The 53,365-nt window shown below is 31.9% G+C and overlaps 3 protein-coding genes and 2 long non-coding RNA genes across 5 annotated transcripts; 4 read left to right on the top strand and 1 right to left on the bottom strand.

The window, feature by feature from the left end:
• Nucleotides 1–3,346: 3,346 nt before the first annotated feature.
• LOC128164229 (neuronal acetylcholine receptor subunit alpha-9-like) lies at nt 3,347–5,849 on the top strand. Its single transcript, XM_052827994.1, has one exon. It carries the CDS (start codon nt 3,478–3,480, stop codon nt 5,284–5,286), a length of 1,809 nt encoding a protein of 602 aa, XP_052683954.1. The 5' UTR covers nt 3,347–3,477; the 3' UTR covers nt 5,287–5,849.
• A 3,085-nt stretch (nt 5,850–8,934) lies between these two features.
• LOC128163166 (uncharacterized) lies at nt 8,935–10,224 on the top strand. Its single transcript, XM_052826698.1, has 2 exons — nt 8,935–8,947; nt 9,839–10,224. Exons 1-2 carry the CDS (start codon nt 8,935–8,937, stop codon nt 10,222–10,224), a joined length of 399 nt encoding a protein of 132 aa, XP_052682658.1.
• Nucleotides 10,225–23,472: 13,248 nt separating this feature from the next.
• LOC128164311 (uncharacterized) lies at nt 23,473–28,183 on the top strand. The gene is made up of 5 exons (XR_008240927.1): nt 23,473–23,558; nt 23,969–24,019; nt 27,140–27,188; nt 27,350–27,425; nt 27,675–28,183. It is a non-coding gene; the product is annotated as an uncharacterized LOC128164311 (long non-coding RNA).
• A 5,249-nt stretch (nt 28,184–33,432) lies between these two features.
• On the top strand, nt 33,433–40,214 carry LOC128163766 (carbohydrate sulfotransferase 1-like). The gene is made up of 5 exons (XM_052827419.1): nt 33,433–33,527; nt 34,172–34,252; nt 35,165–35,360; nt 35,597–36,388; nt 40,063–40,214. The coding sequence occupies exons 1-5, from the start codon at nt 33,452–33,454 to the stop codon at nt 40,079–40,081; spliced, it is 1,164 nt and encodes a 387-aa protein (XP_052683379.1). The 5' UTR covers nt 33,433–33,451; the 3' UTR covers nt 40,082–40,214.
• A 7,778-nt stretch (nt 40,215–47,992) lies between these two features.
• LOC128163623 (uncharacterized) lies at nt 47,993–51,038 on the bottom strand. Its single transcript, XR_008240829.1, has 3 exons — nt 50,935–51,038; nt 49,629–49,912; nt 47,993–48,910 (listed from the first exon to the last, which is right to left on the bottom strand). It is a non-coding gene; the product is annotated as an uncharacterized LOC128163623 (long non-coding RNA).
• Nucleotides 51,039–53,365: the final 2,327 nt, after the last annotated feature.

The following is a 53,365-nucleotide window of genomic DNA, read 5'->3' as shown; positions in this document are numbered from 1 at the left end:
CTCCAACTTCGCACTGATGACTTTATGAGCTTGGCTTTTAAGAGATACGATATTGAAAAAAAAATACCAATAAACATACAAATGTAAACCGACCAGTGTCAGATATTGCACGAAACAAAGTTTTTGATTCAAATTTCTTGCTAATTTTCGAATCCACAAAAAATCATTTGAAATTTTATGATCCTAATGAACGCTTAAAAAGTGAGCTTACGAACAAACTAATAAACTGAAATTTAATAGATTTTCACATTGATTCTCTTGCTGAATAAACAATTTTCTGTGTATTCGAGTACTTAAAACAATATATTTTGCTTTTTTGGTGCATGATTCATGCTGGATATGACGGATGGAACATTGTACCAAGAAAAAAAAAAAGAGATTAAAAAAAACAATCTGCAATGATCGCATTCCTTTATCACCTGTATGAAGCATAAAAAAGCGTTTTCTTGTTTATGTTTATTTTTTCTATAAACAAATTAAGGAATTGATCGTAATTAGTAAGTGAAAGTAATGAAATGTACTACGAAATGAATGAGGTCAGGTTAAATAACTAGCTTTTGTATGGGAAGCTGAGTCTGCCATCACCATGATTATTTCGTTGAGTACGTGATTTTTTTTTACTTGGCTGCTGAAGGTTTCGACTCATCAATAAGTTTAATAAGCTGGTTAGAACTGGATGAGGATCCAGTTGGGATCCTCCTATCAGTTTATAAAGAACTGTGAATTACACTCATTTTCCGTACGAAATAGAGGAAATCATACTGAGTGGATGTAAATATATCATACATGTATTTATCATGCACTATCGCAATGGGTTTAATTAAACATTTCGGATTTAGATCTACATGCATATAGAATTAATCTATTACACTGTAATAGGTCTTGAGAAAATTTTAAAAGATTTTCCCTAATTGTTTCTATGTTGAGCTTTGAAACCTTTTGGTCTTGGGGCCTTGTTTTCATTTATAATATAGATTCTTTACTTGGTATACAAGCTTCGAGATAAATATTGGCATTCCTGGTGCTGCAGTTCTGGAGCTGAGAAGAATATTTTTGAAAACACACACCATACTCTCACTGTTGCAATTATCCCCCCCCTTTTAAACAAGGGGGTTTGCCCTTTATTTAAACAATTAAGAATCTGCTTCCCATAAGATTACTTTGTACCAAGTTTAACTAAATTTGCCGCAGTTGTTCTAGAGAAGAAGTCAACAATGTAAAAAGTTTACAGACAGGCGGTCGAACTGAAGGACGGACGACGGACAACACATTATCAGAAAAGCTCGATTCTGGTGAGCTAAAATACTATTAATTACAAATAATAATAAATATCCAAAATATTTATTTTTAGTTGCAATGAACTTTAGCTTTTGCGGCAAGCGAGCTTATCATACTGACATCATTACATGTCACCACACAAAATAAAAACAAGTAACGGCAACACATGCTATGCTACAAATTTTGCTAGCATTAGATGCTCCATCTTTGTCACTTTTGTCTTGCTCCTGATATTCTAATTTTAATATAACAGATTAGAATTAACATGATAAATTCTTCGCTTAAAAGTGTTTGTCATTAAGCTGCTCTTCTGTATTGCATGTGAATAGTATGTAATACCAAAAAATTTGCTTTGTCGTTTTTAAATTAAATAAATGACCATTCTAAGTGCCAAATTGGTATGTTAATATTTTCAGACAAAAACTATGATTGCCATGCAATGAAAGCAGCGGATCTGTAACTCTTCTAGAAAAGTCCGTTTGACGAAGCATAATCTAGAGTTTACACATCACTTGCAGTTTACGGCAAACTAAATAGTGCTCATTATGAATTTATTACTCATATGTTGTACGTTGTCTTAAATGTATACATTTAGAAAAGGAGATTTTCTCATACCTTACCCCAGTTGTTTTGATTTACAATCGTAGCACTTGAAGCAAAACGACATCGATCTGTTTTGAATTCTTGTGCTAAGCAAGAGTCCCCCCCCCAAAAAAAAACACAAAAAACAAAACAAAACGACCCCCCCCCCCCCCAATTTAAACCCATCCTCTCTAAAAAAAAACAAAACAAAACAAAAAACAAAACAGACTTCACTACTCCTTTCTTTTACGTTTGGTAAATTTTTTAGGGTCACCCGAGTTATTCAGGTGACCTGTTCAATAAGTCGTTGGCCGTTATCTGGCGACACTCGTCTAGCGTCGTCCTTCATCAACTTTACATTTTTAGTTTCTTCATAATGACTACAATACCATTTATTACCATTTTCGTTTGAAGCATCACGAAAAGACGAATCTTAATTGTATCATTTATGAGTTTTTAAACCAGGGGTGGGGGGGAGGGAGGAGGGCTTATCGGAGAGGCCTTACATGTATATGAAAATAAAGGCCAATATTGTTAAAAAATCTTCTAAATGTGGGAAAAAACTAAATACATGGGAATGATGTCCATGAAATCCTCTACAACAATTGTGAAATTAAAGTCCCCTGGGTCAGGGTGTAGACCAAAGTCCATAGTGACCTCTACTTGTAAAATTAGCTTTCCATAAGTGTAGGGTTTCAAAATATAAAAGCGGGGGTAATAGAGTTGGATTGGAGATTAGACTACAAAATGAAGCTTAAAATGCAAAATAAGATTCACTGACAGCTCTATCTTTGGGCTATGGTACTTAGGTGACCACATGTGGACCTCTTATTAAAAATCGACTTACAAAAAGTCATAGAAGAATATATATATATATATATATATATATATATATATATATATATATATATATATATATATATATATATATATATATATATATATATATATATATATATATATATATATAAATTGGAATTGTATAAAAATCGGCAAAAATTGGCATTTTCATTGTTTGAAATTAATTGAAGATAACTTGAGTAAAAAGATTAAAGATGCAAAAATTGATTTGTCTGCAAATTTCTTATTGACCATTTTGTTATTGTCATTTTCCTATACATATGCCCTTACATGTACCACTGTAGCTCTGATCCATGACAGTGTGTTCTAGTCTGTGCTACATTAGTTTACTAATTATTTTTTTTTTTCAAAAGTGAGGTTTTTTTTAAAGAAAGAAAGTATTACCCTTCAAAACTGTCAGCTCGAGATTTCTTGGTACATGTACACAATACTTGCGTTATATATATTGGTATATATAATGATTCTAGACGCTATTGATAGAGCGAATAAAGACCCTATATGGTAATACATGCGTCAGGCTTTGTTTAAAGGGGTTTAAAAGCATTTTTGAAGCTAACCTTATCTTCTCGTCAGATCCTGAAAGATAAATATAACTTAATCAAAAATTCATTGTTCATATTTAAAGTGTTCACATCCAGTGTTCGTTGATCTGGAATTTTGAAACCCCGACTCAATTTAAAGCTCATACTACTATTAAAAGATTCATAGTTTTGTTGAGCTATGAATTGAACACTTCTTTATCTTGCTGAAGGAAAAATGAGGCGACTTTTCTGTATCTTTCTTTTGTGTCAGATTTTTTCACCCACGTCCGCTGCTGCTCCTGCTGATTCCCCGAGTACCAGTGGATGTAAAGGCAAATCTGACAAAAAAGATTGTAGCACGACATCTGCTCCTACAGAAATCACCACAGAGCCACAGACAACAACCCCTTTACCTACCACAGCAGCGCCTACAACCGCCGCTCCTGCAACGGCTGCTCCTACAACCGCCGCTCCTGCAACGGCTGCTCCTACAACCGCCGCTCCTGCAACGGCTGCTCCTACAACAGCTGCTCCTACAACAGCTGCTCCTATCACGACCGCTAGTATGGCAGCTACGACTGGATGTTGGCATAGTAATATAGGGCAAAGGAAGAAGTGTTATGATTTGACAAGTCCAACCACAATAACAGTGATCACCACGGAGGTGGAAACCACCACGGAGGTGGAAACCACAACGGAGGTGGAAACCACCACTGAAGCAACCACCGTGCCTACCACAACCCCTGTCCCAAAGCGTGTTTATTCGTCCGCCCCGGAGATTATATCCTTTCTAGAAACTACTTTCACCGACCCAACCTCGACGTACAATAGTTTGATTTTTCCGAGAAATAATTTCAATGAAACTATAGAAGTTGATCTCGGTTTTACTTTGATAGCAATAACTGACTTCGATGAAATTGCCGGAACGTTGGAAGTCGTTGGGATCTTGACCATTTCGTGGTATGATGAGCTTGCGGACGATGATTATGATGCAGACAAACATGGACGTTTTACAGAAACCACTATTCCAAATCAGTTTTTATGGAAACCTCCGGTCTCTTTATTTAATTCAGCATTATCCATCGTGCCCGTTGGTGACAAGTCAAATTATGTCCGACTATACAGGACCATAAAAGAGACTGATCCTTATTACGGATATGCGAGGATGGTATGGAGACCTGGTGTTGTTACGACCACGGGATGTGTGGTTGATGTAGCATATTTTCCTTTCGATAAACAGTCCTGTAATATTACTTTTACAAATTGGGGTTTTACGAAGGATGAGGTAAAGTTCAAACCGACAGCAGACGCCATTGATCTAAGAGACTTCTCACCATCAGATGAGTGGAAAATCACCAAAACGAGGCTTATTGAAGAAACACTTGACAACGGCTCGTTCGTCAAATTCGAGATTTCTTTGGAGAGGCAGCCTATGTATTATTTAATAAACTTTTTCCTACCGATTGTTATAATGGGTATTTTGAACGCGTTGGTGTTTATTTTACCTTTGGAGAGCGGGGAGAGAGTGGGGTACTCCGTGTCTTCATTCCTTACGTTCGCCGTGTATTTGACTCTAATTGCTGATGGAATGCCGCGAACATCCGAACCAATGGCCATTCTGAGTTACTACCTAGTATCCATGATCGTCATGAGTTCAGTTGCTACAATCATCACCATTTTCACCCTTCGAGTTTACCTAAAAGACGAAGACGACCCTATCCCAACACCCGTTACCCTTATCGTTGCCTGTCTTAACTGTTTGGTTTGCACTGTTGAAGATGATGATGACGACGATGAAGACGAAACGCCGTTGCTAGATTCCGATGGTTTAGAAATGGAAAACATGGGGAAAGGATCGGCGAGATTACACCAGTCTCCGATAGAAGATAACACAAGCTGGACCAGTGATGTACCCGACAATAAATACGAGGTGGACTGGAAGCTAGTGGCGAGCACTTTAGACGCCTTTTCATTCGTGGCTGTTCTTGGCGGGAGCATCGCCATAGCTGTCGTGTTTCTTATCCCTCTTGTGGCTCAAATGTAATAGGACGGATATTGATATTAGTGGCCTACAGATATGTACATTAACTCTGGGTTTGTTTCGATGCTTATTCTGGTATACTGTGGAATCATTAAATTTCGTGGAGGCAAATTTTCGAGGATGGCTTAACATCTATAGGCTCGAGGAGATGTAATTTCGTGTATTCTCTTATACCTAAAAAAGGAAATATGACTTTAAATCCCTAATTTATTAATTCGTGGATGGTAGGTACCTACAAAATCCACGATAATTGAGCCACCACGAAATCTAGATTTTCCACGACACATGCATGCACCCAGTCTTCTATAATTTGATTAATAACGACAAATAAATGTGGACTTTTTGTTACAATCTATGCTAAATCAAAATTACGTACATGTCTTGTTTGAAAAAGTAAAAAAAAATCGTGAAGCAGTAATTTCTGAATTGTTCGTGACATTGATAATTATTTTTTCAAATTAAAGTGAAATGAATTACATTCTATATATCTATTATATAAGAACAGAAATATTATGGAATTGATATTGCTTTCTCTTTACTGGTATTACAGTCCTATGCCAAAGTTCTTAATGTGTTGCGTTATTTCTATTGAAAAAAGTAAACACAATTTGATATATCAAACTATCTCAAATGTTAAATCGGAAAGTGTTTGTCGAATTAATTGTAAAGTAACTAAATTGTAAGGTGTTTTTTTTTTGGCACCCAGGAAGATATTTTAAAACTTATTTGAATATTATCACAGGATAATGCCCCCACGTGCACATTTCTGAAAATACACACCTTTTGTTAAGATTTGTATTGTTTTAAAACTATATTCTGAATCTCGACAGTCAAAATACAAAATTCTAAATATATAATATAAATTATTTCAGAATTAATTAAGGAAAGTCTGCCCCCCCCCCCCCCCAGCTCTAAGATTTAGAACCTTTAGATAATCTGTAGTTTAGAAGTTTGTATAATGATGACCAACCTAAAATGAAAATAAAAGTAGATCGTAAAATGCATCACCCAGGAACTCCTGGTTTTGAGATAATGCATGTATGTATTCAAAAATGTTTTATCAAGAATATTGGGAAACATTTCAAGATTTTTATGGCTTGATTGAAGACGTCTAAAGTACGTTTTGATTAATGATTAAACAGTTTTGGTTCAGATTTGTAATTAAAAGAGCCTTCACGAAGATTTTCAATTGCTCCATGTTAAAGGGTGATACATATGGCACGATGCGTTTAAATCGTTCGTGTCAGAAACCTAGTGTGAGATAGCAGATAAGACCAGTGTGATTGGCACGTCGTCTACGATTTTGATCATCATTTAAATTAATGACAAAACGGTCTATCTCTATATCCGAACGTGTTCATCCGTTAACTTTAGGTGTCTTTATACTGGGTCACATAGAACATGTCATGTCCACACCTCAGAATAAGAATTCAAAGAGGCTGGAAAGTCAACAAATTGACAGACAGCCAGATCCGCATTAAACTTTTAAAAATAAAATATTTAGCCATTAACTATCTTAAGTAAAGTTTTAACAAATTAATTTGACTGACCTAACGCTCATGAGTTGAATAAAAGAACAAAAAATATGGTCTAATATATCCTAGTTAGTGATGTAACCTGAAAAATTGTGTTTTGAATTAAAATTGATAAAAATTTCTTTGACCGTTGACAGCAATGTCAATATAGAGAAATGACGTATTGTTATAGCAACAAGCTTTTATAAAGTACCTACCCAATCCAAATTTTATTCAGTAAAGGAACATATTCAAATGCAAGCGAATTGATATATTTATTGGTTTTTTTTAAATGTATTTTATTGCATGATCATACACATATTGTTCGAACACAAGTTCCAACAACTTTTGAGGTTCTAACTATGTATAACAATTTACAATTGTCTGTGTATTTGTTTAGAAATCAAAGTACATAAAAGGGCATGTCATTGAAATAGATAAATTATTAAACAGACGTACAAATGAAAAATAAAAAAATATGTCTGATGTATCTATTTTTTTTTATAATTTCGTCAAGGCAGTAATACACTCAAAATAAAAGAGAATCTACTACAATGTCTGACAAATCGCTGAGCTGCAAAACAATACGTTGGTTTAAATTGACAGCCACTGATTCATCTCCCAACAAAAGAAAAGTATATTATTTAATAATGTTAATTGAATTTAAAGTCAAAGGTAAGAAAACAGTTCATTCGTTGCATTGATATATTTCTTACATCGAAAAAAAACCCCAGCAATTGTAATCTTCTTGTAAACTACATTGACAATTAGGGCCTTTAATAATATTTCTTCTGAAGATATGGTGTATCGGATAGACAATGCAGGCGTTACATGTGTGGTTATTAATTTAACGATCTCCGATCCTCAGCAAAGTTCGATAACTCTAAATTATCCGCATTTTTTTTATTCGTACCATAAATCTGACTTTTATACAGACAATGCTACTGCTAGTATAACCATCAGTTACACAACTGCGTGCTTGGCGTAGTGGATCCACGGCGCACTCCCACTTATATACATCTTGGTATGAGTTCGAGCCAATCGATGCACCGGATTTTTTTTTAATCTCAACTTGTTTCTTTATTCCATTATATCCATCGTAGGCAAATTTACAATAACTTTGTAAAATGCATTGATACTCTCTAAAAAATTCTTTTTATATCATTTCATTTTAAAGGTTGAAAGAAAATGATGATAATGATAAAAAAATACTTTGAAGCTGACGATCGGAGAACCTTAAAGCAAGATAAGGTGCAATTTTCATGATGATTCATTTTTTACAAAAATGTTATTTTCTACTAAAATGACAACAAATATCATGGTTGTTTAATTTTTTGTTATAGTCTGTCCCAAGTTATTGCTTCCATCAATTTTTGATGATTTTTAATAAAAATACAGATACCTGTGAAAGAAATACAATTAAAATCGATGAAAGGGAATATATGCAAGATATCTTCATTGAACAATTATCCCTTTTCACTCATAAAATTTCACAGAAACGAAAACAATTTTCTTATGGAGATTTGTAATGGGAAATGTTTACATCTTTTCTCCATTCGGAATACACTCGGAATACATCGCGCAATTTTTTAACACTATCATCCGGGCTTTTTAATAGCTGATGCAATGCAAAATCTCCGTAGACTTTCAATTTTTGGATGTGTATTGAAACCTGAAGCGGTAGAGGGGGCGTGTCAAAACAGATAATCTGTACATTTTTCATATACGTGGATGAACATAGTTTGAGCACAAAGGTATGTACTATTATTGAAATATCAAGCAAAAAGTGGTGGAAGCAAAAACTCGGGACAGAGTTTAGCCTTATTTTTGTTGGAAAAGCCGTTAAGAAGCCTTAGTTGAAGCAAAATTGAATTGATGTCGTCCTGTACACAAATTGATCTACTATATATTCCTTAGAAGAGTAATCTACTTTCAGACAAAAATAATTGATTTTCTCAAATCTTTTTTATCATAAAAGTTTAAGTTACAAGCAGACTTAGCATGCTAGATAGTTTTTGGAGCAAAATGAAATTATAAAAAAATACAGCTCATTATGCTTTTAGTGGAAAAATTAAAACATTTGGGACCGAAGTTTTATGTCTAAATTGAGTAACAATTTAGAATCAATGAATGAACTATGTTTAACGTCGGTAAAAGTTGGCTTGCTTAACTTAATAAAAATATTAAGACTTGTATTTTTAAAGGTATTTGGGACAGTTTCTCAAACCCCAGTTCAGAAAATCAGTACAATATAAGATGTCTTAACATAACGTCAATATGTTAAGACAAAGTTATTACTGGCTAAAGCAAGATAAAAAGACCTTAAAGTTACATCAAAATAAGATAAAGTAGACATTCATTTTTTTCGCCAGTTCATAAACAGATTTGTTCATCTTAATCAACTCTCTCTCTCTTTCTCTCTCTCTCTCTCTCAATTTAAGCCGCGGATTTATTGAAATCTTTTCATGGACGAAGTGTACAATCATGGTACAATGGTATCTTAACAGCAGAAACATTTGTATTTAAGCTGACATAGTGTGGTTTGGCAACAAAGACAATAGATGAAGATCGTTATCCATTGCTATGGTAACAAAACCTCACAGAATTCTGATATAATTAGGGTTATTTTTTTTTTTTATTTTAAACCAAATCTATTGTAACAAAGTGTGTTTGTCATACTCCAGATTAGAATAGCAAAATTTAATGCATCTAGATACATCTAAATACCTTTGTTAAAAACTAGACAGTAGAAATAAATATTTCATACATACATATACGTGTACACAATATAATTAGTCCCATATTAAGATTGGAGGAAAATGCCGATTTTAGTGTTTTTACAATCTGCTTTAAAGTGTGGAGAACGTCAAATTTCCTACATATTCGATATGCATACAAAGTTGGGGCATATCTCAAATGTAACGAAAAAGGATAAAGCAAATTTTAGAAAATACCGTATTTCGCAGCAAATTCCACCAGATATATAGAGGATATCTATATTGTGTGATTTTATATTTATTTGATTCAACGATTTGATTCAGTTGCTACAATCATCACCATTTTCACCCTTCGAATTTACCTAAAAGACGAAGACGACCCTATCCCAACACCCGTTACCCTTATCGTTGCCTGTCTTAACTGTTTGGTTTGCACTGTTGAAGATGATGATGACGACGATGAAGACGAAACGCCGTTGCTAGATTCCGATGGTCTAACAATGGAAACCATGGGGAAAGGATCGGCGAGATTACACCAGTCTCCGATAGAAGATAACACAAGCTGGACCAGTGTTGTACCCGACAATAAATACGAGGTGGACTGGAAGCTAGTGGCGAGCTCTTTAGACGCCTTTTCATTCGTGGCTGTACTTGGCGGGAGCATCGCCATAGCTGTCGTGTTTCTTATTCCTCTTGTGGCTCAAATGTAATAGGACGGATATTGATATTAGTGGCCTACAGATATGTACATTAACTCTGGGTTTGTTTCTATGCTTATTCTGGTATACTGTGGAATCATTAAATTTCGTGGAGGCAAATTTTCGTGGATGGCTTAACATCTATAGGCTCGAGGAGATGTAATTTCGTGTATTCTCTTTTACCTAAAAAAAGGAATTATGACTTTAAATCCCTAATTTATTAATTCGTGGATGGTAGGTACCCACAAAATCCTCGATAATTGAGCCACCACGAAATCTAGATTTTCCACGACACATGCATGCACCCAGTCTTCTATAATTTGATTAATAACGACAAATAAATGTGGACTTTTTGTTACAATCTATGGTAAATCAAAATTACGTACATGTCTTGTTTGAAAAAGTAAAAAAAAATCGTGAAGCAGTAATTTCTGAATTGTTCGTGACATTGATAATTATTTCTTCAAATTAAAGTGAAATGAATTACATTCTATATATCTATTATATTTCATAAGAACAGAAATATTGTGGAATTGATATTGCTTTCTCTTTACTGGTATTCCAGTCCTATGCCAAAGTTCTTAATGTGTTGCATTATTTCTATTGAAAAAAGTTAACATAATTTGATATATCAAACTATCTCAAATGTTAAATCGGAAAGTGTTTGTCGAATTAATTGTAAAGTTATGTAAATTGTGAGGTGGTTTTTTTTGGGCACCCAGGAAGATATCTTAAAACTTATTTGAATATCATCACAGGATAATGCCCCCACGTGCACATTTCTGAAAAAACACACCTTTTGTTAAGATTTGTACTTTTTTAAAACTACATTCTGAATCTCGACAGTCAAAATACAAAATTCTAAATATAAATTATTTCAGCATTAATTAAGGAAAGTCTGCCCCCCCCCCAGCTCTAAGATTTAGAACCTTTAGATAATCTGTAGTTTAGAAGTTTGTATAATGATGACCAACCTAAAATGAAAATAAAAGTAGATCGTAAAATGCATCACCCAGGAACTCCTGGTTTTGAGATAATGCATGTATGTATTCAAAAATGTTTTATCAAGAATATTGGGAAACATTTCAAGATTTTTATGGCTTGATTGAAGACGTCTAAAGTACGTTTTGATTAATGATTAAACAGTTTTTGTTCAGATTTGTAATTAAAAGAGCCTCCACGAAGATTTTCAATTGCTCCATGTTAAAGGGTGATACATACGGCACGATGCGTTTAAATCGTTCGTGTCAGATACCTAGTGTGAGATAGCAGATAAGAACAGTCTGATTGGCACGTCGTCTACGATTTTGATCATCATTTAAATTAATGACAAAACGGTCTATCTCTATATCCGAACGTGTTCATCCGTTAACTTTAGGTGTCTTTATACTGGATCACATAGAACATGTAATGTCCACAACTCAGAATAAGAATTCAAGAGGCTGAATAGTCAACAAATTGACAGACAGCCAGATCCGCATTAAACTTTTAAACATAAAATATTTGGCCATAAACTATCTTTAGAAAAAATCCCATTATTTTTAGCTTTAAAATTTGAACATTTTCTTTATTTCTTTTTGAAAACTCTTCTTTTAAAGGAGATAAACATAACCTAAAAATGACTTCTACCATCCATCCCTCTTAAAAAGGTGTCTTCAGCCAGGCAACAGATTTGGCTTAAAAAAAATGCATTAATGTGAAAACATACATTGAAATCTTGAAAATAGCCATGATTATTTATTAGCTGGTTTGAAAAAAAGTCAAGTAAGCCTTGTTTAAAAAGGAAAAAAAACTTGAAAAAAGCTTGTTTCAAAAATTAGGCATTCGCTTTAATACAATTGGGAAGAAGTATTTAGACCGAAAGTGATCGGTTTTTTGGTAAGTAAAGGAATCTTTAGTTAGCTTGTTTCAGTCTTTTTAAAAAATATATTTATAACAAACATTTTTATGACATTCAGAGTTTAATTCATATGTTAAATACACTTAGATGAACAAAAGTTAAGTAATGATTGATTAAAGTGGAATACAAAGATTTTTTTACCCTTAAAAACCCGAGTAAAGTTTTAACAAATTATATTGACTGACCTAACGCTCATGAGTTGAATAAAAGAACAAAAATATGGTCTAATATACCCTAGTTAGTGATGTAATCTAAAAAATTGTGTTTTGAATTAAAATTGATAAAAATTTCTTTGACCGTTGACAGCAATGTCAATATAGAGAAATGACGTATTGTTACAGCAACAAGCTTTTATAAATTGCCTACCCAATCCAAATTTTATTCAGATTTGTTTTTACCCTTAAAACCCGAGTAAAGTTTTAACAAATTATATTGACTGACCTAACGCTCATGAGTTGAATAAAAGAGCAAAAATATGGTCTAATATACCCTAGTTAGTGATGTAATCTAAAAAATTGTGTTTTGAATTAAAATTGAAAAAAATTTCTTTGACCGTTGACAACAATGTCAATATAGAGAAATGACGTATTGTTACAGCAACAAGCTTTTATAAATTACCTACCCAATCCAAATTTTATTCAGTAAAGGAACATATTCAAATGCAAGCGAATTGATATATTTATTGTTTTTTTTTAATGTATTTTATTGCATAATCATACACATATTGTTCGAACACAAGTTCCAACAACTTTTGAGATTCTAACTATGTATAACAATTTAAAGCGATCTGTGTATTTGTTCAGAAATCAAAGTACATAGAAGGGCATGTCATTGAAATAGATAAATTATTAAACAGACGTACAAATGAAAAATAAAAAATATGTCTGATGTATCTATTTTTTTTATAATTTCATCAAGGCAGTAATACACTCAAAATAAAAGAGAATCTACTACAATGTCTGACAAATCGCTGAGCTGCAAAACAATACGTTAGTTTAAATAGACAGCCACTGATTCATCTCCCAACAAAAGAAAAGCATATTATTCAATAATGTTAATTGGATTTAAAGTCAAAGGTAAGAAAACAGTTCATTCGTTGCATTGATATATTTCTTACATCGAACCCCCCCCCCCCCCCAGCAATTGTAATCTTCTTGTAAACTACATTGACAATTAGGGCCTTTAATAATATTTCTTCTGAAGATATGGTGTATCGGATAGACAATGCAGGCGTTACATGTGTAGTTAATAATTTAACGATCTCCGATCCTCAGCAAAGTTCGATAACTCTAAATTATCCGCATTTTTTTATTCGTACCATAAATCTGACTTTTATACAGACAATTTTAGTTTAGTATTCTACTGCTAGTATAACCATCAGTTACACAACTGCATGCTTGGCGTAGTGGATCCACGGCGCACTCCCACTTATATACATCTTGGTATGAGTTCGAGCCAATCGATGCACCGGATTTTTTTTTAATCTCAACTTGTTTCTTTATTCCATTATATCCATCGTAGGCAAATTTACAATAACTTTTTAAAATGCATTGATACTCTCTAAAAAATTCTTTTTATATCATTTCATTTATAAAGGTTGAAAGAAAAATATCATTCTTATGATAAAAAAATACTTTGAGGCTGACGATCGGAGAACCTTAAAGCAAGATAAGGTGCAATTTTCATGATGATTCATTTTTTACAAAAATGTTATTTTCTACTAAAATGACACCAAATATCATGGTTGTTTAATTTTTTGTTATAGTCTGTCCCAAGTTATTGCTTCCATCAAATTTTGATGATTTTTAATAAAAATACAGATACCTGTGAAAGAAATACAATTTAAATCGATGAATGGAAATATATGCAAGATATCTTCATTGAACAATTATCCCTTTTCACTCATAAAATTTCACAGGAACGAAAACAATTTTCTTATGGAGATTTGTAATGGGAAATGTTTACATCTTTTCTCCATTCGGAATACACTCGGAATACATCGCGCAATTTTTTAACACTATCATCCGGGCTTATTAATGGCTGATGCAATGCAAAATCTCCGTAGACTTTCAATTTTTGGATGTGTATTGAAACCTGAAGCGGTAGAGGGGGCGTTTCAAAACAGATAATCTGGACATTTTTCATATAAGTGGATGAACATAGTTTGAGCACAAAGGTATTTACTATTATTGAAATATCAAGCAAAAAGTGGTGGAAGCAAAAACTCGGGACAGAGTTTAGCCTTATTTTTGTTGGAAAAGCCGTTAAGAAGCCTTAATTGAAGCAAAATTGAATTGTTGTCGTCCTGTACACAAATTGATCTACTATATATTCCTTAGAAAAGTAATCTATTTTCAGACAAAAATTATTGATTTTCTCAAATCTTTTTTATCATAAAAGTTTAAGTTACATGCAGACTTAGCATACTAGATAGTTTTTGAAGCAAAATGAAATTATAAAAAAAATACATCTCAGTATGCTTTTAGTGGAAAAATTAAAACATTTGGGACCAAAGTTTTATGTCTAAATTGAGTAACAATTTAGAATTAATGAATGAACTATGTTTAACGTCGGTAAAAGTTGGCTTGCCTAACTTAATAAAAATATTAAGACTTGTATTTTTAAAGGTAGTTGGGACAGTTTCTCAAACTCCAGTTCAGAAAATCAGTACAATATAAGATGTCTTAACATAACGTCAATATGTTAAGACAAAGTTATTACTGGCCAAAGCAAGATAAAAAGACCTCAAATTTACATCAAAATAAGATACAGTAGACATTAATTTTTTTCGCCAGTTCATAAACAGATTTGTTCATCTTAATCAACTCTCTCTCTCTCTCTCTCTCTCTCTCTCTCTCTCTTTCTCTCTCAATTTAAGCCGTGGATTTATTGAAGAAGTGCACAATCATGGTACAATGGTATCTTAACAGCAGAAACATTTGTATTTAAGCTGACATAGCGTGGTTTGGCAACAAAGACAATAGATGAAGATCGTTATCCATTGCTATGGTAACAAAACCTCACAGAATTCTGATATAATTAGGATTATTTTTTTTTATTTTGGACCAAATCTATTGCAACAAAGTGTGTTTGTCATACTCCAGATTAAAACAGCAAAATTTAATGCATCTAGATACATCTTTGTTGAAAATTAGACAGTAGAATTAAATATTTCGTACATACATAAATTTATACGTCTACATAATATAATTAGTCACATATTAAGATTGGAGGAAAATGCCGAATTTAGTGTTTTTACAATCTGCTTTAAAGTGTGGAAAACGGCAAATTTCCTACATATTCGATATGCATACAAAGTTGGGGCATATCTCAAATGTTACGAAAAAGGATAAAGCAAATTTTAGAAAATACCGTATTTCGCAGCAAATTCCACCAGATATATAGAGGATATCTATATTGTGTGATTTTATATTTATTTGATTCAACGAGTTGAAATAGTGTATATATTCGCGAAGCTAATCGAGAAAATGTAACAATTTCAACGAGTTGGATCGGCAAAAGTATACATTTTATATCACCGAATTATGGATGTTCTATTGATATCATACGATTCAATTTATATATGAAAGATTTTGAGACTTTCCCTTAAATAATACGAATTGATTTTTAGGCGGAAGCGCCTATTACCATTGCTTTCATGACCATTGCGTCACAGGTCAAATTCCTTCCCTTCTTTCAGTCGCAACTTCTTGGACTTTTCTGGCAGGGTCGAAAAAACACCTCGAATGTATTAACATTACCGGATGTTAGAATTTTATAAAATGGAGTCGCTTCCCATTAAAATAAGTATCGGCTAGACAGCCTTATAAGTCGCTTCTGTGTTATAGTTTAGGGTCTATCATTTACTTTAATGAATTCTAGCTTAATTACATCTCAACAGATCGTAAAAGGTGTAGTTTTAATATCAAGTTTATAAAAAAGGGAGGTTGTCATGGACGCCTAGTTAATACATTCGAGATGTTTTTCCGAGCCTGCCGAAAAGGCCCGAGAAGTTGCGATTGCCCTTCTTTATGGTACCTCCAACGGATGTTACATAAACAAAGGGCATACAACTCGCCAAACGACACCCCTCCTTCCATTGTTCGACTCCCGTAAGTCATGTTAGTTGTTTTGTTTTTAGCAATCTCAAAATTTAACTGGTATAAATCAATACTTTATCCGTTTATGGAATCAACATCAATTTAGTTTAATAAATGTGATTGAAATATCAAATGTTGCCGAATAGTACTGCATTGATCTTAAATGATGTAAAAAGTGAGCGACCCGTTAAACCGGTAGCGGAGCTGCTGTGTATGTAAAAAGTCTCATGTATGCATGCATGAACTATAATTTCAAAATGTTTTCAAATTAAAAGACATTTCATCTATTAAGGATATTAATTTTAAAAAAAAGTACAGGTATATCAAAACTGTTATAGAAAAAAAATTAAAACCTATTAATTGAACATATATGCAGTTATGTTCATCTATATATTTTTTAAAAAGTATGTTTAATTATGCATTGTAATACGTTTATAAATTATAATGAAACATAAAGACAGAGAATTCGCTTCTTGTACAATCAATATCATCCTCAATTCTCTTGTAAGCATACAAGCCATATAACAAGTACCCGGGTTCCATTTGCCAAGTATCCATTAATTTTAATCCCTGGGAGGAGAAAGTGCATATGAGTAAAGTAAAGCAGCGTGCTAAAAGTACAATGCAACAGACCAAACTCTCAAATCAACTAAACGTTATATATTCCCTTGATCATTTTGCTTGAAAGTCATCAAACTTATTCACATCAATATTGACAGGTGTCACATAGCACCTTCATTTTGCTTGGTAATTTTGATAAGAATCATGCCTCCGCCTATCAGTACTCGCAGTATTTTGATTGTTAACTTTATTGATGATACAACGTTGTGTAATGCGGTTATTGTGACGAGGCGCACAACAATTTAGTACGTCTTTTCTGAGATAAATATAGCTGTTTTAAGGTATTTCACTCCTTATGTTTTGATTTCATTGCGCAGATGATCATTATATTTAAAATAAATATGATTTTATTTTTATAATCATCACAGATAGATTATTATTTCATAATTACACAACACTCATAAAGAAAATCCATTTGAATTCAAGAAACAAACAAGTTTTTTGGGGAACTTTTTTTTCGTGCGGAAGGTTTTTTAGACGAAAATGACAGAAACAAGCAATTTTATGAATTTTCAATATACTTTTCTTTTTATTATACTTTATTCATTATTCACATTTTTAACATTTGATAGGTTTGTAACATATTTTATATATAGGTTCTGTGTGACATGTACAAAATCAAATATTGAGAATGTGATAGCCGTTTAGCATAAAATCATGCATATATATAGAACGTCTGAATTTTTTTAAGCCAAATTTTGCGAGAATTTTACCTTTGAAGCCCTATATCTAAAATTTGACATCACTGACCCCCATGTTATATAATGTCAAAATGATACTGAATACATATTTAGGCAAACTGGATTAATCTTATAAAATTCTTGATATTCAAAAAGTTCTTATTTCAAATCAAATTGTAACTATTATAGAAATTGTCTATTTTAAGTCCAAAAAGGTCACAAAAAAATTTATGCAGCTTTGTACAAATTTTTTTCGTAATCCCTCTATTCAGTGTGACCATTGTGCATAATTAAAAACAATATTGAAGAAATAAGTTTGCTTAATCAAAAATACTGACAACAAATCATAATCAGGATGAAATTGCATTTTAGGTGCAAAAAGGTCAAAATAAACGGGCCATAACTCAGAGGGATGGATACTGATCCCCCATTATCTTTGTATTTTTTAAGTTTGTTTTGTGTACAGATTTTAATGATATACTTCTCAAGAAAATCTTGATACAACAACATTGAGGAGTGGAATATCTTAAGGTCGTATAAGAGAAATGTCGATATCAATGTGGATAAAAGTACATTAAATCAAAATACTTTTACCGGTGAAAATTTTTTAAATTCTACAATATTTGACCAAAAGTTGTATTTAAAATTGTTAGAAAGGTAAGATATACAAAAGGCCCCGCGGTATTGGAACTAATTACTTCCATATTCGTAGTTAAAATTATAACCATTGCGCTATGATAAAAATTAACAATACCGGGAAAATTCATATTTGATTTATTGTTTATTTCGATCGAAAGTACATAACAATATGAAGGTTTCCCATACCACCTTAATGTAAAGTTGTACTTAAATACTAGTAGACCTAATTTTTTTTTATCTCTACATACTATTTTTTTTACTTAGAGATAAATCACGTCAATGGAAATAATGAATTCAAGAAATAAAGTTTGTTGACATGCAGAAAGTTGCACATTCTCGTTAGTTTGAATCGACTCGAATGAGGAACAGTTGTTCATATCTTATTAAACAGTATATAAAGAAATAGAAACACATTGAAAGCCTTCTGTTTCCATTGCTTCGTCAGGATAAATTCCATGATAGCTAAAGTGATTTGTAGCTTTATTAACAACACACCTACATGTATATGTTTTCCTACAAAATCCGTTTAGAACCAAGTTTTGGCAGATGAAATCATTAAACAAATCTTCAAAATGTAGGTCACTGAAGCGTTGAAACGAGGTGGTGTGTGTATCAAAATAGTTCTAAGATGAACAACACTAGTCATACATAATGAAAACAGAATTCATATAGTTTGACATCCCTGAAGGTATCAGTTTTAATAACATTTTTTTTTTCATTTACTTATTGATCTTTTTCCTTCATTACAAATGTCAATAAAGATAGTCTTTCTTTTTTACAATTTGAAAATCTCATTACAACCATTTGCAATCTGTCTATATACATGTAATAATTTGATACACCGAAATAACAATTTACTGGCAGCGATGTCAATAAAGTAACAAAGATCTACTACATTTCTGGGTATTCTTTATTAAAATGGCAAGACGTTTTAATAAACGGAACAAAACCAGAAAAAACTGTCGTAGATCCCAATCTAATCTAATACAATTTAAAAATACATACAAAAATAACGAGAACAACTCTCAGAAGTATGTACTCAATCTATCAAAGTACAAAGTCAACCAACACGAGTATTCTGTGCTCAGTAAAGGTTTAAAATTTATACCGACTCCACAAAACAGCAACACTAAAAAAGTCATCTTGAACGACTTTGACGAGTTTGCTAGAAAACTCCGATGCAAGTATCATTTTGACAAAGGGGAAAATCTTCCAATTCACCCATTCAAAAAACCCTCTGGTTACAACCCCTCATTCACATGTTATGCATTAGAGGATTACATCGACAAAACTAAATTAGAATTGTCATCTATTCCAATCAAGAAAATTCAAAATAATACGTCTAAGCTTGAAAGAGAAGCACTGACGTCTCTGAGAAACAATAACAATATTGTTATCAAAAAAGCGGACAAAAGTAATACAATTGTTATTATGGACAAAGACCAATATATTGCAGAGGCCATGCGCCAACTCAAATCAAAACATTACATGCAAGTCGATAAACCAGATCTACAGAACTTGCATCATATCATACAAAATAGAGTAACGCAAATGTACTCTAAGGGCTCAATAGATAAGGAAACGTATCGTTATCTCTGCGATAACAAACCATCGCTTAAATGTGGTCATTTATACTTGCTCCCTAAAATACACAAAATCAAAGATGAAGTCCGATATGCCCTTCAAAACGGCCTATGGAGCATCAGACAATTACCACCTGGCCGCCCGATTATTTCACAGTGTGATACGCCAACACGGAAAATCGGCGCATATTGCGATTACTTTCTCATTCCCATAGTACAAAATCAATCAACTTAAATTAAAGACACCGCCGACTTTATCAATAAAATTGAGACTCTCGAACTTCCAGCAGAGGTGTTACTAATTACATATGATGTAACTAGTATGTATACCAACATGGAGTTCGGCGAATTACTCAGCGCCGTCAATGAAACTTACAAAAACGCAAACAAACCACAAATCGACATTCCTTATCCAGAGAGCGAAGATCTTATCTTCTTATTGAAATGCGTCTTGGAAAACAATTACTTTGAGTTCAATGGAAAATACTTTAAACAAATCATAGGATGCAGTATGGGTGCAATACCATCTCCAGAAATTTCAGATACAAGAATGTATCAAATCACCAACTATATAATGTCAAAATTCAAATTCGCCAATCAAGTTCTTTACCACGGGCGATTTAGAGACGATGGTTTTATAGCCTTTAACGGCACACAAAATGAAATTTTAGAATTTTTTGACATCGGCAATACATGTCACGAACACCTGAAATTCACGTATGAAATCTCAGAAAAAAGTGTCAATTTTCTGGACACTACTATATACAAAGGCGTGAGGTTTCAGGAAAATAACATACTTGATATTAAATCATATATAAAACCAACAAACAATTTTCAATATCTACACAGAAAAAGCACCCATAGTCCTTATGTCTTTAAAGGGTTCATAAAAGGCGAATGCATCAGACATACAAGGAATACCAGTGATCCTTGCATTCTATCTACAATTCTAACGGATTTCAAGACACACCTATCAAAGAGAGGTTACTCTGATAAGGAAATAGATCCCATTGTGCGTACAATGGAAAACACAAATAGAAAGAAGTACTTGGTGAAAACAGATATAAAATGCAAACAACGACAACCAAATGTCATGATAACCAAGTACAACCCACACTTGAAGGGTCTCAAAAAGCGCATCCTGAAATACTGGAATGTCCTTAAAAATGATGAAATATGCAAAGAACTATTTACCAATGAACCTATAATCGCCTACAGTAAACACAAGAATATCGGCGAAATGATAATTCAATCACGATTACAATAATGAGAAAATCATAATAGGTAGACCCCTGATGAGGCGGGCCTTAAGAGTTAAAACCATAACTCTTACAAAAACCGCCGAAACATTCTATGCATCCATAATAACAATATCAGTGTATAACGTGTACTCATAATGTGGTCTAGAGTGTCGGGTCTTAATAAATTTACAACAAGTTTGGTTGATTGATGTCGTATTTTTATAAAAATCTGAGATGAACAACACTAGTCATACATAATGAAAACAGAATTCATATAGTCTGACATCCCTGAAGGTATCAGTTTTAATAACATTTTTTTTTTCATTTACTTATTGATCTTTTTCCTTCATTACAAATGTCAATAAAGATAGTCTTTCTTTTTTACAATTTGAAAATCTCATTACAACCATTTGCAATCTGTCTATATACATGTAATAATTTGATACACCGAAATAACAATTTACTGGCAGCGATGTCAATTTCCTTTTCTTTCTGATTATGATATTGTTATATCTTTGATAAGAATTCCGCATATGATAATATAAGAAGTGTTTATTAAATACATATACATGCATGATGGCTTTGATGTTACAAAACTGTGCTGAGAAAAGAACCAATAACTTGGTGTTTGATCTAATCTTGGCATTATCAAATAAACAAATATGCATCCTTATTTTAATCGAAAAGAAATCAGCTAATATTAGGTAATTCATTGACTGTGTATTCTGTTTAGCGTTTTTGGTTGGGCGCCTCTTGCACTTCATTAAATATTTCACGAAATGCCAATTATAAACATGTTTATATGAGACTATTCACATTCAAAATTGCACTAATTCAAATTCCTTGTTGCATTTTTAGAAAATACTTCAGGATTTTAAATTTTCCTTGTAAAACAATTATTTGGGAATTGTTGTTTTCCTATAGGATATTAATTTTCTTACCTGTCAGGTGAGACACACTAAAAACAAAAGAGGTTTTATACCCTCTGAACAATGGTGAAAAATGTCACCTTTGCATTGGCATAATTATCCGGCAGAGTGTTCATTTAAACTCCGCGGGTCAATAGGTTGTATAATATGACGTTTATTACACACAAAAACATACTTCTCAAAACTCATCGCACAATATTGACAATAACTAAATCATTCCTTTTAATATGAATGGGGATGGCCATACAGAGTGGCATAAGATTTAGGAAATTTGATTTTTCTTTAGGGGGTCAAATAGTAAGTATGAATCGACGTTTATCTTTCATAATTTAACACGATTGACAAAACTCATCACATAAATTCCTTAATAACCAAACCATTTTCAGATATATGTTATCTGTTATCCATAAGTTGTTAATAGTTACAAAAGACAACACTACAATAAAAGTCTACCCTGGTCTACAAAATACATGTAACTACATGTAATATAACTCAACTTATGTATTACGGTGTCTCAGTTCTTGATAATGTTCATCATAATGATTATAATCCAATTAGAACACAACTTGAATTACTTTAGCTGAATACTACAAAAAAGTATATGCATATTATTCAATCCTATTCTGCTTATCGAAAACACATATGTACACCACTTGAAACCTATTTAACCAAACTGTTGGGTAAAACTAGTACCCAGTAATGCAAATGTAGGTCCTGTTAACGTAACTTCGGGCAAATATAGATTACTTGTCACATGCATGTATATTCATTTTATTCTTTAAATGAACTACTTGCACCATTTGTTTTTCGTTCGTTAATTAACCATGTTGAGCACAATTTCAGCTCTCAGGTGGATTTGGTATGGGACATCTCCATATTGTGATATACTCCCTATCGTAATAAACCATAATTTGATCAAATATAATTTCCCAAAATAATGTTATCTATCCGCTAAGCGCAATAGGTTATAGTGTTAACTACGTGTCTGTACATGTTGCAATTCAAGAGTTTTAATCCTGCTAGCATGTTATAATTTTTACTTAAAGTTTCAAAAATTTTTCAAAACAAATTGTTTTGCCAAATATTGTAAAACTTCAAAACGGTGAAGTACATGTATTATTATGGGGGGGGGGGGTCAAAGTAATGATTGTGTCTAGATCCGATGATGTTGACATACAAAAGCAAAACCAACGCCGGCAACCGCCTGGGGAGGGGGGCATAATTTAATTTTGTTTATAATAATTATATAGACCATACATTCTATGACATGGAATGTTAAGATTATTGATCAATTCCAATTTCTTCACATGCGAGCAGTTCAACCGCAAATTGTACATAAAGGGCCGCTATTGAACAATTTAAAGGTTATGAAACGGTGATGAAATTTTCACAATTTTATCTAATAGTGACCTATTTTTTGATAACCCTAATTCTTTGAAAAATAGTTTCTGTAAAAACCAATAAATGTAACATATTTTAAGCTTCCCTTTTTTGTCTGAAACTTGCAATATGTGACATGAGAGGGTTAATAATGGGAGCCATTACAACTTTATGGTACATTGACCACCATTAGGAGCAGCTGTATGTTTAATTTCTCCATATATTTATATTGATGTTTAAGTTATTTGAAGAATTAAATAATTTGTGAAGAAGGTAAGACTTTGTTTTTGTTTCCTAATCCCTAGATCAAAAAAAATATTTGCAATATTGGTCATTTGAGTATTTTAAATAAATATTTAAAAAAAACAAAAGAAAGATAGGTATCGAACAAAAAAAGACGCAGTCCTTTTATTACAGAATATTTGAGATCAAAATTATACATGATTGTACTGTTTGAATGAAAAACTATGGAAACAACAGTTTTGATCGATATTGGATTCAAATACAGATAATATGTAAAAGTTTTTGTCTGAAATTTACAGGTAAAAACAAAATTTTAAAAAGAAAAGTAGTTTATGTCTTGATAATTCTTCTTTTTTTTGTTTTATAATTTGTTTTAATGGCGCTTAAAATAAACATTTCTCGTTGCAAATATGTTTTACATTTACTGTTATGTTTCACAGAAAGAGCGTGTTGGCGTCATAAGGATGAAATCAATTTTATTTTTTTCTGTGGTATGTAGATTATATTGTAGTGAAATTCTAGATATCAATTATTTAAGTGAAATCTTGTTTGAAATGAAAATTCAAAGACGAGTAGAATTGTGCTGTATTTTTGTGCTTTTCTAACGAAACGACAAAATTTTATTTTTATGTATAAGAAGATAAATATAAGGAAATGTTATTATAGGATTTGTTGACAACAAATGTATTAATATAATGTGTGTGGGATCTAAGGTGGCCTACCTAAGTTTTCTTGTGCATGTTTTTGCGGAATTCAGTTAAACATTTTATTTATACATTTCTAGAAATTGTTTCGGTGCAATTTACGAACATACGCAACAAAAAAAACTGATTTTGAAATTTTCCTTTAAAAGAAAATTAAATTTTTAAACGATCATTTCATAGTTCTGCAGATGAGCACTGCCGACGTGATTTTGCGTTGTTATTGCATTGTGGTCAAAAAAGTTTTATAGGAATATGCTTTAAGAAAAAGTGTTACCCTTAGAAAATTGACACACAGAAATAAGTTATTATCACGGTTACTCTTCTTTAATCTTTAATGAATCCATTGTACATGTACCAAAATATGTTTGTTATACTCCAAATAGATAGCAGTTTTGTGCATTTTAATATATTGCGATCTTTAAAACCCAGATGGTTGAAAAAATTATTTCTTGCAAACATGTACAAGGTAAAAATGATATAACTAGTCACAAATTAAAATTGGAGGACAATGCCAATTTATAGTATTTTTATAATCTGCGTCAAAGTGCAGAAAATGACAAATCTCCTGTTTATTCGACATGTATACAAAGTGGAAGAATAAATCAAATAAAACAGGCGGATAAGGCAGATTTTAGAAAGTATCGTATTATTTCGCATCAAATTTCATGAGATTTATAATAAAGATGCTATCTATATTGTGTGATTTTATATTTGCTTTATCCAACGAGTAGAAATAATGTATATATTCGCAAGGCTTGCTGAGCGAGTTAGATGAAGCAAGTATAAAATCAACGAATTATGGATATATATTTATGTCATACGATTTTATTTATATTATCAAGCTTTTGAGACTCCTCCTTTAATGACACGAAATAATCTTTTAGCAACGTTGTGTTATGCAGTTATTGTGACCCTACGCAATTTCAGAGATAAATATAGCTGTTAAACTGGTATGGGACACCTGTCGATATTAACAGGATAGAAGTACATTATAATCCGAATACTTTCACCGCATTAGAGTTTATAAATTTCATAATATTTGACCAAAAATATGTTTTAAATATTGTTGAATAAGTGAGAATTATAAAAGGCCCCACATGATTTGATTGTAGTTAACATTCTAAACAATTGTGTTATGGTGTGAGGTAACTATACATTAATTTATCTAGACTTGATTTTATTGTTTAATATTTGAATGATGTTCATTTATTTGTTATTATGAAGTTATTCCCAATATCAAGGTGTCCCGTACCACCTTAATTAAAAATTTTAAAGAAGGAGACCTTGAATTTGTTTTTATCTCAAAATCAATTTTTTATAGAGCTTAATCACTCAAATTGACATATTTTAGACTTGAATAATCTATTTTGTTGGCATGCACATAGTTGCTGATGCCCGTTAAGTTAAAATGACTCGAATGAGGAACAATTGCCTTATAAACCAAAAACAAATTATTCGACATAAAACATATTGATTATTGGTGCTAACTGGTGGTCAATACAAGTTTTTATTTGCATTATTTAAAAAAGTTTTTGTGTACAGAAATACAACCAAAGCATTCTGTTTTCATTGCGTCGTCAGTAATTTATCGCGTCGTCAGAATTAAATCTACTTCCTTGATAGTTATTGCGATTTGCAATTTTACTAACTACACACCTATAGGGTTTCCTTAATTTTTGTAATTTAACTCTTATATAAATTCCATTTTTAATCAATTTTCGGTAGTAGTAGTAGAAGTAGTAGTAGTAATAGTGATATGAAATATACAGGAAAATCTCCAAAGCTAGGTATCTGAAGCGTTGAAGCGAGTGATTGTGTCAAAAATATCTGACCGGTAGTATTTGATAAAGGATCATACGTTGATAAAGCAAAGGTTTACACCCTGGTAGTTGACACTATACGTGTAAGATTATTCAAGGATAACCTATTTGTGTGATTTTATATTCGCTTTATCAAACAAGTTTAAATTTATTTTGAGATTTGCCGAGCAATTATAACCATTTCAATGAGGAATAGCTGTTAATGTTTTATAAAACAAATACCAGACCTAATGATTCGAAGGTAAAATATTGATTAAAGGTGCTTACTGGTAGTATACTATATCTTATGATACATTATTTCGTCAAGTGCTTGTGAAGGCCATAAAAACACAAACAATAAAAACACAAACAAAGTGTTCCTTCTCCGTCGCGTCGTCAGGATTGATTCCATAATAGCTAATGTGATATGTAATTTTATTTATAACACACACATATTTGTTTTCCTTCATTTTTAAAAATCTAACAAATTCCATTTTTAATCAATTTTTAGTTGTAAAAATAGATATTGGATATATACAGATAAATCTTCAAGAACTAGGTCACTAAGGCGTTGAAGTTAAAGGCTTTGTCAAAAAATGTCTGAGCGTCACCCGTTGATAAAGCAAAGATTTATTACTCAAGTAGCTATAGTATACATCATATGTATTAAATAAAAAAAATAATAGTCACTAGTTTTCATAAAATTATATTCATTATTATTATTATTTGATTTTGGCTCATTTCGAACTATCTCGAAGAAACGGAACTTTTTTTACCACAGTGTGCTGTGATACATATAATTATAAGTGTTGTTTCTTTCAATGAGTGGAGTAAAGTATGGACTAACAATTAACTGACGACAATATCGATTTTGTACTTTTTCTGATGATGAATTTGATTAAGTGCTTTGTAAAAAGATTATTGTAATAGATTTGCAAAAAATATTTCGCATTTTAAAATATAAGAAGTGTTTTTCAAATAACAAAGATGTTCTGTTGTATATATATATATATATATATATATATATATATATATATATATATATATATATATATATATATAAGTTGTATAGCTTAATATCAAATATAACGTTAAACACACTTTATAGGTGGTGTTTTTGTCTTTGGAAACAGTAAAAAGTCAAAATGTTCCAAAAGGTAACTTTATTTAAATATACAATATCAAGACTAAAAAAACGTTTTTTGAATTATATATATACCTTTATTACACAATTTAGATTGCCTTTGATATACTTAACAGACATGATTTTTTTAGTACAATGAACACCACACGCTCAACAGTCCCCCTTCTCTTTCAGATTGCTCATCGATGAACTGCTTTGTTGCAGCCTGTGACTATGCCGAGTGTCCAAATTTTCCAGAGGCAACCTGCGTGTTCGTATCCTAATTTCTTTTCCTTCCAATTTCCTTCATTTTGAAGTTTTTAAATCATTCATTATTGGTGAACGTGTATTCCATTATTCAAATTAAAAAAAAGTAAGTTCATGCACTGGAACAAAATGGATATAAGTTATATTACAAGACATAATTAGGACTTTATAATTATCAATTATAATACGATGTGGTTAGGATAGCATTTTAAGTAGTTAACTTTTAACGACACGCTTATATTTTTCATTTCAGGGGAATTTGTAACAGCTGCATTGCAACGTGGAAATACAAAGGCCGTGATGTTACAAAGCAGTGCTGAGAAAGGAACAGCATCTTGATGTGTGATCTAATCTTGACAATAAATTGATCACATGGATCAAAACCATCCTTGCTTTAAATAGATCAACGGGACTGTTTATGAAGGCATACAACGGATAACAACATGTCACCCACGTGCACTGTAAACGTATTATGTTTGGCTGTGTAGTCCTTGTAACGTTTTTGACGTTAAGTCTCTTCCGCTAAATCGAGTACATCACTAAATTCCATTTATATAGTAACAAGTTTGTACAGCAATAACCGCATTAAAAACATACAAATCCAAATCCAAGGTTACATGTTGAAGAATCATTTTTCACTCAATATCGTACAATTTAAAATGATGCATGATTTGTTTAAGTCATCCGACGACAAATCCATTCGCGTCGCCTCTGTTGAGAGTTTTTCTTTCGAGGGCTAACATACTAGGAATAAATGTTGTCTTCAACCCCAGTTGTGTTATAAGCATAATATTAATATTTTGACATTGCGCAGGACGTCATTTTGGAAATAGATAGATAGATTTTTAATGTAAATTTTCACTAAAATAGATGTTACCGCCAATAATGCAATTAGTCATATCTATGCTGGTACTGCAGTTAGTCATAACTGATCTGACGCCATCAGTTTTTGAGCTCAATATTTTTGTGTGTAGAGCCCGTGAACTTGTGTGAGGTGGGCTCATGTCTTCAATCATTTTGTACTGAATGTACTTTTCTATGGAGGAAACTACTTAATTGGTGAGTGTTATGATATATGTATATTGTTAGAATGTTTTTCCAATGCATATGTACATTGTGCAGTAGAATTATATTACAGTACATCTGATAATTCTGATAATTCTCATACTTTAGTGTAGGTATAAAGTTACTATTTATGCATATGCATGGATATTTCAAGGTCATTATTAATGATATATTGATAAAGCTATATAGAGGTACTTATATGTAATTATGAGGCATGTATGCAACTTCGCTGGATTATGTTAGGTTTATAATTGATATATTACGGGAGGTAACTCCATTTGCAACATGTATGATATCATTTGGTTGTCTAGAGTTATGCCTCTTTGTTTACATTTTTCTGTCGCCAAACTTTGCTAGAGCATTTCAGATTTATATATCTAGATGCATATCTTATTGTGACTAATTGAATTAGGTTATACTGATACATCAGATAGTCATACGTTTCATCATTGTCAACCATATATTTACTAGGATTAATTTGTATGTGTGTGTTTTTTGAATTAGTTTATTTACAATATTTTTTCTCTATTTTTTGTAGTAAATCGTCATTCGTCATTCGTCATACATCTTACATGTTTTGTCACCCTCCAAAATAAAATAAAGACGCATTTACAAAAGTGACCAAAGTTTCCTCATTTCACTGGCCAGTACAATAGACCTTGTAATAATTCTTTACTTCTAAATATATTTTTCTTGAAGCTAAATCCCTTTTTAAAAAATACCGACGACTTAACTAGTCAAGTTGCAAATGCTCATTAGTTTAAAATAGCTCCGACGAGGAAATTTGCTAATGTTTGATAAAACAAATACTAATGATTCGAGGATAAAAATATTGATTAAGGGTGCTTACTGGTGGTGAAAAAATTATTACTTTTTAAAGGATAAAAGAAGAAAAAAAACAAAGCATGCTTGTTTCATCGCTTCGCTAGGATTAGCGCCTTTATCATGTTGATATTTAACAAAATTTGTAGTTTTATGAACTACACACCTATGGTTTTCCATCATTTTTGTAATTTAAATCTTTGACAAAATCCATCACACTTCTATGGCGGGATAATCGGAGATCCACGTTGGTCACAGTATTTATAGTAGATATAAAGGCGTGAAATATACAAGAAACTTTTCTTAAAGCTGACATGAATTCATAAAAGCATTTGGTCGCCATATTAGTTTCGATCGCTCCTCTACTGCCACTGGGGTATATATACCGGTTGAGAAAGTCGGTTGCTTTCCGATAGAGGCATTCACATTGCACGGACTTCTAAATGCATAAACTACACATTGTAGTAAAATGTAGTAATAAAGAATAAAGAAAACAACAATCAATGAAATACAAATATATTTATTCTTTGAAGGATGTCCAAGGTATCCGTATTATTTTTGCACAGACAGTGCTGCCTTACTTCGCATGCACATCGAATACGTGTGTCGTTCATATAGAGTGCATAAAGTCTGCATCTTCTTGAAAACCCCGCCGACACTACATTCAACAGAGTAGATAAATGATAGTAAATCCAAGAAAGTATCAACGTTTCCATCCGTTCCTACAAAAACACTCCGTTTACAAAATCCATGCGATAATTGACATTGCTCGATCTGCCACAGTGTGTGGTTTGCGCATGTGCGATGTTATAACATACACAGGGAAACGGTCTACAATTATCGAGGAATTTTTTAAGTATCTGCGCCTGGATTTCAGTCTGTCTAGTTCTTCGTTTATTGCATATATCTTGCCAGTGAAGTGGTTGTCATATTATTTTTGTTCAAAACGCGTTTTTACAAGTCTTTTCGTCCAAGGTAACGTGTTCGGGTGTATGAAATTCCTGAATGCGGTGAAGCAAGACGAGAGCTCTTGGCCTTATATAGGGGGTGTGTAGCGATGAGCAGAACAATAGAAATCGACAACTACAAATGTAATATGGCGGTAGTCGGAGATAAAAGGGAAATAATGCGTATTTATGAATTCATGTCGGCTTTAACCTAGGTCACCGAAGTGTTGATGCTAGGGCTGTGTCAAAAATAGAGCTGACTGCGATTGAAGACATCACACGTCTGAAAAAGCAATTTTTTTCATACGGTAATATACACCACACGTAACAGATAAATTATCGTATGCATCATCGTTAGGATGATATTGTGACGGTGTATCGCGCTAAGGATTAAAACACTATCACGGGGTTGCGAAAAACTATGTATGGGATCCACGTTGGTCATAGTGTACTGAGCATTATTGTTTAAAATGTCACAAGACTCTTATCTCTAAAAGAAAAAAAGGTTACACTTTAAATCAATCTTTAGGAGAAGCATATTATTGAACTGCTAGCATATTTTTTCATACTTAATCTTAATGCTTTCTTTTGAGATGGTAAAGACAAGCTCGAAATTAAATTGCTTAAGTCGCTAATGTGTAAAGACAGCTGTTTATAGTTAACTAAGAGAAGTTATATTTTTGTTCAGTTTAAGGTTTTCCATATAAAGTACTTTTATGTGCTATCGGAGCCTCACTTAACTTAAACTCAATCTTAAACTCAAATTCAATAACGATTTTTCACATTTCTATGCCGACTCAGGATGATACAATTGTTTTCAAAATAAGCATTTGTAAATAACTTTTTTAAAAATATATATGAAACAATTTACGGTGGGTTTTTTTTTTACATTCAATAAGTATTTAACCCCCTTTTATAGCAGCAATCGCTTGTAATCACTACATGTACGTGATGACAAAAACGAACATTGCGCGATTTTGTGAAACTACTTCGCTGCCAGCGTTAGTCTCGCTTACCTCAGACTCTCGCTCTCAAAACTTGACTCGTGCGACAAATCTTCAGAGCGAGAGTCTGGGGTAAGCGAGACTATGTCAGCATAGATATATACGCAATTTACTTTTTTAAAACTGATTTAGAGGCATTGTTTTGCTGTTTTGAATGTCAACTGAATTTTGATACTGTGGTTATCATTAATATTCCACATTGGTACTTGGTGTCTTCTTGACAGTTGATAACCGTAAATCTAGCTAGGAAGAGAAATCTCACAGATGCGTCTAACTGCACGTGACCAGTGAAATTAATCTTGAAAAGAATTGATAACAGTTAGAAAAGAATTATAATTACTTTTGAATCTTAGTTTAAAATAATATTTTCAAAAAGGACCAAATAAAAGTTACACATTATAATAAATGATGATTTTAGACCTTTAAAAGAAACCAAAAAAAATTACACATGAAAATGTTTAATGGTCCTGAAGAAAAACTGTCATAAACTAGATTAAACTAGAAGGGTAGATTGAATAAACACAAACATTTTCGCTGCACTAATAACATGTAACATTATAAGACGAGACTGACAAATCTGTTAAGAAAAGTCGAATGTCTCCAAATTCTGAACAATTTTTTGACGAATTATTCTGTTGGAATATTTGTTCATTGAATTACATTAATAAATTTGCTTTTTTAACCACTGTTGGATAAAAGTAATTTGTGTATATGTGCAAGTTAACAATATCTATAACTAATATCAAATACCAGTGATGCAGGGCTTAAAATACCTAATTTATATATATTATTACATGTATGAAGGATAACGATTAATATTGTAGTTTTGCCGTAAACATTTACAAACACATTATTTATTTCTCGTGTACATGTAACACATTTATATTTTCAATTTCTACTCGCGTTGATCTGTCGACGTCCATTCTCCCAGCACAAAATTTCATAGCTCCTTTATTCGGGCGGTTTTTTTAACCAAAAAAAAAAAAATCTGGAACATATGAAATAAACTCAAAATTTGATACAATAGCCGATTATTTCTAGAAAAATAAGAGTATTGTTAGATCAAATTAGTCACTTTGCTATTTGTGTGTCTTTGCCCTAACTACGTTTTCTCGGTAGGATGCATTTGGTATTAAACTAATTAAAATCCTCACACATATTTATCTTAACTTTTTCGTATTTCAATTATATGTATGTACTACGTAAATGGATACATATGGCAATAAACAAAATAATACAAAAAATCACAACTTAGTTAAGCGAGTTTCACAGGTAGTCAATGCTAAAAGGCTGCAGGGAAACAAGTTTTATGTATCTACTGGGTTTGCATTCAAATTGAATTAAACATTTTCTATGCTTGGTTTAAATACTTGATATTGTTAACATTTACTGTTGATGTAAAATTGGAGGTTTGAATTGGTATGCACATTTAATTATAAAACACTTTTGGTGTGATTAAAGTCAGAAATATTACAGCTAAATTAATTGGTACTTGCTACGTATTTCATGTCCACGTTCACAACCCTTTTAATGGATAGTGTTCATATTTTAAAGAAATATGTACTAGATTATAGGACATTGATAAGGACACTTGCCTTAAAGTGACCGAGGTAGCCTTCCATTTATTGCCTTTTTTGAAAATCTTATACGAAAAAGCAATCTCATTCAAAGAAATACACGCCAGATGTTTTATTATAATTCTTGCGAAGCTGGCTATATGTCATATATTTGTGTTTAAGAATATTGCCTTGAGCGATTGCAGAAACATATAGTATTAAGTGATCTTTTCAAAACGATGGCAGACATTAATTATAGTATGATAGAAGACTTTTATGCATTTTGATTTGTCAATTTCCATTACTGTACATATTGTTGTTAACCAGTGGGATAGAATATTGACCTAACAACGTAGCCGTGGAAAGAAACGAACAATAAAGTTTTGACCTTCTGTTGCCATTGTCGTCCCCGAAAGCTTGCTTATTCATTCGTAAATACTCAGCTAGACATTACAATATAGAAGAAACGCTTCAATATTCTAGTTTTATGAAAATGACAGGTGTTAAAAGCTGAAAACTGTCGTAAATCTATATCAGTTAATGAATGGATGAAAGCTGGTCGATAAAATACATTCAGAATTATATAAAGATAATTTACGGAAACATCTGTTGACCGTTGAAAGGAAGGTGGTGGAAATGTTTGTCGAAGGTCAATTTCGATATTTAATTCTCGGAGTTTTCGGACTATTGGGTTTATATTTTACCTTAGAAAGTAAGTTTCCTAAGTGTTGTACACAAGATTTTCTAATAAGTGTAATTATATGATTTCTTCAATAGTGTCCTAGTGTTGTACACCATGCCGCCGCCCCTCCCCCCTCCCCAGTATGAAAAGTTAGTCGGATTTGTCACTCAGTTTGTTTTATACAGCCATCTTCATAGCTTGGGCATCTGTGATTTTTATATAGACAATGATTAACTTCTTTTATACTTTGCGTTCTCCTAGGACTACATTTACGATCAATTACGCATTCGGTAAATGTACAAAGAACATATAATCAAATTTGAATATTGTTATTCTAAAGGCAAATGAGTTTTCTTGTGTTAAGTACATAAATGAACTTAATAACTTAAAAATACTAATACGTAACAAATGCAATATTTTTTCTGATATATACTGTATTATCATACAGACTGACCAGAAGAGTTAACATGTAAACATAATATTCGCTATAAGGTTTATTGCCGCAAACCGGGTTATTCCCGAGGAAGTACTAAATTATCACTTAAACTACAGGTCTAATGTATTTTTTAGAAAAAATTATCATATCGTCGTTAATAAAGACTCTGAAATTTAAAACATTTATGGTTAATAAAATATATTTGACACATATTTAATACAAATTTCATTATTTTTAGGGGAAGTACCAGTGTTTAAAACAAAAGAGATATTGGGCAACAAGCCATGCATTTCAAAAGCAAGACCATTACATTTATCTGGTATGTTTTACAATCATTTTATGGTTCTTTAAATAATAGTTATGTATAGAACATACACTTTCTCTAAATAGTTGCCTGGATTTCAAAAATAATGCACGAACCAGAGTCAACGTGTATGTACAACGAAACACATTGTGTTATTTTGTTGTGACTTTGTGTTTTGACTATAACAGTTGAAATTTGATTTGATTTGCCAAGTTCATCTAGCTGTTACGTTTCAGTGTTGTTTAGACAATAAAGATAATCCCTGATGAATAGTGCATTTTGTTTGCTTTTTTTAACCCTGAATTGATTATATTTCAGTATGTTGCTGTTCTATCACAGAAAATTACCAAACTTTACTGGGTTTTTTTTTCAAGAAATTATATACGATAGTCCTTTCCAAAGCAACTCGATTTTTTAGCAGAATAAATCGCATTATGATCTTTTAATTTTTTCTAATTAGCGTCATATAAGAATTCGTCATGACTGTGGTACATGTAGCGATTCCTAATTACAAAATGTTAAATCATTAACAAGTTGTTCAAAACTTAATTAGAAACTGTCTTTTTGAACTCCTTGTCACTCTTAAAACTATTCTGGACCAAAATTAAAATTATGCATTAGGTCTTAATAACAACATTTTATACATCTAAAAACTACTAGAAACCATTGAAGTCCAGCAAGACGGAATAGGTGGTACACTTGACTATCGCCCTTAATGTCTTGAGTTCGATTTTTGCTTCTTTAAGATTGTAAGTCGAAAGACTGGCATGGGCGTGCACTATTACAGCATAGTATACAATTTATTTGTATTCTATGCGAAAAATAAATAGGTTTTGAATATATCGTGACAAACTTACCAGAAGCATAATAATTAAAAGTAATAGTCCATTTATAGACCGATCCCAACTCTTCCTATTCTTAATATAGACGGTTATGACCCCAAGGACACCACGCCTATGCGACTCGTTGTGGCATACTTCAGGAGCGGATCCACTATGACTGCAGACCTCATACGCCATATTGATGATGACTTCTATCTCTTTGAGCCCCTGCACGACCTCTCCTCGGCGCTTCTTAAATTCAAAAACAAAACAAGCATTCAGTTCCTAAATGGAACTCGAAGGTTTGCCTTTTTCAATTAATTGATTTTAGAAAACTTTGAGAGAGCATTGCTTCATGATTTAACATAATTTTACTGTGAAAATGAAAATATGAACCATACACACATTGTATGTATCACTTTTAATTGTCCTGCATCTTGACAAAAGTACCAAATAAAAATTGAACATGTTGTACTAAACAATACAATACAACACCTCACGTTAATAATACTGATATATGCATCTTTTTTAATTTAAGGTATTTTTCAACTGGGGACATTGAAAAAATATATCCAGAGATGATATTCAATTGGTTTGCCTGTAACTTTAAAGACCTTGACTTGAATGGTCTAACTAATTCATTCATACCCTCATTTACACCCGAACATTCGGATTACATCAAGTGTGTTCGATTATTCCATGGAAAATTCTCTAGAATGAAGACAACAAAGAAATGTGTCCATTTGCTGCGCAAACGATGTTTGACCGCCAAAACTCGGACTATTAAAACAATCCGATTCACAATGTCTATGACAGAAAAACTCCTAGCATGGTTACCAGGACTAAAAATTGTTCACTTAATACGAGATCCCCGTGGCATTTTAAATTCTCGTTTCGAGAAAAATGTTGAAGTCATGAATTTACAAGTGGCGGCAGAAGAACTATGTGACCAAATATCTTCAGATGTAACACTATATAATGACATTGAATCGTGTTACAAGGACAGAATGATGCGTGTTACCTATGAGGAAATGTGTCAATCTCCATTGATAATAGTTTCAAAGATTTATAGATTTCTAGGATCTCGTTTTACAGACCACGTCAAGGATTACATAGATCAAACTTTGAAGGGACCAATTAAGCACTGTGGATATTGTACAGATCGAGGAAACGCCCTGGCAAACGCCTATCGATGGTTAACTGTCATTGAAGAAGACTCTTTGAATGTCATTGACCAAAACTGTTCATTCTTGTACAAACAGTTTGGCTATTTTCATTTACAATATGATATTCTGGCCGACTTTAAAATTCATGGCAAAACAAGCAGAAGGTAAATCTAAAAGTTCATATTTGTTAAGGGAATATTTTTTTGTTAATTTCATTAAATGACCAATGTACTTTGCATTATGATGTATATTAAACAGTTCAGATGCATGTGAATATGTCACAGTTAAAAGCAAAACATTTTCATAAATTGGCATAGACATTTCAGCAAGTTTAGGAACTTACAATTTACGTTTGATACTACACTTCATATTTTTGTATTGGACGTCAAAGTATCAAAACCCTTTTTTGGAATTTTGATTAATTAATGCATACTATTTTCCTTAAAGACTAAACATGAATTTTGATTATCTGTAAATGATTTCCTTTAGAGTTAGATCCGTTTTAATAAGAACTTGGACTTTCGATGGGATGTTAACGTTTCTATCTAGTTTGGTCATCAAAAAAGCTGTCAGATATTGACCTTTCTTCTGATTTGCTAAGAGTAGAATCAGAAAGGTTTTTCCAATGATTTGCTCTGTTGTGTGAAATTACTGTTTTAATTGAAATAGACAGCCCTGGATGAAGTCAGACAATTGTCATTGCGTTATTCAAATCATTGTATTCATATCTAACAGGCAATGACTGGACAATTACCCATGAGTAGACCCCGCTTTCATCTAATCGGAGTTCGTAACAAACTGCCCAAGGTTAAAATAGTTTTATTTGTAAGTGTTTGCAAATTTGAATCAGGATCAGTTTACTCTTATTAAAGAAGACCTGAACAAATTAACTAATTTCAACGAACGTGTACATGTAACGTGGTACATTGCACATTTATTGCATAACGATGAAGGATGATAAAATATTCCTCCAAGAAATATCAAGATGGCATCACCGGAAGGATTTTGTATTTTTCTTGTGAAATAAATCGTCATTTTTTTCGGAATATTTATGCAATATTTCTTTTTATTTTATCGAGCAACATACCATTATAATTATACTAAATTCGTTGAGTTAAATAGTTTTTAACATAAATGTGTGATTGTCTACGTTATTTTATATCTTTCTTTTATAAATTCGAATCATGCATACAAATAGCCAGATTTCTTTTCTGAATTATGTAGAATTGAAATAATCAAATATTTAGATTTAGGGTATTCCACTCCTCAATGTTCTTGTATCAAGAATTTCTTAAATACTTAAAAGATACAAAGATAATGCGAGGTCAGTGTTCATCCCTCAGAGTTATGGTCAATTTAATTTGACCTTTTTGCACCTTTTCAGCCTGATTAGGATTTCTTGTCAGATTTTTGATGAAGCAAACTTATTTCTTTAAAACCATTGTGTATACACAATGGTCACACTGAATATAGGGTTTTTGCACTTAAAATTGTCAATTTCTACAATAGTTACAATTTGATTTGAAATAAAAACATTTTGAATATCAAGAATTTTATAAGATCAATTCAATTTGCCTAGATATGTATTCAGTATCATTTTGATATCATAAAACATGGGGTCAGTGATGTCAAATTTTAGATATATGGCTTCAAAGGTAAAATTCATGCAAAATTTAGCTTTAACAAATTCAGACATTTTCTATATATTTGCATGATTTTATGCTAAATGTGTATCACTTTTTCAAAATTCAATTTTGTACATGTCACACAGAACCTATAGAACATGTCACAAACTTATCAAATGTTAAAAATGTGAAGAATGAATAAAGTATAAAGAAAAGAAAGGTATAATGAAAATTCATAGAATTGCTTGTTTCCGTCATTTTTGTCTATAAAACCTTCCGCACGAAAAAATAGTTCCCCCCAAACCTTGTTTGTTTCTTGAATTCAAATTGATTTTCTTTATGAATGTTGTGTAATTATGAAATAATGATATTTCTTTGATGATCAAATATATAAAATTATATTTATTTAAGATATTATAATGATCATCTGCGCAATGAAATCAAAACGTGGGGAGTGAAATACTTTAATCATTTTATTATACATTGTATGTTCATTTCGGCTTTTTCATACGAAGAGATTGATAATAATTTTTATTCCTTATGAGACACGAGGATTTCTTCGCCCTGTCGCGTGACTCTCGAGACCAATTTGCTGAAGCGTTACATAGAGTAATCATATTATGCTATTATAATAAACTACACTATTTTATCTATTTTCAAAATGGTGGTGTTGTTCAAACAGACAGCAAATTGTTTTCTTCTGAAAAAATAGTCCAAACATAACCAAAACTAATCAACACTATTGTCATTTACAAACAATTAGTGCGTTCATGAAAATTTTGAAGTCTTTTTCAGGTCATGTTCAGTGTATGACTAATAGAGTTTCTGTAACAGGTACTAAAAACCCGTCGACCTGTCCCCAAACCTCTCGGCCAGTCAACTTGTCTACTTTTAGTTCTGAATACATATTGACCCGTCTACCTTAAACAAGTCGATCTAACTACCTTAAAACCTGTCAATGCATCAAACTGTTCACCTTAAACTTGTCGATCAAACTACTTTTCAACCTGTCAATCTGTCTCCCTTTACCTGTCAACCTGTTGACGTGTAGAATTTACAACAATTAAACCTGTCAATTCGTCGACATGTCAACCAGTAGACCTGTCAAGCTGTATACATGCAAACCTATGTACCTTGTGTATATGTCAATTCCTGTAATTATTAAAGTCGTAAATATTTGTTGGTGTTTATTTGAATGGGAACGCTCGGCTAGTAAAAGGATTGAAAAAAACCTTATTTTCGGCCTTTGTGTCTGAGACTTATTGGCGTGAAAGAAAACAAGTTGAATGCTATAATGATTTTAATGTAAAAACAAAACAACAACTCTTATAATACATATTTATCAAAACCTAAAAAGTAAAAACACAGTAATTTATTATAATAACTATTTTTCATCATACTACACAATTCCTTTTGTTGCTTTAACTTCCAACACAAATTAAAATCAATATTTTACATGTACAATATTGATTAACACAAAGATGATAAAACATAAATGTATGCCATGAAAGAAAACAAGTTGAATGTCGAATGAAATAGCAATTGATGTTGTCAGGGCGCGTTCAGTCATTTCATATCCCAGAACCAGTTTCCCTGACGTTTCTATAACGTGTTTACTTTTTCGGTAACCACGTGACTTGATTGCATGTGGTCATAGTGTGATCAGTGTTTCAAGGTTTTTAATCAAAATTCAGTTCTACCTAATTCTTATTAAGCTACTACATATAAATCGTATTTGTCATGCAATACCACAGTCTTGTCCAAAGTCGATCAACGAGAATTAACCCAAATTAAACGTTGATATCTTTGTTATTTTTAAAGACCATAGACCACTTACATACAGTTATTTCTTTGAAATATCCAAACAATGTCTTATAAAATATTATAATTTTTTACTACCATTGCATAAGATTTTTATTTTCATACAGTTTACCTAATTTAGTTGGTATATCACCTGACAACAAGTGTATTCATTATTATTGAATATTTTCTTTAAAACAATTATACGAAACATATTAAGACGAGCCAAATTTTTAATATATATCGATACACGGTAACAATTAAACTAACATATATCTCTAACAAATTCAACTAAGACATACATGTAATCAATTCTAATATTCAGACATTTACCCCACACACGTCAACTTCGTAGAGAGTTAGATAGTGGTATGGTTTGGATATGTTAATGTATCTCCCCCATGGTATTGTAGGATTAAGATTAGACCTTAACACCAAACACGTCAACCTCACATAGACTGAGATACTCGGTTGTCATGGAGATCTGGACGTATCTCCCAAACGACGAAGTGGGACAGTCGATGGCGACCAGCTGTGACAAACTACCGGGACCAGCAAAGAAACCACAGGGAGTGTTGATGTCAGATTCTGTCAGTCCTATAGTTACTGTAACATCTCGCAGTCGGTGTGATACATCTAGAACAAATAATGTGCAGGTGTTTAAAAATGTAGTTAAGATATATGAAATATTTATTTAAAGAAATGCATTGTTAAATCACTCTTATTTCTCCGTTTACAAGGTAAAACTAAACGTTAATTTTAATGGCGTTTCTGTGTACGCCTACATATACCTATTCCATGCATATCCATTCCCCTGTTGAGTATTCGTACAATTGTAATGGAATACACAGCTTGCAGATCCACCCTGTACCAAGGATTTGTATCAGATGTATCGGTGTGTGAACACAAGTCTTGGATAATGTCTGTACCCCTGTTGCCATCCACCGCCGACTCGGCTGCATAGTTAAGATACATTGAAGACTGTGCGGCAGGTTTCCCCAATGCAATATCCGAAACAACTGGCACTAATATAATTAAAAAAGGAAAATTGTAGTTATGATTAGTTATGATTAGAAAAATCAATAACATTACAACACAATGACCTTGTGAAACGGAAAACGGTTTTACTTCAAGAGCTAGTTTCGTATTAAATATTTTTTTTTCTGAAATAAAATCTACCTTTATTTTTCTGTATAAAACACTCACACAAAATTACTATTTATATTTGAATTTTTATTTGAGTCTTGAGTCATTCAATTATTTGTCCACAAAAGTGGGTAAATCATCAGTAATGTCACTAAGTTGAAATACAATTTTAATCAGCGGAAACATGTCAGTGACATATCAAAAGGAACAACTAATTCATTTATTGAATAAAACATGGACATTATGCATGGCAAGGCTTACCAATTACTTAATGTATTTTTAATTGATCGTTTTATTTCACTCTAGATTAATGTGTTTTTTTGGAATTCTTAAACGCAGGACTTGAATGTTAGTTTCAGTCTAATCTGTTTCATCTAATTTTTATCTGCCTTTCATACCAAATCCGAACAACCCTTCATGTTCCTGTTGAAACTTTTTCAGAGGATTCAAAACTAGATCTTATTCTGTAAGAAACATTTAAAGCGTGGTTACGTTTTACTATTTATCCATTTATTCTCCGAATTGAATGATAATTTGGAATATTAATAGTCACGTGATTTTGCAAGCCGAATTTTATCAATAACAAAATCTTGTCTCGAAATTCTAATTCTACATTAACACATATACACAGATCATCTACGACATCAATGTTCATCCATATGCATTCAAAATTCCGTACCTCTTTACATTAAACAAACTTCATTCTCACAAATAAGCTATTAATTGTATTCGTCAAATTTCATAAGAAGATGCATATGAAAACATAATCATTTTTTCTTTTGTCAAGAACCATATAACTTGATTGGGTAATTGGACTATACATAAGTCGTGAGGGACAGCGTGCACTCATGACGGATTTAATAATGAGCGATTTTATTTCCAGATTTTATGGTAAAAGCAAATACATACATTATTTTGTTGAATAGCTCATTTCATTAGAAAAATCTTTAAAACAGAAATAGACTGTATACAAGTCTATGTTTTAAATACATTGAAATACATCTATGTAATTAAATGTTTTAAATATAATTTTTGAGGCATTTATACTACCGTTACTAAAATAATGGACTCGACGTTTTTAGTGCTTTAATACAGATAAACGGGAGAGAACTGTCTTTTGTTTTAGATATCATAAACATCGAACCTTACTAATTTTTTTTCCAATTACTGGAACTTTTTCAATTAGCGTTAATTAATCGATTGTTTGTTTTAAGTATTTGCCATGACAAGAGCTTCCGTTTCTTACATAAAATTTAGTAAGTGGAGTGGACCCATATTTCTTTACGGTTTTATAGAAAAACACAAGTATTACAGAGGATCTTGCTGTCTATCAATATATTACGAATTAAAAAAAAAGTAAAGAAAACAAAAACCATGTAAAGGAACCTGATGAGGGTAGCAACCAGCAGTGTCTTTGAATGTTTGCATGAACTTTGATTACGCGGGTGTTTAATATAATTTGCTTATTTAGTGATTCAAACGCTGACTAAAAGCAGCCAACAGAGAAAAAAATATTCTACATACAAACAATACACTTTTTTCAATCATATTAAAAGAATTGTCGGGGGAATGATGACACCATCTGACCCCTTGGGCGGACACTCTTTTCCCTGATCTCCGCCTATAACTGGCTGTAAATTAAATTCTTTTCTCCTCAGTATGTGTTTAGTCTACTCAATCAAACTTTGCGTGTTCTTGAACTACCAACTGCTTGCAACAAATTTATCGTTAGCTACGCTACTGTACTGACGCGCTTTTACCTTGTACTGTATAGTGATCCCAATTGTTTTCTTCTTGAAATGTTTGAGATTCGTTTGAACATCTTTCAGAGTACAGCATACATCTGTTGGTATATTTGTTCCAGGCATAAGACCAGCACTTATTCTTATGTTCTGTACACTTTGTTCCACACGACAGTCTGCTGCCCAACAAAAGATCCAGCAATCTCAACTCCTCCCGAGCAACGCCATTCAGATTTGGACATTTGATGAACTCTCTCCCATGTATACGAAACAAACAAAGAGACAAAAAAGGAAAACACTGCAAGACTTGTACTATCTTCAACATGACTTACGGATTGCAAATTAAAAATAAAAGACTCGTTTAGCAAAAGTTAATTAGGAATCTCTTCACTGAGTAATCAGTACGGTTAAGTTTAGAAGGAAAATTATTTTAAAATTATTATTTATTGAAATTTCGCGGAAATGGTGCAAAATAAACTACAACTATTACTAATCAAAATCAATTATTAAATGTTTCGTTAAATACGAAGGTATGTGAAACAAACATATTTTATATATTTTTATTAGCATTCTCGTCTTAATTATGAATAAACGCAATCAATTCTATCAGAATGATTTGACGCACCGCGGTCAGAGATCTATTGGATATATGAGTCGGCACAGACAGGCTCATAGCTGACATGGACTCAATCATACGATCTATCATTATACATTTAATGTACATGTATGTACTTAAATCAATTTCTGTAATATGTACATTGTAATAAGAGAGAGAGAGAGAGAGAGAGAGAGAGAGAGAGAGAGAGAGAGAGAGAGAGAGAGAGAATTAAATTTGTTAGAACATTTTATCTTGGCATTTAAATTATTGTATAAACACAAGCCTTTGCATTTAAAAGTAATTGAAAATGCATGATATTTTTGGAATGTATTTAAATATACATGTATTAATTTACTTTTAATTAACGACAGAGCGCATCAAACAACTTTGTAATGGAATTAACTACGCTCAATTATGTACAAAGGTGTTTTTTTAATAAACCACCCCTGACCTGTACACATAAATAATTCATTTTATACTGAAGTTATACATGTGCCAAAATTTGTAAAACCTACGTATATTGGTTAATAAAACTTCTCTAAAATATTAAACTGCACAACAACTGCTGGAATCTTGCAAAATCAACAATACATTGTCTACTTTCTTTTCTTAAATTAATGTTTTCTTGGCAGTATAGCCTCATACCAAAATGAAAACAACACAAATAATTATTAATAACTAGCTAAACAATTGATGGTTTTCACAAATTTCCCGATGAGTACATGTAATACTGATCGATATACCCACCAATATACTGGATTCACTCTATGTGTTGAACATTTAAGGCGTAGAAGATTCTGAATGCTCAATAATTAAATTCTTGAAAAGTATCAATAAATCTTAAAATGGGGATATACTGATTTCACTTTTCAATTTTGTATTAGAGTTTCTTTCTTACAGGCTGCTGTACATGTATTTTTTTTTATTTTTCTAGCAATAAGCGTTAGGCGTTTCTCATAGAAATACAAACATTTTTTGTTTCAATATTTCATTGTTTAACCTATCCATGGGGTTTCCAATAGAATACTGTGTCGATAAATATTTCTATTTACTCTTCGATTAATTGTTAATTCTTGATGCACAGACCAGTAGCCATTAAACAGTATTTTAACGGCTCCTTACCAGGGCAAAGAACGTCAACGAGCTCCGTCTTATGATCAGTTTGAGCTCATATGCAAATACATGTAGTGCTTACATAAAAGATGTTTTACTCAGTCATATTAAGTTACCAGAAATAAAACAGAACATATTACACAATCCAAACACTGCATAAATTTCATCGGAAAACTCTATTATCGGTTTATCAATCGTAAAATGGCACACCTATTGTATGGCGTAGATATAATTAAGATGATTTTAATTAGATAACTATGTATTCTTTTAATGTGCAAAAGTGCTTGTTTATTATTTGTGTATAGAATAGAACCTTCTTGTCTTAAGCGATAACTTTAAAAAAGACGCACGGCGTTTAACGTATTGATTTCTCATAACGATGTACCCTTGATGGTCGCATCATTAAACATAACTTTTAGAAATGAAATAATTTCTGGAAAACAGGCCCATTAGGATATGTTATCGTATGAATGTTTAATGTTTCGAAGAACTGCAACTTGTTTAGTGCATCCTATCATGGCCTAATTACATAAAATATTAAAAATGAATGAACAAATGTATTTAATTTCAATAAAACTGCAACTTATTTGTTGACCTTCGAGCAAAACTGTGTTAAATAAACCACTGACGCTAGAAAAAGTGAAACAATTTCTACTATACATCTTGTCAATTATTCGTTCAGATTGGGCACACCACCATTTTTTTTCAAAATGTTGGTGTCGTATATAATAGAGGTTAACATGAAATTATTTGATGTAAACAAAACAAGGTACAAATCAATATGATATTATTGGTTAAAGTAGATCCAGTGTTCTGTGATGTCACACTTTTTTGTAAAACTTTGAATTCTTTAAAAATTGTGGAAATAGTTTTATTTATTTTATGTGAATATAATCACATGGATGTAATTAGAATTATTGGTAGGTTCAAGATATTTTCCCACTTAATTTTATACTAAATTTCCAAATTTTTATATATTTTATCTATGCAAAGGGGAAATAACTCTTTTTCTGACTTTTCTCTCAGGTGTATGTCTAAATTCTATAGTTTTTCTTATTCCAACGATTAATTTTAAAATATTTTTGTAATTTTAGTTTTCTGATAAAGTTGTCATTAAAATTAAACAAGAAAAACAAAATTTCTGCCTACAAGATTTTACTTTTTACAAAAAAAATTTACATTTTTCTAATGCTTAAATATGCTTTAGTTTATGTTTATCTGGCATCTCAAAAAGTGTGATAACATGTATATTTTTTCTAACAATTGATGACATTTAAGTCTATTAAGTCAAAATCGGTTCGATTTTTTAACTTTCCTCAGAGAATTTTACGAGTATTGAGCTACCTTAAAAGACAAGAAGTATGCGTACAACTTTTTCCCAATTGTTTGATAAGTACATATATTGAACCGAATGATTGTACACGTAGAATGTTTAATTTTATCTATAGTTATAAAATTCAAGAATTGAAGAAAAAAATGGAATAAAATCATTTCGATAAAAAAAAAAATTATTTTCAATTATCACATGGAAAAGTTTGTTTGACCGGGTCACGGTCAATTTGACATCTACAAAGACATGCCATACAACAACTAATACCCGACTCCTGAACTTTATAAGGTGTCAAAATGAAAAATAAAGGCTCTCTAATATCGATACGAAATAAATAGGTTATTTTCCTTCCGAAATGCGGCAATCTATATAAAAATACGGTAGCGTTTCAGTTAAGATATATATATATATATATAAGCAATGATAAATATATCAGACGTTAATGCGCCAATATGTACAGAAATACGATAGCTTTTTAGCTTAGATATATGTATATACATGTAAACAATGATGAACATATAAGACTTAAATGCACCTATATGTACAGAAATATGGAAGCGTTTCAGCTTAGATATATATAAGCAACGATAAATATATAAGGTGTCATAACAGTATTTTACTGAAAGTTCACGTCAAAACATGGCTGAGGCAAAATAATTCCCGAATTTTCCTTTAAATTTGGGGCGCTTCCGCATGCGACAGGATCTGATTTTTTTATGAGATGAAAAACAGTGTGTAAGAGGTCTAACTATCAATGATTAACATATTAGAATTTTATGCGCAAATATGTACAGAAATACGGTAGCGTTTCGGCTTGGATATATATAAGCAATGATAAACATATTAGACTTATATTACACCAAACACGTCAACCTCGCATAGAGTAAGAAACTCTGTTGTCTTGGAGATCTTTACGTATCGTCCCATTGGTAATGTTGGGCACTCTATGACGACCAGCAGTGACAAAGTACCAGGCCCAGGAAAGAAACCACATATTGTATTAATGGATGAAGACAATAGCCCCACAGTCACTGTTACATTCTGTAGACGGTGTGATTCATCTTAAATGATAAACAGGTGTTCGTTTTAGTTCCTGCAGTTACTTTTAAGTATATTATTAAAAGCTCTTTCCTAGAATTGACACACAAATCATTAAAACAATTAAAAGCAATTACTGTTTGGGGGTAAAATAGCATTTTTAAGAATAATGTAGAAGTGCAATTTTTTAATATATTTGTAATCCTAGTAATTGTTTATATATTTTAATGAACTGATGACAAGAAGTTATAAATCACGCTTTTGAAGACGACTAATCAAAGAATTCACCAGAAAAAATATATGTAATAATGAGATATTGTCTGCAAAACAACACGAAAGCATCTACTGAGTCTTTGTTGTAATCTGCATGAAGGAGTGCCAGTTTAATTAAAAAGATGTAAATTGATGGCTGTTATTATTTTTTGGGTTTTTTTTTTTTTGGGGGGGGGGGGGGTAAATCATAACTAAAACATCAAATTATAGAGCATCATCTATCTTGTTGATATGTAAAGTTCGTTCCATTTCATTAATTAAAGTTTATGTTCTATATAATCAGCTTTTGAAAAGGGATTAAACATAACCGTTTTTAAGAATTATCAATATAAAAAAATAAGTCGTAAATATAAAAGGTATTTTAGGTATCCGATCTTAAAAGCCGTATGTTATGTCAGCATGAAACACGGTATACGTAACGGCTATGACGTCTAGCATCTTCGTATTTTTTATGTATTTTTTTGGTTTAATAATCGAATTACTCCTAAATTCACTAGATTCATTCACCTACAGTTTTTCGAAATTTTCAAAGAAGTTGCTTCAAATTGTTTTCCTACCGAATCCATAATTATCCTCCCCCCTGTTGAGTATTCTGACAGCAGTGATGTGATACACAGCCTGCAGATCCACCCTCCACCAAGGGTTCGTGTCGTTTTCACCTGTGTGTGTACAAAAGTCTTCCTTTAGGTCTGTACCCCTGTTGCCGTCCACCGCCCCATCGGCAACATTGTTCTCAAAGGTTACTGCTGTCTTATTGATCGCGATGTCAAACAGCACTGTCAATCAGAAATAAACTTTCAGTTTATTTCTTCAAATTGTTAATGACAACAGTTAATCAAAGTACTGAAAGTACTGATAGGCGGAAGCATGATTGCAAGTTGTCAATGTCATAGTGTTATTATAACTATTTTCTTTTTAAGAATTAGTTTGATAACATAAAACACTATTCTAATATGTCAATTAAGGTATATACATGTAGTAAATGTGGAAATACTCTCTTACTGCACCAGATTAGTCTGGATCATGCCTTAAATAAAGATTCAATGAGAAGAGCAATTTAAATATCAAAACATTTGTTTTGTGAAATACATTAGTATAACAATTGATACTTATATGCAAGCTGAAATTACAGGAATACATTTTCATTTATTATGCCGATTTATTAAAAATGTTCATTTTGATATCAAAATGATGAAAGAATATTATAGAATTAGAATTTAGTAAACTGAACTTCTGAAACTGTAGTATTTTATTCTTTACAATAATGTTTCACAAAAATGCAGAAGTTACATTTGTACATCACTTGATTACAGTATTTTACAAAATCAAGTAGTATGTGTGTCACTTTGCTTACCTGAGAAGCAATAGCCATTGAGAAATCAGCTTCATAGAATAATACACAAAATATCTGGACAATGTGTTGTAAAAAAGGTATTCAATAAAGAGATTTTGGTGTTTTCTTAATATATTCTCAAGTTTAACAGTAACAGGATGATTTCAAAGTCATTTTATATGTGGAGAATTGCAGACCTCTAATTGATCCTCAGATTGCATTTCATATATTTTGTTGACAAATGTTTAAAACTTAGAAAGAATGTATTTACTTACTGTGCTGTATACCAAACATATTTTACAAAGATCAAACATATATGCAAATGTTGAGAATTACAATACAATGTAAAAGCCCGGTAATTTATGGATAACTATATATTGATATTCAATAATGTACAAATTATGTGTCCTTTACAATTGCTCCATGTTGTACTGTCAAATCACAGGTCTCTAGTATTGAAGACATTTGAACTTTTAAATTTTAAGTTTTTATTTTAATACTAATGGAATCTTCCACCATTACAGAACATAGACTTTCAAAGAATCCCTTTATGGCTGCATGCCGTAATGGTGTTTTTGGAAAGCGTGTTATCATGGAGTGTGCCATTTGTGGTAACAACAATTTCAATTCACTAGTGTTGTCTTGCATCCATTATACCAATGAAAACTGTCTTTTTCAGCAGGATATTCTAAAATGTGTTGATGAAAAATGAATAATGGATATGTTATCAAGCAATATTTCATTACAATATAATTGACCTCCAATAAAGAAAACATGGATTTAAAAAAAAATTAATCTATAAAATTCTTTGAATTTATATGTGTTTTACCTTAAATAATTTATTTTCAAAAGTATACATGTATTTTGCAAATAAAGAATGAGATATATAAGAAGATCACACAATATGAATTATCAATAGTTGTAAGGTTATTTTGGTATATTACATACAACAAATGGAAAATATAGTGATTGAACTGTAAATGAAAGTTTAATTATGTCTCTCCAAAATTCTTCAGTTTTTAATTGCATTTAGTACAAGAATATTTACTATATTATTAAAGATATGACAACAAGATATCTGTGAGTCAATGCTCACTAGTGATACCCCTGCTCTGATAAGTATACAAAAAAGCATAGTTAACATTACATGTAATGGGAAGTTGACATCAAATATTTTGAAAAATCAATCTTACCGAATGGCCTACCTTAACAAAGACTGAGTTAAAATTTCAAGCATCTGCGATTGTTGCTGAGATATCTTTGACAAAATTTGTGTTATAGACAAACAGACACTCAAGGGTAAATCAATATACCCCATCTCCTTCCAAGCATGAGTATAATTAGTTCATACTTAAACAAGAAAACCACGGGAAATATCGTATTTAAATTTAGTTGTATGTACTAACCTTGAAAATGGCGTTAAGGCCACTAAGATGAGGATTCCAGCATATTTCAGATGCCCTGCTTCCATTTAGAAGTTGCAAACGTGCAATGTTTGTCCCTCTTTAAAAGTGCTGGACTGGGAAGCCAACACCGCATTTTTATAGCATCCGTCTTTTTCTTTGTTTTGCTTGAATTTAGCTGTGCACCCAAATTTAGCAACTCTCCCCTTCACCAGAGATGAAGAATGATGTTGAGCTCTCATTGTCTCCTCTTGTCAGTTAATGTTAATCAGTTTCTTGACATTCATCTGAAAGAACATATACATATAGAACAAATAGATATATGTTAGGTTATTATCTATAATCATTGTCAGGTATATAATTGAGTCTTTTTGGAATTGCAATTAATCATGAACATGGTAGATCAAAGATATACTGGTATATAGTCCAAGTTCTCATGAATTGGACATTTTAAAATTTAAAAACAAAAGATGCAGTCATCAAAATTATCATATAAATTATGATGTAGAGAAACTTCCATAGGAAACTTCAGTCACTTTCATTATAGAGTAATGATAAGGTAATTCTGAGATACAAGTAAATACAGTAGGTAAAAGGATAAATCATATTATTTTTTTTTAAATGTTCAATTAAATAATTTGCAATCAATAGCCTATCTGGAATATTCATATTATGTATTAATATCAGTATTATATCAACCAATGAATTGTATCTTGTATGATACTTAAAAGCTATATTTGAGATATTTTAGAGAAAATTCATTTGCATTATTCATGAGTCATTTTTAAACCAAGCTGAATATTGTAATTTTTTGTAAGCAAAATGAATAAACCCTATATCATACAGTGCAGTTTGTAACAAATTATAAAATCACCATATGAACATATAGATCTGCAAAGATGTCACAAAATATTAAAGGTTTAAAAAAAGGAAATGTTATCTTCCTTAATATGCGATTCCATTGTGCTAAATTTTAATCTTTAAAGATATCCTGTAGGCCTCGCCTTGTACAGTATTCAGAACAAAAGACCGTCATTTCAGAATTATCGATGAATGCCTAACACAAACAAAATAAATTCTTTCATAAAATTTATGTAGTTATCTGAGATTTCTCTGATTCTAACCCCCGCTTTTATATTGAGACATGTCTCCTCCGCACGTCACAATATACAAGCGGGAAATAGAGTCAGAGGAATTTCGGATTAAGAATGTACCAGCTTCTCGATCAAGATTATTGTAACATGAAAATCTAAAATGATGAGGCAAACGTTTATACAATGAGCAATAACATATTAATTACCTAACTTACCTTACGTATGTCGAAGATGGACAGTCACCAGTTATTCTCAACGTGGGTTTGTTGACAAAACTTTTACACTGCATAACGTAATGCAGTATTGTCTGAGATTACTACGCGAAACGTACGTTGGTATGTTTATAAATAATTTATAGGCATTGTATCATTCTAATAATCTTTTTTAAATAGATTTATACACACCCTTGTTTTTTTTTAAAAAGCATTCATTACCTGTCTCCTTATCAATTTTTCGTTCTGTACTCATAAACACGCAATTTCAAATTGAACTATTTTTTCCCTCGGAATTTCATCTACAGGCATCAGACTCTGTGCTTATCCTTTGTTTATGTCGCATACCATCGCAAGAGTTATCGTTCGTTCCTGTACTATCAAAAACGTAAATCTACCACTTGTTATCTTTGCTATAGGCATTTTCAATGGATAATCAAATACGATGAAGTAAAAATTTAGAGACATACCACAGTTCTATTATCAGAAACGATGTTTAAACGGGGGTCGAACAGTGGGGGGGGGGGGGGTATAGAGTTGTGTGCCCTTAGTTTAAATAACATCCGATAGTTTACCATGAAAAAGGGCAGGAATTTGACCTATGACGTATAAGGTCATGAAAGCAATTGCAATAGGCGCTTCCGCCTAAAAAAAAGTTGTTAAGGGTAACATCTAAATGGGATCATAATAAATGTTTATGTATTCTTTATGAACATGTAAAACATTCATGTCCAGTAATGTTTAAAAAAAAATATTACTTCTTTCAATAAGAATCGAATTATAGAAAAGAAATATCGATTCGAAACTTTTATTTATTTCTATTTATTTATTTATTTATTGCATTTTGGATCGAGATTGGTTTGTTTTAAATTGAGATCAGTCAAGTTTTGAAAATTATAAATGAAAAAAAAAGCATAAGCTGATAGCTTAACAATCCCATCTAAGATACACATCTCTTTTTTCTGGGGAAAATTCTTTACCAAGAGAGTTTTTTCCCCCTAGGGTATTTTGCTCTATATAGTTATTCTTTTTAAGCAGGATTTATGTTACATGTAATAATGTTTATATTTCTGGGCCCAATTATTTCTTCGTTAGCTTTTGATGTATATACCAGAAACTCCGAAAATAAAGATTATACATTGTTTACAAGAAAATATGTTAGTTTCATAAATCTCTAAAACTATATATGAATTTACACCAATCAAATTAAAAAAGGACATGAAAGTTATATATTTTTGAATTTTCTTGCAAACTTTACCTTGCACTTTATAGTGTACCCAGTTATTCTGATGTTGATCTGTAATAAAATCTGTGGAACATCTATCAGAGAACAACATGCACTGTTTAGTGGCTCCGTTCCAGGCGTAGGACCAGCACTGATCCTTGTGTTCTGTACACTTTGATCCACACGACAGTCTGCTGCTCAAGATAAAGTCCAGAAACGAGGCCGCGTCCCTATGAATCCCCTCCAGATCTGGACATCTTATAAATTCTCGTCCATAAATCTTTTCACGAAAAATAGCCAGGAAAAGGAAAATTTGCAAAACTCGTTTTGTTTTCAGCATGTCTTCATTTGCAACATGTCATACTAAATTCCAAATCTTAAGAGATATCTTTGGACATTTTAAACTTCAGAAATCTTCACTGAGTATGAATATGTTTTCTTGATATCGCCATCTTTATCGATTCGTCAGTTATCATCAATCAAACCTCATGAAAATGAATACGCCTTTCTTTCAAGTTATTGATATTATGATAAAGCCAACGGTCCCCATTTTTCAAAAAGCATTTGAAACAGGTTGATGAAGTGACTTCAATGTTTCATCGTAACATGATTTTAGGTTGAATCATGTTAATGAGCACGATGACGAAGAAACATTAAAATCACTCCATAAATCATTCTAAAAATCCTACTAAAGCATTGGCTTTAGAATAATTTTAATTACTAACTTCAAAGAATGGTTTATTGAGTTTTGATTAATGATAAATACTAATCGTTAGAGATGGCGTTTTAATTCATTTAAGGTCTTTCGATTGTCGCATGACGTCACTGGAGGCATTTGGGAATATTTTACCGTTATCGGTTATAATATTGTTATGTGATATATGATTTTGCCAATATATCTTAATTTAACTTGTGTTTAACACATTTTAAGCTATGAAAAGTGAAATGACACTAATGTTTAACACTTTATAGAGGGTAGTTTGAGTTGAAATCGCTGAACTCAATGAAAAACTGATAAAACCCTACATAGGAAAAGTTGACAGAGACTACAGTTCATTATTTTTCACCTGGCAAGGTAAACATTTCTTTGCAGATTTCGATAGGATATATAATGAGTTACAAATGTACCAATTTTCAGTAAGTTTGCACCATTATTTCAAAAGTTATAGACGTTTTATGTTGCTAAACTGTACTTATTCATGGTTGAAA

Source organism: Crassostrea angulata, chromosome 9 (assembly GCF_025612915.1).
Source record: "Crassostrea angulata isolate pt1a10 chromosome 9, ASM2561291v2, whole genome shotgun sequence".
In the NCBI taxonomy this organism is placed as follows: domain Eukaryota; kingdom Metazoa; phylum Mollusca; class Bivalvia; order Ostreida; family Ostreidae; genus Magallana; species Magallana angulata.
This window is presented reverse-complemented; position numbering and strand designations above follow the sequence as displayed.

What these genes read in the sequence shown, in the direction of transcription:
- LOC128164229 (XM_052827994.1), top strand. Translation starts at nt 3,478, where the DNA reads ATGAGGCGACTTTTCTGTATCTTTCTTTTGTGTCAGATTTTTTCACCC.
- LOC128163766 (XM_052827419.1), top strand. Translation starts at nt 33,452, where the DNA reads ATGTTTGTCGAAGGTCAATTTCGATATTTAATTCTCGGAGTTTTCGGA. An exon ending in TTTATATTTTACCTTAGAAA is followed by an intron (nt 33,528 to 34,171) that starts GTAAGTTTCCTA and finishes CATTATTTTTAG; the next exon opens with GGGAAGTACCAGTGTTTAAA. An exon ending in AAGACCATTACATTTATCTG is followed by an intron (nt 34,253 to 35,164) that starts GTATGTTTTACA and finishes TTCTTAATATAG; the next exon opens with ACGGTTATGACCCCAAGGAC.